The sequence below is a fragment of the Serinus canaria genome, chromosome 2 (genome assembly GCF_022539315.1).
Source record: "Serinus canaria isolate serCan28SL12 chromosome 2, serCan2020, whole genome shotgun sequence".
Lineage (NCBI taxonomy): Eukaryota > Metazoa > Chordata > Aves > Passeriformes > Fringillidae > Serinus > Serinus canaria.
In genome coordinates this window covers 136,827,702-136,899,790 of record NC_066315.1, presented here as the reverse complement: position 1 = coordinate 136,899,790, position 72,089 = coordinate 136,827,702, and the positions used below count along the sequence as shown (strand labels likewise).

Here is a 72,089-nt window from a genome sequence, read left to right as displayed (position 1 = left end):
CCCTACCATGCACCTGCTGCAGGGAAGGTAGAGAGGTACAATGGGCTACTAAAAACCCAACTGAAAGCCTTGGGTGGGGGATCCTTCAAAAATTGGGAGCAGCACTTAGCAAAGGCTACCTGGTTAGTTAACACTCGAGGTTCCACTAACCGAGCAGGTCCTGCCCAGTCTGAGTCCCTGAATATAATAGATGGAGATAAAGTCCCAGTGGTACATGTCAAAGGTTTGTTAGGGAGGACAGTGTGGATCAATTCTGCCTCAAGTACGGACAAACCCATCCGTGGGGTTGTTTTTGCTCAGGGACCAGGATGCACATGGTGGGTGATGCAGAGAGATGGAACAACACGATGTGTACCTCAGGGAGACCTGATTGTGGGGTGAGAATGAAATTGTTTGACGATATGGGGATAAGGGGTGGAATGTCCTAGGGTGACTGTTATCCCCATTCGTGTGTATGTAATTTATGCTGGATATTATGTTCTGTGCCTTTAAGACTGGCAGAGTGAGAGTTTTGTTTTGGGCCTCCTATCAGCTACTCGGCGGGACATACAGATAGCACCAGAGCATGTTGCGGCTTCTCTGCTTTTTGCCCTGCTTTTTGCTCTCGCTCTTGCTTCTGCTTCGCTTCTGCTTTGCTTGCTCTTGCTTCTTTCCCCCCTTCTCATTAGTTACCTTAGCTAAACAGTCCAAATTCCTTTCTGGACTGTTCTCCGCCCCCCCCCCCCCCCCCCCCCCCCCGTTGGACCTGCTGACTGCTCCGGACTGGGATTCAGAACACCAAGAGAGAGAGGTTACACCTTGTGGCTGCAGCAGCTGCCTCAGCACCGGAGGGACTGACAACAGCAAACCCCCAGGAGAGACTTTTCTGAATTTGTCATCTTTCTCAGAGCAGTGGAAGAGTGGTGTCATCCGGTATTGCTCATTGTGTGTGCTGGGGGGTGCTGTGCTTGTCAAATAAACAGGTTCTTTCCACCTCTCTCCGAGGAATTCTTCCTGAACCAATTGGGGAAGGGGCCTGTGGGTTTGCTTGTGGAGAAGCCCTTTTTGGGGATTCTCTCCAAATTTGCCCTAAACCAGGACAAAGGCAAAGTGAGAAAAGCACTAGATAAGATCACCTATTCCTTTTTTTGCTATTATCATTCTTTAAGGCTATGTTAGATAGCACTTCCTTCTAGCAAAGCAAAAAGAATGGGACCATCATTACAAATTTTATCGCATAAAACAAGGAAAGGAAGGAATCCAAGTACTGTTGAGAGTAGGCCATAAGATGATAAGCATCTTCACTATCTGTGCCATACATCGTTTGCCTACAAAATTGCTTTGATCTAATACACAGCCTTTGATCTAAAGAAATTAGCCATCTTCCCTTCTCTTGAGGAGACGAAAGGTGAGACTGTATAGCCAGCTTTAGTGCAGGATGCTCTCTTAGCTTGGTTCACTTCCCATTTTGCTCCCAGAAGGTCCATGTGTGTGTGTGCTGATTCTCTCTTAGGCTGTTTTGGAGCAGCCAAATGTCTCCTTTGCAGAGAAGCAGACAGCTCACTCCAGGGTATCCTCCAGGTGGAGTATTCAAGCAATGTTTAGTTTGGGTCCCCTGACTCCAACAGTATAGCACTCAAAAATCTTTCTCTACTTGATTCCTGCAACATCAGTCCCTGCCATCAAAACTGCCATGTGAATGGCTGCAGCAGAGCTTTGCCATTTTTTCAGGCACACAGGAATAAAAAAGCCCATACAATTAACAATTGTATTTCAAGACCAGTGGAGGATTAAAGTGTACCTTACAGTTCATTACTTAACAGTGTATGAGCTGGAGCACACTGACCAGAGAGACAGGACTCAGGATACAGAGACAGCTGCCAGGAGCAGCCGTAGCCAACAGCAATCACCTCAAAATAATCAAGCAAAAAAATAAATCCACCCAAATATATATGAGTCTACTTATATATATGTGTGTGTGAGAGAGAAAGAGAGAGTTCTGGAGTGGGTTGTCCCATTTAGAAGTTTTTCCTCCCTCACCAGCTACAAGATTTGGAGCAGAACTCCACCCCTATGACACTGCCCAGAGCTAATGCTTGTATTGATCCCATGACTAACAGTATGCTTTTTCCTTGCCTCTCCTATGCAGAGATTATGCAGTTTTGTAGCTGATAAATAGTTTGGTTTCGGTGAAAGGGTAAAAGCTTTCACTTTTTACATTTTCTAGTCTATTTCTGGTCTCTTTCTGCCTTCTGACTCATAATGGCTGTTCACTCTTCTATAGTCTCTTCTAGCTGATGTCAAGGTGCAAAACAACTAATGCATTTGACTGCAAGATAACACAATGGGTTGTTCCCAGGATGTGTAACTCTATCTATTTAATTAAGTAGCAATTAATTTGAATATGTTCATATATTCTGTCATCATGCAGGATTTGTAGGAGCCAGCGTACCCAGCTGCTTGTCATTCTCTAGTTCAAAATGAATGGGAGATCATAGGACACAGATGTAGCTGAGAGTTTTAAACCAGATCTCAGACAGAAATAAATGTCTTTTAAGGAGAATTATCTCATTATACTCTGAGAATAAGAAAAAGGTTATTAGAGGTCACATATTGCCAAATTTTGTCATTTGAGGCTGACTGTGTATACAGGCTTGAGTAGGGATTTCATCAGATGACAACTGGACATTTATAATCAGATGTCCTGGTGACATCCAGAGTTGCAAGTACAGAATCTAGAGTATGGACTGATTTAATTTCTACTGTCCTGTTGAACAGAAGGAGTATACTATTTTTTTATTACATTTTTATGTAAAACAGAAAGAAAAGCTTAACAGACATGAACAGGTTCTTACATAAGCAGCTAATGAGATGCATAAATAGTCATTTTTCTAAGCTCTATTGCTTAGTTTACATGGTGTAAGCAAGCATAGTTGTTTGCTTACTTAGTTAATTTCATTATACCTTATCAACCCATGAACATTTTCAGTTTTTCACTTAGGGATTAAAACCCATGCCCAAATGACATTCCCACTGATGTCCAAAGTATTTTTGCAAAATAAAATATGTGGAAATTGGCAAGAGAAAAGGGAATAAATATAATTTTTTTTTTTATGGTAAAAGGATGCAGGGTTTAATAAATTTTAGGTATATGTTTTATAGATGAAATCTTTATATAAATTTTTGAAATGGCTTTCATTAATGAGCAGACTACTTTTTGTACTAATTATCCAATGGTAGTGCTAAAAGGTCGTGACAAGATCTCATCTGAAATACTTTCACAGTTTTGAATACTTCTCTATTTAAAAGATAAACAAAAACTGAACATGGTGCAGGAGGAGTGCTTTCAGCCCTCTGGTCCTCCCTATTACTTACAATGATGATACTAAAAATGTTTGGGTTTGGTTTACCAAGTAAAGCAAAAATTGAAGAAAGAGCTATAAATAAATCAAAAGCGCAGACCTAGTAAAAGACTGTTTAGACTAAGGAACAAATAAAAAAAAAAAAAGGGAATAAACTGGCCATTAATAAACTAAGAATGAAAATTAAATTCAGATTGATCTTCAGAAAATAAGAGTAGGGAGATTTTCATTACCCTGTCCAGTAAGAGTGGTAGGACATGGCCAGTCCTCCCATTGTCCCCTGGCAAAATCCATGGGCAGCACCAGTGTCCCACTGCACTTCTTCCTCATTATCTAGCCTTTGCATTCCTAAAACAGTGTGATTCAGGTTAGACTTTGGCTCTGAAAATGTTGAAAACCTCCACATTTTCTTTGGTTATTCATGGATTACTTTTGCATAAACCATGACATCAATAAAAAACTAGTACTTGAAACTTTGCATTTGTTTGCATTTATGTAGATGTTGAAGTAGTCTACAGGTCTGGGGATTTTCTCTGTGTTGATCTCAATTTAAAAGAATGCAATTTTGAATTATGCCTGTATATCCAATGGTATATCACCAAAATCTCCTTCAAATCTTATCAAAATCTCTGGGTTTGGTGTGTTCACATCAAAATTTATGTATCACAGACTGTACAAACTGGAAGATATAATGCCAAATTTTAGGTTTTTTTCCAAACATGTTTAGTTTTCATATTTGTAAAGACTTTATTATAGCCTGCTAAGTTTGCTTTGATTACTTTCAGCTCCTAACTCAGCTCAGATACCTTTAACATCTTTCAGGTCCAAACAATTACTATAAAACAGTCTGTCTCTGGTATAATCACAATGTAAAGCATATTTTTATGTTTAATATAAGGAAATTATGCGTTGAAAAGTAAAGAGACATATAATTAATAGCAAACCTGGCTAATGATAGCTAAAACACATCAAAGCACACTCCAGCCCATTGGCTAGTATGTATGCTTTCGGCAAACTAACTTCCAAGCAAATTAACTTCTTTTCTAACTAGGGATCTCCTTGAATTTTATAGTGGGAGACGCTGATTGAAGCTTTGATTCATTAATAAAATGATAGATCCATGTTGTTAACTCATGCAGTTGATGCATAAGCTGATGCATAATCTTCCTATTGCAGTGTTTTACTCGATGACTGCTGAACATGTGGTATTCCTATGTGTGTTCAACTTCAGTGATGATTATGGTGTTTGTGTCATTTATTTGGGGCTTGGGTCAAGGACTATTCTAACAAACAGAGGCTCTTTTGGGGAGATACCTCGGCTGTTGGTTTCTTAGACATTGTTCCCATTGTTTTGTTTTACGCATCTGTCAGAAGCAAAATGAAATCTTAGATGGTTTGCATGTAATTTTTATGGACCCATGAATGTTAATGGCCAAAAGCCACTGCGAGGGCTATTCTAACCTTTTAAATTATGCATTACATGGACTTCATTCAGTGAAGAGAATTACTAAGGTCTGCTACCTTGATTCTATCAAGTGAAGTAATATGGAGCTGAATTACAGTTTATCCAGCCTAGAATTAGATTGGGATCTTCAAAAAAATCACAAGGAGTTCAGCACTACATAATGTCTGCTCACATTCCTACTTTTAAAACCTTCACTGTTAAGTTTACTTTGTAGAACTGAATCTGGGTGGGGAAATTATATCAAGAAAATAATTACTGGCAAAGCTTTGAGAAATACTTTGCACAGGTCTTCATTTGTTTAAAAAGTTCTCTCCTGATTCCTGTCTACACTGTGGTTAATTGCTTAGTGAGTCATCAGGATGAAGCTACCATTTTTTGTCCTATTATCAAGGGTTTTGAAGATGGCTGTGCTGTTCCATCCCCTCTAACTCACTGGGTCTTGTATATTGATTGTTTATCTCATGAGGATTCAGTGACATCATGCTTCCTTGCCCTGGAGGGTTGGGCCTAAACTGAGCAGAGCAGAATTACAGGGTTTCAAGAAGCCCTCTGTTCAAAGTGTCTTCACAGCCATGAGTCAATGTTCCTTCAATTGATGCCATATTTTCATAGCATTGTTCAGCTCTAATGATGAGAAGCTATTGCACAATTAAGATAGATGCAGTCTTACTTCCCTGCTTACTAATCTGAAGAAGCTATTTTGCTTTATGTTTCACCTAGCAAGAAGTGTAAGGTGGAGCTTTCAGAAGATGAGGACGTGTTCAGACTCATTTTTTGATGGAGTTTTTTCAGATGGCTCTGAAATCATATATGGCCATCATCCATTATGAATAGCAAGTATAACTATTATAGCAACTAATTTCTTCATCAGCTGAGCAGCATTTCAGTTAGATGCTTGTACTGAAATACAGAGAGGGAAAGTATCACTATGACTTACTGCATCCTCATTTTAACACCTACTCAATCAGAATCACTTAGTTCTGCATTTCTGTCTCCTACTGCCCTGTAAGAATTGAAGTAAAAGATTTTTCTAAGAAAAAATGAAATTAAATAGAAGTAAGACTTACTTGTGGTCTGACTTTAGTCTAAGCACAGTATATTCACCTGCATTTCAGCAACCAATTTGTTACAGATCTTCTGAAGACATTCCTATCACCTCTGTTTAAAGGCAGACCTCAGTGGTTTTGCAAAGTAAAGCAATATCTGTCATTTGCACGAGTATAAATGAGGGGTCACAGCTAGACACTGATTTTAGTTTTCTATTATGACCCAAGGTAGAAACAGTTGTGTTTCAGGAGCTGGTTTAGGAGCAAATAAAACAGTCTGACCCTACAGGCAGCAATATCCATCAGAGAGGTACAGCAGGAAACTTCACCTTGCTTGATACAAATCAACATGCCATTCCTAAAATTGTGCAATCTAAATGCTTGGTGAATTCAATGGAGAAACTAAGAATTGAACACGAATTCCTTCTTTTGTGATTGATGAAAGAGTCAATACAGCATGCCAGGTGACAGACAGAACTCTATATCCCCAAAAAGGGAACTGAAAAGAAAAATAAGAAGGGCACAGGACAGGACAGCTTCTTAAAGAAAATCCTTTGAACGCCAGCGTCTGGGACAAGTCACAGGCAGAGAAGAGAGAAGATGCAGAGCAGAGGATGAGACACATGCTTGAGGCCCGCAGGGATTTGGGATAGTGTGAAAGGCCATGGCAGAGTGTGGGATGGAACATGTAACTTACCTGGTTGGGAAAAGCAAAGAAGAAATAGACATGGCTTCCTGTTGAGGATGTGGGAAAGTGATCCCATGCCAAAGCATCTTCTAGTGACTTCCAAAAGCTGCAGCAACTGAATCCTTCTCCTGCATGCATACACTCTCTATCACAAGTGGTTCTTCTCATTTTGTTTGGGTTTTTGGGTGTTTTTATTGTTTGGAGGCTTTTTTTTTTTTCAAGTTAGCTGAAAAGCAAATGTCTCCATTCATGTAAACATCAAAACCTGCTTTCTTTCTGTATCAACACAAATGCAAAATTACATTGACACTTTTCACATACAGGAATTTCTGCAAAAGAGACTATTATTTTGGATAATTGAAGGAGATTGAAAATTGGATAATTCAAGGAAGAAAGCAGGCAGATAACCAGATGACAAGGCCAAGAAATTGTCGCCCACAGTCTGTACCAGGCCATAGCAAGATCCTGCTCACTGTCAGATTTCACAAAACTACTGTGGCTCATAAGCTTTTAATTCCAAGAAATGACTGTTTTCTGATGGTAACCTAAGTCACAGGAAAATGTCCTCAGTAAATTGAGACCACAGGCATGTAGGCAAGAGGGAGTTTGTATGTGTGTCTGCAAGAAATGTCAGTCCCTCCCACTCAACCCAGCTCTGCTGTCCTCCTGTTGACTACAGGAATTTGTAATTTAGGTTGGTACTAAATGAGCATCACTCTTTTTGGTAGTGCAAAATGAACAATAGATGCATCTAATAAATAAGTGAAATTTGATTAGCCTTGTAAAGTCACTATTTTCACAATCTCCATGTGCAGAGCAACTACCCTGCCCACTCTCCCCCTCCCAAAACCATGTTCTTGCCACAAATAGAGTTAAAAATTGTTCACCTAAGAAATGGATGAGGACAGCATAACCTTGCTGCAGCTGCTGCCAGGTGGGAGCTTTTAGTTTCAACTAAAGAGTTGCATCCTGTGAGCTTCACGAGTATTTTAAATTTAGAAAGAATTCAATAAAGCAATAGAAAACTGAATAAAGAGGCACAGCAGAACCTCCAGAGCAAACCAAGCACCAAGGTAAGAACTTCACTGACAGAACAAAGTTTTTTGGGTTTCATCATGATAGTTAATCTGGTCATTAGAGTAACTTACTCATTATTGCATGGGAGGCACTGCTAGCTACCAGCTTAAGAGATGATTGTATTTATCTTTTTGTGCCCAAAGTGTACTAATCTGCTTTGACTTCCCACCTGAACCAGACCTGACTTCTTACAAATCTCTGCTTCCAACTATTCAACTATTTTTGGGACGAGGGACTGAATTATCCCCACAGAAGCTGCCATGCCAGGATTACAGATGCATTATCCACTATGCCACAAGTTGGGGAGTGTGACTATTAAAGTATCAAAGTCAGAGATTTTTATGAGATGGATGAGTCATAGAAGCAATATGTTCTTTTCTTTCTCACTAAACAAAAGAAGAAAGACAATGACAAAATAAAACCATCCCTCCTTCTAAATGGTAACATCCAACAGTGAAAACCTAGTCAAAAATATCTTTCTGTATGTTCCCTGACTGTCAGTGTATGCCACTGAAGTGGCAGGAACCACCAGTGTGACACTTCATAATAAAAATCCTCTATTAAACTGTGCTAAAAATTTATAAAATAGGACAACTATTTTCTGCTGTTAATTAATATAAATTTGGGATGTCTCCCACCTATTACTATTCTCATATTTTCTCTTTCCTGTAAAAAAGTAATTGTTTGTATATGGATGTTTATTAGAAGTGAAATATTTCTTCTTTATCTCATAGACTTGAAAATTCATGTGGAACAATCCCTGATGGTCTGATCAAATTTGTGTATATACTTTTATCACATCAAAGCAAGTGGAAATTCAGAAAAAGGTTGGAAAACACTGATTCTGAAAGACATAAGGCTATAAAAGTAGGGTGAAAATAGCAATCTGAAATTATAAAGCTTGCAGACTCACATCATGCTGAGGTGTGATAGCAGAGCCACAGATGAATGCTGTAATACTAACCAACACTGACCACTAAACCTACAGCTTACACTCTGCTCATTTTACTTAGAAACCCAGATCCATCTTCATCTTCTGCAAATCAGCTTGCTATTGAAATGTGTTTGTTTTTGCATTCAATCATCTACCTGCCCACAAAGTTTCTAAATAATTATATGCAACAACTTGTGTTTTCAAACCTACAATGGACATTGGTTCAATCCTGCATCTGCAATTGCCTTCCCACTGCAGTATATTGACTACTGCTACACTATTTGTTAATCTATATCTCTTTGCAGTGGTTCTAAAGCAGCTGTGTAAAATGGAAGAGTTTACAGAGCCTCTCTCTGGATGTGTTCCTGTATGTTCTGGATGTGTTCACCACAACATTTCCAATGCCATTTGCAGAAAGTGTAGTACAGACAGATTCCAGAATGGCAATTTAAACCAAGACGTGTTTAAATAATACAGGGGGCCCAGCAAAGTCATTGACTGAATGCCCTGTATGCAAAGCATGTGACTGAGCAAGAGACCATCTTCCCAAATTCCTTTCTCATTAACAATGGGGCGTGGCAAGGAAAGCATGTGTGACTGCTTTAGCAAAACGTGTTGGCCAGATGAGTTTGGGATGGCAGTATTCTTTGGGTGGCAAAGCAATTGACTGAGTTATGCTGGTTGTCCTGAATGTGTATCAGCATGGCCTTTGTACCACATCACACTGGCACTTCTGTATTTTCCCAAATGCAGCAAGAAACACAGGCCATTATATTTTTTTGAACAAACAATTTTAAAATTATTTGTTAATGCAGAATTTCCTCATGAAAAAAAAGTTGTTTCACAAGAGACATAGAGGGGAAAATGTTATTTTGAACTTAATATAGTTTTTTAGGTAAAACAATGTATTCACAGCAAGATACAGGTATTTTAAAATTAGTACATTTTAGTACAACATCCCTTCTATAGTTCTTCTAGTTTTTCAAGCTAGCAGTAATGAAAATTTCATTTTTATTAGTGATGATGATATGAAAAAGAAGGAATCAGGAGTTATTTCTAAAGCCCAGTATTGGTGTATGTCAACTAGCAATTATAAGGAAAAAAAATTCTAAACCTCATAAAAAAACAGAGTGTAGAAGGTCCTGAGAAGAAATAAAATAGGTAGTGGATAATTCCATGGTCCATCCTTTCACAAATTAGACCCTGCTGTACAGCAAGAGCACTCAGACAGACAGCTCTGTTCTTGAGACACAATGGAGCTGTTCACAGCACAAGTGAGAGTTCAGCTCTCCGGGCAGGGTGTGCTCACCAGGCAGGCCCTGGCAGTGGAGAGCAGGCTCACGAGCCATGAGAACCACCTTCCTTGTTCAAAAACTTTAATGCACTTCTCCCACTTTTCTTTTGGAAACATGTAGCTTCAAAAATGGAAAATATATTTTAGGAAGGGAAGACATGTTTTTCGGGAATGGCTATGCTCCTGGAAGTGATTCAGGGGCTAAGGATGGTTAAAAAAAGGGATCCATTTTTTTGAAATGTGATGGGCTTTGAACTTTGAAAATGCCTGTCCTGATTTGTTAAATTTTGGTGATGTACTTGAAAGAAGTGGTCTTGTTATATTCATTATTGCAATCCTCCTCACTTCTTCTGCTTAGCTTTTCCCTCTTCTGTCCAATTTTTTACATGCAGGGTTCTCAATGGGAACTTAATATATGGAGCAGCTACAAAGTTAGAGCCAAGAAGAAAAAGAAAGAATTAAACATACTTAATATTCTTTTGCTTCTGAAAAATTTTCAGCTAAAATAAAGAATGTGTCTACATTTTTTAAAACCTATTTAATTCAATTGATCTTTCAATAATGTTTAAGGGCAAGATCAGAGCAGACTCCTTCCTGTCTTGATGGCCGGGATAAAGGTAAAAAGTATGCACAGCAGTTGTTCATATGTGGAGACAAATAATCTTGAGGAGCACTGGGTTATAAAAGGCTACATGAAGCCCAAGTGCAGCAGCAAAAGAAGCCAGTTTCTTGAAAAAGGGGATAGCTGGGACACACTGCCCACATTTAGAGCGTTTCTGAGATCCAGCAAATCCCAGGCTTAATCTGAGCATGTTTAATACATCCTATATTGGCTATAAAATCTTCTAGGCTTTTAAGCAAAGCCCCTCTTTTTTCTCATCAACTCATTGGAAGAGGCTCTTTCTAGAGTCTGACTATTCTATGGGGTGGGTCAACAGTATTGGGTTTTATATAAGCCTTTGAAACTGTAGTGTTATTCTAAAAAGGAACTTTCTCAAAATGGGACTTCTCATTTAAAAAATATTTTGGTATTGAATAATAACTTTTCTTTTGTCCAACTACTTTTTTTACAGTTTCTTGTTATAGCTTTGCAAAACTGATAATAGAGAGAGGAACTGGATTCTGTTCCATCCTGTACGTTTTCAGCAGAAGTCATGACAGCATACCATTGGCTATGAGGGAATAAATTTGCAGAAAATCCCAAATTTTCACAAATTCCATAGAGAACTTTAATTATTCTAATAATATGTCTACTTATGGGCAATACAACATACAGTTCCTGTAAAATATCCTTCAAGACTTTCATGACAGAGGCTTGGCAGGCATCTTGTAAACTTCTCTATACAGATGTGTGGCATCTCTCAGGAAGAGGATATTCTTGGGATTTTTTTCAAGGAAATTTCTGAAAACTTTTCATGCTTGAAAAAGATTTTATCAAGAATACATTTTATCAAGAACTTAGCAGGAAAAGGCATGTTTTCAGAGATTTCTGTTCAAAATGAAAATAAATTCACTCAGTGTTAGTCAGGACACTGGCAAGGCCTAGAAGATGCAAATTCAATTATTTTCTGCGCTGAAGTCACTGCATTAATAAAATGCATGAACTAAAGCCATTCACAGCATTTTTGCATGGCAGGTGAGTGGGTTTGCTGCCAGGTTTTTTTTACATAGGTGCTTTCCAGTTTCACGTGTTAAACAATGCTAAAGCATTCAAAAATTCATCAGTTCTGAGGAGAATATTCTGACTTGCTGACTGGGCTGCTGTTGTTGTTTTTCCCAGGAGCTGTGCTCCAGCTAAACTCCCATGTTTGCCCTGTGACAAAACTTAGTAGGAGATGTTACTTCTCAAGTAGTGGAACTATTTCTCCACCAGCCTATGCTTAGCTCTTTCTTTAGGCCTTTCACTGTGACCTAATTGATTAATGATGCACAGGACATGGCACCTGTAAGAACAGTGAGATCCTGTTTCACAGATGTTGATTATGTATTCACAGTATACTAGAGGAGCTTAATTAACCTTTTGGAGACTTCTGCAAATTAACTGTCTGACTATTTTACCTCTGCAGGTAGCTAAACTTCAAATTTGCTATTTTGTGACTGTATCTGCAAATGCCCTTATTGGGTAAAACCCACCTTCAACATGCACACACTTCAATAGAGCCTCTCCAAAGTCCCATTCTCATTATGTAGAGAAATCCTTCTCTATCATTCACCCCACAATCCATTTTCTGCTTCCCCATGTCATCTGAATATCTGCTTTGCTGACACTGCTGGAGTTGAAAAATTTCAGTATCAACTTAGTTAAAGGAAAGTTTATTAATACTTCCTGAGAATATTATGATCACTTGCCATCTAGATGTCAGAGACAATCCGTACTTTAATGTTTCCTAATGAAATCTTAAATTGTGAAAGGAAATAGAGCCTGATTCCCCCTTCTTCAGAGATGAGCCTATGTCCATGATTTCATTTGGCCTCTGTAACCCCAAGCAGTATTTCTCTTTGTGGGTGGTTGACCCTGGCTGGACACCAGTTGCCTACCAAGTCATTCTCTCATTCTCTGGCTTGGAGTTCTCCATGGGCTGCAGGTGGATCTCTGCTCACCATGGAATTCCATGGGCTGCAGGGGCACAGCTGCCTCTCCGTGTTCTGCACCACGGGCTGCAGGGGAATCTCTGCTCCAGCACCTGCAGCACCTCCTGCCCCTCCCTCTGCACTGGCCTTGGTGTCTGCAGAGTTGTTCCTCTCATCTCCTCACTCCTGTCTCTTCAGCTGCAGTTGCCCTGTTTTTTGCCCCTTCTCAAACATTATCCCAGAGGCACTACCACTGCTGCTGACGGGCTCAGCCTTGGCCAGCAGTGCTTCCATCCTGGAGCCAGCTGGCATTGACCCTGTCAGACATGCAGGAAGCTTCCAGCAGCTTCTCAGAGAAGCCAACCCTCTGGAGCCCCTGTTACCTCAGCCTTTCCAGACAAACCCAATGCTATCTTCATTTTAATCAAACTCTCCTCCCCCTTTCCAACACATATTCCTAAAAAAATGTCTCTTCAGGGGAGAGGGCTGCCCATCACCTGCTATGACATCTCACAGCACCCTCAGTCACTTGGTAGCTGCAGTAATTATTGTCATTAGAAACACTTCTGACTTTTTAAGTATTAAAATTCTTTAATGTCATTAGAAACGCTTCTGACTTTTTAAGTATAAAACATATCTAGCAATAAAGCAATTGCAAAGCAAAATGTTTAAAGGTTTATTTCAAGAAAAATTTACTCATCTGAAATATTTCCCCATACCATGTTTTAAACACAGAGTTCTGTTGGAACAGACCTGTTTCCCAAACAGCTCCCTTTTCACCAGTCTGTTTTTGTCACTCAGAATATCACTTACCTGAAGTTTCCCCTTCAGTGTTAACTCTCTCCAACATTTTATTGCATTGACTAAAGGGAAAACAGCCCATTATCCCTCTTATGGTCTGGTCTCTGTTTATTTTGCCTAAATGCTTCTTTAAAGGGTTTATAATTCCAGTGTCACTCTCTGGCAGTTTACAGCTCATGCTACAATTTTCCGGGCATCACTCAAAAATGTAATATATTAGCAGAGAGATCAGCTCCACCACATACCAGATTTGGCTCTAGATGGTGAGGTACCAATTTCTGTACCACTCTGCCAAATGGCATACTCCTGCTTTCCCTACACTTTCCTGGCAGTCCTAATTGGCTTTTCATGCCATTGGAAAAAAATCTCCTTTTTTTTTCAGTTTTTGCAAGAAGTAGAAGTACCTTACATAAGTTTTACCAACAGAGTTGGGGTTTTTTTTGTAAAGCAATAAAGAGGAGTACATTTGTTTGGCAACGAATTAAGACAGCTAGAAGAAAGCTATCAATTTTATCCCTTTCATCTGGCTCTTGACAGAAAAGATATATCCAGATGACACACATGCTTAAGCTATTCTTTCTTCCTCATATAGAAAACATAAGGTTTACAATATGTACACAGAAAAAAAAATCTAGTTCAAATCCCAGGCTTGTGTGTCAGGCAAATTAGGTCTATCCTTTCAGAAGCTTTAATTTGTATGTCTGTTTCCTGGAAAATTTCTTATGTCAGCTAAGAAAATGTTCAAGGTTCTCCTTGTGTAAATGCACATGTAAGTAAATGGCTCTTGGATCATAAAATTAGTCCTGTACACCAAACAGAGTCCTCTTAGAAGCCTCACTCCCACTGTTACACCAACCACTCATACCACTGTTACACCAACCCAACCAAGAGATCAGAAACAAGAACAAGAAATCAGAAATTCCCAGTCTTTTGACAATAAGTAGCATTAAAAAAAATTCCACGAGTCTCAATGGAAATTATCCTGATGGACAAGTTATTTATTGGCAAAACTGCATTATTTTATGGCTCTGATCCAGTGGACAACTTAAGCATGTGCTTACTTTTAGCATGAGAGTATTCTCATTGGTTTCAGTACGACTTCACATATTTAAAGCTAAGCTGTGTTTAAGTGCTTTGCTGGATTGTGGCCTGCTTCTTCTGTCAGTAACAGGAACTTAATTGAGATTATAGCTGCTATGGAGAGATGATATAAGTTTAAACAACTGAAAAAGATCAGACTGTGTAGGACTGTTGAGTTCTATCAACCTTTTATGTCTTTTAGATCACAGGACACTGACTCTTAGAAAATGCAAGTGCATTTTTTTATTGAATGAAATTTATTTACTTCATCACAAGTATCCTGGAAAGTCTCTTTTTTCATAGACACTTCCAAACTCAACATTTATGACCATTTTCATTGTGGAATAGCTGTTCCCCTGACTGATCTTTCTGGCTAATAAGGACAGAAAGATTTTAAATGAGGCTCTGTTTTGGTACCTCTTTATACATCATAGTGAAAATTTTCTGTCTCCTAATTTATCTCCACCACACAGGTATACACCAAGTCTCACATATGTCTTCCTAGTAAAAGAACATTTCTTTATGATAGTTAGATTTTTTTCTGTGTGGGTTTCCCGGGACAGAGATTTAATAAATGAGCTTTTCAGTTGTCTCCTGTAGTGATTGAGTCCCTTAACCCCTTAGGGTGAGGTTTGCAGTTTGAGATTTGCAGCTTGCAGCTGAGCTGTTGGGTGGCTTTGTTCCTATGGTCACACTGTTATCTCATTTGAAAAAGGGCTTGAAGGTGGACTGGTGAGCGCTGGGAGATTAACATCACAATATTCTTTATTATAATTTGTTTTACAATTATTAGAAAAGGAAACACCAATTCACTTCTACCTTCTACTTTATCTTCTCTGCATGACCTCCCAGGGTCATTGTAAATTGAAGTTGTGCAGCCATATAAATGTCTATAAAGTTGTACAAGTTACCAGGTACTGCTATCTGCCATAACTAAGTTGCTGAAAAGACACAATGCTTTAATGATCAGAATCATGAAACCTCAGAAAGATCAGTGCATTCAGACACTAAGAAGCACTTTTCAGATAAATAGGAAAATTCACGTATCACCTCTGGTTGTTCCAGTACACTTCTAAAGTAACATTACACCCTATATACCAGATGCACAAAATATGAAATCATGTAAAGTGCCTCTGCAGTACTTCTGTTCTATTTCTTCTACTCTGTTGCCAGACTATCTATACATAGTAATATATTTTATGGGAAAGCTTTCCCTGTGGTCACCTGAATCCTGTCATACTTCAAAATACAGCACACTTAGAAATTATGTGCAGCTGAGAGGCAGCTACAGATATCTTATTTCTAATGAAAAAGCCTTCTGTGTCATACTTTTGAGGCATATAAGACTGGGTATGCCTGAAAAATTAGGCCACTGTGTGGTCTGCACAAACTGCTGGCTACTGAACAGCCCAGGGCCAGATTTTTGCATCAACTCAGGTGATGAGTTTTCAGGTCTTGGCATGCATGGCTGGACTGCAAAGCTGTACCTCTGCTGCTGTGTCAGTCCAAGGGTGGCATTCATCTGTATGTTACTGTGTTTCATGTGACCGGGTCACACAGTCCTGGTTCTGGTGCCTTAAGACAAGAATAATCCAGCCCTGCTCACTCCTAAAGAAGATGCCTGAGTGTCTGGGTGTGTGAGGCTGGAGCTCTGAAAAGGCCAAAGAGCTTTACATCTCAGTGCTTTTTAGTTGTGTCCTCACTGATAGGTTTGGGCTTTTAATATGTCCTTATTTATAAGCTGAAGGCATTGCTAAATTCATGTTTGGTGAAGTGAAAAATTAGTAGCAAGTACCCAAGTCTAAGTTTACTCTGAAGTGAAATTAAGTGGAACCTTAGTTCTTGAATTCTCTGGGGAGATGTAGCCCCACCAGGCTTCCAGGCCACCTGGCAAAAATTGGCCTCTGAGTTATTTTTCAATTCTGAAAGCTATAATCACACGAGATGTCTTTGTTGTCAACAAGGACAAAACAGAGACTCTGCACTACTTTTTATAGACTTTTCAACTTGGTGTGCTTCTGATCCACAAATTAAACTGATGGCTTGTTAAAAAATGTACTTTTGGTGTCTATAAATCTTGTCTCACAGAGCTGTTGATACAGGTACAATTTAGGGATGGAACAGGAAACCTGGTGACTGAAATATCCTTCTGACCTAAAATATTTGAACTTTCTTTTTTTTCATCTCTATGAAACTTATTGAAAAAAATTAATGGGCTTTATTTAAAAATATATATATTATAGATTATTTGTAAGAGAGATAAAGCAATACAGCTGTATCTAAAGCAACAGCTGAAGCTATATGCTTTATAGCTTTCTACAGGTCTGGAGAATAATGGAGTGCTCAAAGTTGCAGTAGGATTAATATCAAATATAATTTGATGGCTTGGATAAAACAAACAGAAAATTCTTCACAATACCACAACTTGTTAATAAAGACAGTGATAAAATATTTTGGCTATCTTCTTCAGTACTGAAGAAAAAGAGTGCCAAACTGTAAAGCACAGACCAAGAGTTACTACACTCAAGCAAGAATACTTCTCTTATGCAGAGTATATTCCACCCATGACAGCATCAACTGAGAACAAATGGGTTGTGTGAAAAGCCACAACGAGAAAAGGAAAAGGCAATTCAAAATGTAATTTAGTTTTTCAGAAACTTTCATGGAATGTATAATAAGAAAAGGAAAAGCATTAATCTGCAAAAAGGGAATGAGACCTTTAACTACACATGCAGGAGTATTTCTGATTCAGAAATAAATTTACCCAGCTCTTAAGGAAAGAAACTTTTAGCAAAGCAATGCTGAATTCTGAATGGAAACCCACATGGTCTTAATGGCTTCCAATGCTAATCTTAATCTAGGAAACATGATTTTCAAATATATACAAATGTGATAGAATAGTTCTTTAGCCTCTGACCAAAATTGTTTTGAGCATCATTGAGTAAAGTCCAAGAGTGCAGAGGATTCATTCAAGACATTGCTGAATTCTCCAGCTGGCAGTATAACCTACATATATTTGATAAACTAATGTAATGAGCTAAGTAATTGATGATTAATTTCTAGAAGTATTGGTGATTAATAACTCTAAAGATTGAATAAATTTATTGTAAAATGCTGAAGACAAGAAAGAACCAATAGCTCTACATTCTACATGCATCTTACTGCCTTTTTCCTTGTTTTTGTTTGCATTTTGATTAGTTGCTGGCAAATAAGGCAGAGATCTGCCTCAGGAATATTTCTTTGCACTGATTGCATGCTAAAATGCTGTGCATTTTGCAAAAAATCTGCACAAAGTTTATGCTGGTATCTGAAATTTTTGTGAGAATATTGATTAGGTTTTTAGGGGTTTGGCAGAGTTGAGTCATGAGATTTTCTGAAGAAATCACAAAAAATTGATCTTGTTTCCTTGGATTTTTCCTACCATTTTGATGCTTTTATATAATGACTAAAAAGTATTGATAAAATTGGTAATATGCCTTTGAATTAATGCAGTTTCCATAGTTGTGGGTGTTGGTTAGCTGCATCCTTTTACTCCTCGATTGGAGAATTTTCTCCAAACTCCTTCCTATGGGCTGTTGAGAGCTGTTAAGCATAATGTAGGAAATATTGACTTTTTGTTCATTTTTGTCTTAGTGAAAAATGGAACAGGATATAGTCTAAATTACATACTTTCATGGTAATGGCTCTGTGAGATAAATTATAATTATATTGCTTGCCTCTCTTGAATGAAACAAGATAGTTACTTATATAGTAAGGTGATTCAGTTTTTCTTAAAACTATGTGGCCAAATGATTGGTTGAAATGTCTACATTTTTCTACCTTTCTATTTTTCTGTTCCATAAATGATCAGGCATAGCTTCACAAAAATCCTAATAGTCTTTTTCCATATTATCTTCATAATAGTAATTATCTATATTCATAATACAGTTCTCTCTACATTTTACAGGTAAAATAGATTGCAAATGTGTCTGAGTGTTCCTCAAGCCTTCTACAAAGGGAATAATTTCTGAGAGTAAGTATCCATCCAATGTCCTTGGGAGACCTCATGGACCTCCAAGATAGGATTCATCATACTGATCTTTAATGCCTGGAGTCTAGAGGCTGTTTTTGAGCTGGCTTTCTAGATTCCCTGTGTATTAAATGGCAAGAACTGGGCATGGGAGTTCAGCAGTTAACTCACATGAAAGTAATATTCAAATTAGGCAGAAGAACTGTGCCTAGAACACCTACTTTCTTCTGCTGACTGGAGCCAATAAGACTTTTTTAATTTAGACTTTGTATTTAGATCAAACATATGCCTCTATTTTTCATGAAATAAATTTCAACCCTGTCCTCTCTTGAGGAGCTCTCAAGTCATGATTAATGCAACTTCTAGATCGATAGATAAAAATTATATTAAAACACTTGATATTATTATTATTGTTGTTGTTGTTGTTGTTGTTTTTGTTGTTGTTGTTGTTATTGTTATTATTATTATTTTGCTGATTCTCCTAATTTGTTGCTGGAGTTATTTGACTATATTATTTATAGAATATGTCAAAGGCTTTTCATCCTATACATCACATATATTCCTTCTGGACAGATACTTTATTGTCAGGATCTGTTTAATCTGTTTCTGTTCTCTTCATATGTTGAAGCACATAATGATGAAAAAAGAGGAACTGAGTGCAGAGAGCATGCCCTCTCTGGATAGCCAGGAGTCAGATGTGTGCTTCATGCAGATTCTGCTCTTAATTTTATGATAACCTTATGACAGGAAAACAATTTCTCATGTACATACAATTCAATTAGAGTAATTCTATGTCTGAATGATTCCTTCCAACCCAGTGGATATGGGAGTAGTTTATTCTTCAATAGCCTTTGTGAGCAAGGAATTGCAATTGGCTGAGTACAATTGAAGCATGTTTAAAGGTCTAAAGAGAATTTCATCCTACTGTTCTCACACACTGAATAAATAGAAATTTAAAAACTCACTACACTCATTGAAACCTTTCCAGATAATTTTTCTTGTTTCTCATTTAAGAACCCATGGAGAAATGCATCTCTTCTAGCTGTACCTCAAAGGGATGAAAAGGAGAGAAAGGAAGTGATTCTGGCATAATCCTAGTGTCACAAAAAGAAAAGACAAAATAAAAAAGAGTTTCTCATTGCAAATCATTGCACTGGATATCACACAGCCTCTTTGTTTGAGATACCAAAGAAGTAGCCACCTGCAATATGCTGTGATAGCCTGAGTAGGAAGGGAAATATTAGTCTGTACTATGAGGTGAATAGTCAGCTAGACATTTGCCTTAACATACTCAAGGGTCCTGTAATATCTGTTCACTGACTTGGTTGAATGCCCCAGTATGTCCCAGTCTTAGATTAACCACACCAATCCTATAAGCTGCCAACCCAAGACAAGGTGTGTGGCAAGGTTTTGGCAGTGCAGGCACTGCAGAAGTGGCTTCTGTAAGAAGCTACTGGAGGATTCCCCGTGTCCAACAGCATGAATGCCAGCTAGTTCCAAGAGAGATCTACTGCTGGCCAAGGCCAAGCACATTGGTGACTGTGGTATCAACATATTTAAGAAGGGGGAGAAAAGCACAGCAATGAAAGCTAGAGAGACGGGGGTGAGAGCATGTGAGAGCAACAGCCTGCAGACACCAAAGTCAGTGAGGAAGGAAGGGGAGGAAATGCTCTAAGTGTTGAGGCAGAGATTTCATTTCCCTGCAGCCTGTGGTGCAGAAAACGGAGAGGCATGGGCTGTGCTTCTGCAGCCCTTGGTGGTGCACAACGGAGCAGAGATCCACCTGTAGCCCATGGAGGGCCCTGAAGTAGGAGTAGGCAGATGTGCTTGAAGGAGCTGTGGAATCCATGCAGGCACCATCTGTTCCTGAAGGACTGCCCCCCGCAGAAGGGACCACACTGGAGCCCTTCATGGAGAACTGCATCCCCTGGGAAGGACTCACATTGGAGTTCATGGAGGACTGTGTCACATGGGAGGGACCCCCACGGGGGCAGGGACGAGCAAGGAGTCCTCCCACTGAGGAGAACACAGCCGCAGTGGGTGTTTTAAGTTTGGAGATAATTTCCCATTATCCTACCCTGATTTGATTTGAACTAAATTAAACCAGTTTCTCTGAGTTAAGCCTGTTTTGCTCATGATGGTAACTGCTGAGTAATCCCTCTCTGCCTTTATCTTGACCCCTGAACTTTTTTTTGTATTTTCTCTCCCCTGTCCAGCTGAGAGGACTAACAGAGCATCTTGAGCTACAGTAGGCACATCTGTTGAGTGAGAATTTGGACATTATCCTAGAGTATACACTTTTCTTAAATTTTATCTTAATCTAGGCATGCTCTAGTTTTAATGAGAGGATTAGACCTGCAATGAAGGGACTATATGGGTACAACTTTATTTTCTCTGAAGCCCCAGTTTTCATGATGTAATGTTTGCAACAACTTGAAGGAGGAGTGCTAATGAGGGACAAGGACCTGTCTAACACCTGCAGCATTTCTGCAAACCTGTTACAAAATCTAAATGTCTAAATATCTTAGCAAAGCTGTCCCTCTGCAGTTGTACTTAAAAAAACCTAAAAAGGTTGTGATAATGTTATGTTCTCCCTTTTCAAGAGGTATAAAAGGAAGCTCTTTCTCAACTATGCACATAAGTAGTGATACTAAGAAAATTCAGAAGCATACCTGGGTTACAATCTCCTGCTGTCAAAAAGCACATGACCTTGCTGAAGTTCAGAAAGTCATTAAATGGAAGGGCTGTCTTTGGGCTTGTGGGTTTGGTTTAAGACAGCTGAAGCTGACACTGTACATCTACAAGGATATTGGACCCACAAGAGTACTACCATCTCTCTTCTCTGCAGTCAGTTGCTCCAACAAAACATTCATTTTTTTCTTTACGATATAGATCTAAATGCTGCTGCTCTGTATGCATAAAAACAACTCCAGGAGGAGTTTGGAAATCTATCCTGCCACTTTTGTTGGCCCTGTGCACAAATATATAAAGGCTGCTAAAAGGCCTTCCACTCCTCTCTGGAGAAAGTGAATTGCTGCTTCCATTATTAGCTCTGAGAAAAACATCAAAACTACATCCAGTCCTGAATGCAGCATCATGTTCACTCACAGGATTGAGCAGCCATGCTCATGTTACATTCGCCTGAGCCCCTCATGTTGGCTGTCTATAAACTAGAGGATTTATTTTAAGCAGTCCCTGCTGGTTTTTAAAGCTCTTAATGCCAAGGGACCTGGTTTTTGCAAGACTTCCTCGAGCCTCCTCCCAGAGCATTTCCACGAGCTGACACCACATACCTCTGAGCTGTGCCACTTAGACCCACTTGCAACACCAGTATGAGCTTTACCTCCTGCTGAGATAGCTCAAAGTGTGCATTTCACTTCTCTAGACTCTCTGTCTTATCCCAGGTGATCAATAATTTTCTCCATTTGCAGTTGTTCAGTTAATAATGCACCTCAGTATGAAATTAGATCCCTAGAAGGAATCTCAGGGCTGGGTATCTTGAGCCCTGAGACACATTAAAAGGGAAGTTAATTTTGGAAGTTTAGTCAATTACCATATTTTATAGTTTACAACAGCACAGTTCCTTTCCTACTGTATGACAATAAATGGTAAATATATGTGTGTGTATATCTATATCATCTTTATCTATCTCTTTATCATCTATATAATCTATATCTATATCTAATCTATATCTATATCACCTATATGTATATCATCTATATAATCTATATCTAATCCATATCTATATCATCTATATCGACATCTAATCCATATCTATCCATATCTATATCTATATCATCTATATCTATATCTATATCTATATCTATATCTATATCTATCTATATTTATATCTATCTATATCTATATCTATATCATCTATATCTATATCTACATCTATATCTATCTATATCATCTATATCTATATCTATATCTATATCTATATCTATCTATCAATCTACATGTACCAAAAATACTGAAGAGCATCTTTCAAGGGAGAAAAAAATAGTAGTACCCAACTTCTTATCACTGGTAATGAGAGAAAACAACCAACCCTGAATGCTCCTCAAAAACTACTGCATAGAGAAGAGTAATATTTGGATAATAATAATCTTTTAATGTTTGCTTTTATGCCTCATAATATGTAATATAATCAGAAAAGGCATATCTGAAGGATACTGTCCGGAAAACTCTGGAGCCCTTAGAGGCTGGTACCAGTGAGCTTCTAACATATTTACAACAAATGCTCATTTTAAAACTTGAGAAACAGTTGCAGCCAAGCCATAGACTTTCTGAGTAAATTGGCATAAATTTGGAATTATTCTGCAGCTAAAATCAATAAATACACAGCACTTTCCATGTCAGCGTATATTAGCACAACTGCAGAAGAGTTAAGTCCCTTCTGGTTTATCTTTCCATACTAGTGCTGATGTAGTCAGTTCACAGATCTGGGCTGTGAAAGCCCTAAGAAAGTGTCACTATGGCACCAGTTTATTTGCATACTGAGAGTTCCAAGCTTTGGGTTCTGATCTTCCTTTTACTTTAGATTCATTTCCACAGGTTGGGGGAATCAGCCTCAGGGACAGTTAGCCAAGAGGAGTGCAGAGCTCACTGGCAGATCCAGACACAAGCATATTAACAAGGCTTTCACACCACTGCTAACTTCTGCTGTCCCTGATTGTTGCATACAATTGCTGACTCCATGCCTATTTTAAAGTCCAAATTTGCCATTGAATTTAGTGGGAACAGAATGAGGCTCCTATGCCTTTTAGCCCATCGCCTGTCTGGGCTGCATTGAAGCTGCCTGCATTCAAACAGCCTGGCAGTGCTCCATTGTAGGATCCCTGAAGCTTAAGATCACTTCATTTTTCCTCTCTTTGTGAATCAGAAGTAGCTATTTTTGAATGTGTTTTTAGTAGGAAACTTTCCATAATATATTTTGAATTTTTATATGTCTATATGTTTTTCTGCTATATTTCCTTATGCCATGATACTCTTGAGGAGTCTTTCCAGTCCAAATTTCCCTTGGCCATTCTTTGTATATATATATATATATTTTTTTTTTTTTTTTTTTTTTTTTTTTTTTTTTTGGTATTTTTTCTTTTTTCACATTTACTTAGCTTTTTCCCTTCCCATCCCCTGCCTGCCTCTATCTTGGTACAAGATGTCTGAAAAAAATTGGTTTGTTGTTTAATTTTTAAGAAGGAAAAAACCCACCCCTGGCTACTTTTCCAGTATTTGACCAAACTCAACAACAAAAAGTCTGCTCAGCACACATAAAAAGAGCACTGAGATAACTTTTGGAGAACTCACTTTAGATGGCCTCAAAGCAAAAAATAAGTAAAGATGTGCCAGGATTGGATTACCCGCTCCTACATCTACCCACAGACTACAAAGACAAAAAGGCCTCCTTGTGCTTGCGGGTCACCATATTAACCCACAAGGTTCAGTCAGCAAACACGTGTCCTTTTCAAAAGCTGCCCTTTACTCAAAGCTGTGGTTTTTTCTATCTGTGGTTTTGAGCAAAGTAAGCAGAGCTCTCTGCCAGTATTTCAGGCTACCCATCACACTAAGACATCTTGTCAGAATTCAGCCATCTCTGTGGAGCTGGCGGGTACTTCACTGAATTTCACAGAAGGAAGTACATTTTTTTTTTTTTAAGCCAAACCATAGATCACATCCCTGCTAGTGAGTTGGGACAAAAAAATTCCTAGGTACTCTGTTTCTTTTTGCAAAGGGGAAAGGATTTTAAATGGAACCCCCTGCCAGGTCTCCTACTTACAGCTCTGTGCATAAGTCAGGAGTAGTACAATATCTGCTGCTAATCCAGAAGCAATATGCTGCAGTCATTAAGGTAGTTACTTACTACTGTGCTGATGAATGCACAAAAAAGAACAGAAAGGAAATTTGGCAGAGCAGATGGTGGATAATGATAGTGACTGTGAACAAAAATACTGTTAAGTATTGTGTCTGTTGGGGAGCCCATTCCCCAATGTAAATATAAAGTAAACATGACATAGGTATTAGGTAATTTTACAATCTACTGTTTTTGGCAGCTAGTTTGGCACTGGTCATTGTGTCTATTTTGGGGATCAGCTGTATGGTCCCAGATTGCCATTTTTCCTCTGCCTTTCTTTCTCTTAAATTTCCTACAGTATATTATCACTTCATTTTAGTTTCACTTATTTCCTCTGACAGTAGAGCAGGCCAGGCAGAGTCACTTCCTCCCTAAAACTCAATCTGTGTGAACACTGCAAAAACCTTCCAAATGAAATGCTTTATTAAAACACATACATATTCAGCCATTCACCTTCTCAAACATCTTTTTCCTCTGGGTGCTGTATACACTAAGGATGCTTGCTCTCCTCCAAGGTGGAAGATCTTTCTCTCTTAAGAGGTACCCCACCTGGCACACATGACACTTTAAAGTGCAATTTGGGATTCAAAAAGAGCTGAATTCAGGCCTTTTTTGTTCACTTCCTGGAACTTACCTTTTTTTTTTCCTCTCTGTGACTGCAGTCTGTTTTGCTACACATGCTTTTCTGACAGATGCCAGTGGAGGTCTTGAATTAGATTAGGTCACATGGATAAAGGAAAATATTTTGGTATAAAAGGTTATCTGCTCTCCTTGGTTTTCACACTTTTTACTCTCCCGGTCTCCTTTTTAGAGCAAACTTTCTAAAGCCTTTAAAAGATAAAAGGAAAAATCCCAGGAACAAGGCTTACTTATACACTCACCATTCAAGTAATGTCTGCTTGCAACAAATTTTTTTCAACTGATTTTACACATTCCTAATTACAGGCTTTTAGGGATCAAATTAACTAGGTCAATTAATGAATCCCAGATCTAACTTATAATGCATTCATATACGGGGGTAGTGTCTGGGATTAATGAAGTGATTCTGTAATAAAAAAAAATCAGCAATTAATATTTTATTTGTAGGCTGAGGGCTGAGGCAAGATTTTGGAAAAGCCAAGTAGTTCTGCTGCTAGCTTCATGATTTAAATTAGAGATGTCTGCACATAAAATTTAATGATTCTCTCACAAAAGGTAAAAGGATGTGTCAGCTTTTCTCTGAATTTGCATAGATAAGTATATTTATATATGTCTCTGTGTGCTCTTCAACAGAAAATCCAAACCCTTTAAGTTATATTAGCTGATTGTTGTGCTTTTTTATTAAAGAACTGGGGTAATTTAAAAGAAGTTTAAAGAGAACAGAGTAGTGTCCTTGTTGCTTCCCAGCCCATGAGCAAGCTGCATACATCAATGCCTGAATTATTTTCAGGTGATTTAGTTTACTCCTAGACTCAGATTGCAAAGCTGAAAGAGGTGCAGCAGTGGAGGGCTTTATGCAGCAGAAATGATCCATGGCCTCGTGGGGCACATTAGGCCATCTCAGTTCACAGGTCTGGTTTGGACACCTCGCTGAGCTGTTTGACAGCAGCCCACGCCAGGCAGAGCAGCCATTTCCTCTGCCTTCCTCTGATGGATGGGCTGGCTATGAAGGCTGATGGGAGGGCAACAACTGATCTGCAAATAATTTCTTGTGAATCTTCTACAATCATCACAACCACCCAGGTCTGGACAGAAAATGCCAGCATCTTTGGCTTCCTGTAATATTTTTGGTGGCAAGGATGTAGACCTAGATAGTTTGGTAAACCAAACTCCCTCTTCTTGGAAATGGAGTGGAAATGAGCATTTTCTCACTACATAGCAAGCTTCTTAATGCTTGCAAATTTTTCCCAGCATGACATTTGGTTTAGAAAGCTTTCTTTTGAGAGAGACATCATATAAACAACATTCTCCATCATATCTATCTATTAGAAATTAATTTTTTAAAGAAAGGATAACTTTGAGAAATTTTAAACAGTAGTTATTTCTTACAGATATTGTTCCTTGAAACTAGATTTGTGCTGTTGTATGGTGAAATGAAAAATGTTGTTTCAGGTTTGGACTTGATCCATATGCCAACAATACATATTAGTTTTATTTAGGTTGCTTAAACCTTTATTTCAGTGTTTAGTGACTGAAAGTTTAACTATGCATTTTTCATCGTTTTCTCATTTTTTCCCCCTGAAATTCCCTAAGCTGCTTAGACAGGGGATGTAGGAAATGAATAAATATCACAAAACTGATTGCCTATAAAACACCACTGGATTACTGATTCACACGTACAATAATTGTTCTTTCAAAATAGCCCATAAAAGCAGTAATCCTTTCGAATGCTCCATCCCCATTCTGCAGCTGATGAAAGATGCATGCTCACCAGTTGTGACCCTACAGAATTCCTAAGAGTGCATCTGAATTTAGACCATGAATAGACATCTGGACTTTGGTTGTCATTTCCACATTCATACAGCTTTTGTGCAGCCCAGATCACTTTGCAAAGGTGGGTATATATTGCTGGTTAAGTCATGGATAAATCATTAGTTTTACTCGGTGACTGGAGTTAGTTTTGCTAAGCACAAAAATTCAAGGGCAACTGTGAGCAATGTTTTCTTCCAAGTCAAAAAATCATATCTGACAACACCAGATTTTAAAGCTGTATTTCCAGCAATATCAGAAAGAACTTCTGTAATAATCTCCAGACTATCAAATCATTCAGTTTATTCAGTCTCCTTGTTTCAGTGGTTCCTTTTCGCTTGTCCTTGTAGTTGGAAGAGGGGCAACTTAAAAGAGAAGGAACAGAAACAGAACCGGAAAAATTTAAAGCCCATAGAGCAAAAAGGAAATGGACAGCATTGGTGATAAGGAGGAAAACAATTCTTTCTCAGTTCCTTCCTTCTGAGGAAGGCAGCCTTCACTTCTGAAGGGCCAGCCAGTTATCTCTGCCACTGCACTCAGTGAGAATTTCAGCTGTTAATGAACAGGTGACATTGCAAACCCTGTGCTGACTCTCTCTACTTCGTTTCTCATACTGGGATTTCTTCACCTACCCACACTGCTCTCTCTTTGGCCAGAACATAATGGTTTCCTCAGGCTGCCAAGCAAGGTGACCAGGGCAGCTGTTCATGCCTGCCTCCTGCAATTTCTGTCACTGATGGACCTCACTGCCACACCTCTCCTCAGTTATTACTTCTCCAGCCAGTTTTATTTTGTGACTGGAGTTTTCTCTTTCTCAATGGCCAGTGTGAATTTTCTCAATCTCATACTCTGTGTTCAGCCTTCTCCAGACAAAAACTGGAAAATAACAACCAAAATTATCTAAAAAAAGGTGCAGCTCCAAAACAGGTGACAATTGGTCATTCACACATAATACCGCTGAATTAATTTTTATTTCTAGTTAGAAAGCTATAATTTCTTGTATCATAACAGAAAAATTTTTTAAAAATAGAATTATTCAACATAGAGCAAATTAACATTTTTAATTTGTGAAAACTGTCTCCTTTTTGATATTTTGATTCAATCTTTTGTTGTTTTTTTTAGTTTTAATTTTAGTCTTGGAGTAGGGGCTTGGTGTGTTTATAAAGTTTTCACTATTAAGAGTGCTTTTTAAGGAAATACCACAAAATTTTTAATGACAATTAAATTTGCTAAATTCTACAATTTCTTTGTATTTGCAAGACTGTAGAAAATGACAGAAGTAAAATTTCAGGTACAGTATAGAAATGAGACTGAACAGCTGAGTGAGAACAGAAAATACTGAAATTTTGGAATTTATGCCATTTATGCCATGACATATAGGACATATAATTCTAAACAAGACAAAGTCTATTGACATGAATTTCAAGGAAGATAAAGTTAAGATTTTCCATTTTATAATCATTTCCAGTCTATTTCCTTTTAAAATTGGAGGCTGAAACTCTGAAAAATAGTCCTATGCAGAAGCTTGGCTATAATGCAGCATTATGTCAGCAAATTATACTAATGCGATATAAGGTTTGACCTTAATATCAGTCATAATCTTGCTTTCTGACAGATTCAATAAATCAAGAAAGTCCTTGACCCACCTACAGAATTCGAGTGTGCAGAGGAGGTACATGGACACTGCTGTATAGTGATGAGGTGTTATTAATTAACTCTTGGAAAAATAAAACAAGATGTGTGGTGTAAGTTGAGTGAAAGTGTCAGATGGTTTGGGGAACAGGCAGGCTGGACTAAGAAGCTGGTGAGGAAAGCAAGACCTTGACATGGGGTGACTTATGACGGGCGTGTTGGGTCTTTTCTTTCCGTTCTTTCTTTTCGTGCTGGGGGACGCGGAGGGAGGGAGGGTGGGCGGGCGGGCGGGCGGGAGAGGAGGGCGGGAGGGAGTGAGGGAGTGGATGGAGGGACGGCGGCGGGTGGCGGCGGGGTGGCGTGCGGGAGGGCGGGAGGCGGGCGGGGTTCTGCTGAGGGCGCGGGGCGGGCGGCGGCTGGAGGGCGGGAGGGAGGGAGGGAGGGCGGGCGGGAGGGAGGGAGGGCGGGCGGGAGGGAGGGCGGGGGGAGGACGGGAGGGCGGGGGTGAGTGCTGGCGGCGGTCTCGTGCGGGCGTGTCTTCGTCGGTCTGTCCTGTGCGGGCTGATTGCGGCTGTCTTGAGGGAGTTCTTGAGATGTGACCACCAGGGATGCTGGGCGAGGAGAGGGAGAGGGAGAGGTGCGAGGGAGCGGGAGCGGGGCGCAGGGCGAGGGAGCAGGGAGAGTGCGAGGGGCGCGTGCAGCGGTTTCTCTGTTGTCGTAGGGCAGCGGGGGCGAGGGCGACAGGAAGGCGGAGGGCCGGAAGGATAGGAAGGAGGAGTGAGGGAGGAAGGAAGGAAGGAAGGAAGGAAGGACGGAAGTAAGGAAGGAAGCGAAGGAGGAAGGAAGACGGGGCGGCACGGAAGGCAGGAAGGCCGGCGTACGGGCCGAGGCGGCCTGACGCGAAGGAAGGAGGAAGGAGGATAGGAAGGACGGAAGGAAGGAAGGCAGGAAGGCAGGCCGGCAGGAAGGAAGGAAGTAAAGGCAGGCAGGAAGGACGGCGGCCGGAAGGCAGGAATGGCAGGAAGGCAGTAAGGCCGGCAGGAAGGCCGGCAGGACGGAGGGAAGGAAGAAGGACGGAACGGGAAGGAAGTGAAGGCAGGAGGCCGGCTTCAGACTTCATCCCTCCCTTCCTTCCGCCTTCCTCCCCGGCCGCCCTGCCTCCCTCCTCCCTTCCCCTTCCCCATTCCTCCCTTCCTCCCTTTACTCCATTCTCCCTTCCTCCCTCCCTCCCGCACTTGTAAGACGCCCGGCATTATCACCCAGCCCTCCCTCCCGCCCTCCCCCCTTTCTTTCTTCTTCTTCTTCTTCTTATTCTTCTTTTCATAAGAAATAATTCCACTGTTTAGTTTTCTGGGAATCCTGGCAAATCCCATGTCCTTCTTCCTGCAAGTTTGCATTTTTAGTGTTTTAACCTGTACATTTCCACACACATTCAAGGATCTTCAGACAATTATGCGAACATTAGGTTTGAGGATTCAGAGCACATGCATTAATAAAAGCTATATAGGAAGTTCCTCAGTATTATGCTCAGGAAAAAGAAAAACGAAATAAAGGCACAGTGTTTTCACTGCACTACCCATAGTTCTCATGATAAAGATTTTTGCTGTAAAAGCCTCCAGATTGGTAAGTGTGTAAACAAGAAATGTGTCATTCTTGAGCTTGGATTAGGTGATACTAGGTTTTAAGACCTGTGAGTTATAATACTTAAAATGTTTATTCTCATTTAGAAATACAGAAGTAGCAAGAGTTATGGACTCCAGTCATTAAAATTGTTGGTCAAAGAATTTACTGCATTCCTGCTGGGGTTCTAGCTTAAAACACAAAGTACCTTTGTTTTCTCTGTCACTAGAAATGTTCTGGGAAGTTCTAGGTGAAATGCATTCTTTGTCAGTTTACTGCCATTGTGACAACTTTCATCAAAACTGGGATCCTTGAGAATCGAGTACTTACTGATGTTTACACAACCTGCAAATCTAAAGCATTTTTCAAGTCTATATTTCAGTCTTATTTCTCTTAACTTGGCCATCTTCTTTCAGTCAGCACGTGTCACCCCAGCAGGATCTTTTAGTATCTCTACTTTTCTGTTGTTTAAGTTTTAATTCATAATTCTTGAACATGTATAATGAGAAGTTTGAAAGTATTGCAAGACCTCATACAGCGCCCAGGCTTTTCTAGAAGTAAGTCTAATACAACCATGGACTGTGGGAGTGTTCATTGTACTGGTAACCTATTTAATTCTGCAATTAGCTAGTCCACTCAGGTTCCTTTCACTTCTTTTTCAGCTGATAAACTCTCACCCTGGAGCAGAACTTTCTGTTATGAGCTGCTATCCTGTCACTTCTCAAGAATATTAAGATCTCTTATATGATATCCTGGTTATCTTCTACTGATAAAAATACCAAGTTGAGAGGTATAGGCAGATTTGTATTTTGCTTTCTTGCTTCCTGAGTGAAAAGCAGACATTAGACTATTAATCACCATCTGTATCAATACTGAGTCTTCAAGAACTCTATCAGTAATTCATCTTCAGATCCTCTACCAATATTTCCCTGATAATTTCATGTTTCACATCATAGATTCTTCACTCCTTTCTTTGATTTTAAATTGCTAGTTCATAGTTGGCACCATTTCCAGAAGTCTACAGATATGAAATTCAGTGTACTTCCTTTGTCTAGAAACTCCATCTAGGATGATCCACGTTTGATTAAAACCTTGTTGTTTCACATCCTAGTAAATTGTCTTTAAATATTTTTTCCTTCAAAATATGTCCTTAAGCAATCTACAGAGATACAGGCTTACAGATGCCTGATTGCTTTCTCCTCTTTTAACTGTAGGCACAGTCTTTGGTGTTTGTTTGAAAGGGGTGTTCTCAAAAATCCTGCAAGGGAGACCCCCTAATCCCTCTGATTTGAATGCATTAAGACTCACGACTTCTTTTTCCACCACAGTTGAGATAACAAGGGTGTGTAAATGAAAGCTGCCATGAAACATTCTGTTTTTCCTCTCAAATCAACATAATTGTCCTTTTTGAAACCTGAGGCAAAATTTGTTTCATTTTTGGCTACACCTAGATTATCTTTAATCTCTGCTTTATCTTGACTGCAAAGCTGCCCAACTTCTTTCCTTGTGCATTTTAGTCTCAATTTATATGGCTCAAAAAGGAAATAGCATATATCCAATATCTTCTTCCAGGCCAAACACAGAAACTATTTTGACAGCCTAAAGTTCATCTTTCATTTGTAAATTACTGGAGAGTTCTTTGAAATTTTTCTCTAGTTTAAAGTAAAATGTTCTGTAAGTTCAATACTTTTGACTTTGAAATTCCAGGTTTCTTCCCTGGCCAGATCCCTTGGGATTCTAGTTTTAATGGGCTTTATTAAACATTTCCATTAGTTCATCAAAGATTGTCCTTTCGAATTGTAAATGTTTAGTTGAATTTCTGATTTTTAAATCACTTTCTCTTAAATGGAATCAGCTTCTCTTTGTTTGATTTAGGTTCCTTTTCTGTTTTCAAAACCATAACTGATATGAGTCTAATAAAAAGTATTTTATCTAGATTCTGGTCCTACATTATTTTCTCATTTTAGAAGATTTATTTTGCTATCCTTCCACAAAATGGTCCTGATTCAAACAAGATATTGCATTACTACACTCTTTTATTTCTTTAGCTTCCACACTCTAAGTTAGAGCTCCAACTTTCTTTCTTCTTTCTGCTTGTCTTAAAGACTGAGTCTCCTTCAATATCTATGTTCCATTTGGAACTGCTGTTATTTGATATTTTTTTCTCTATGACACTTGGTTTCATTTCTATTGGGTGTAGCTCAAAATCATGCCTCTCTGAGGAGCACAAAATAATGTAGGAGCATTTTTTAGTCTCATAACATGCCAATGAAATAACTACTAGCAACCGTGGAAGGCAAAATTGCATTTGAGAGCATGTTAAGAAGGTTGAATGTAGAAACACCTGGATTCCATGGACAAGTCCACCCTTGCTCTAGAGGGATTCTTTTACTACACTTATCACCATAATATCTCAACATCTTCAATGGTGTGGTAAGCAATATGACTAACATCTAACATTTGCACTTTATTTTCTCTTGCTATCTTTCCTCTCAGTGCTAAAGCATTTTAGTTTTAATTTTTTTCTTTTTCATGCCTCTCTTCTTTCTATTTGTTGTACTGAATGGGGCATAAAGAATGTCATCTGTGCAAAGGAGAAAAGATTTCAGTAACTGTGTGAGCCCAGTTTCAGGGTTCATTTGGCTTTAGACCACTGTCCTTCAAAAAATGTTTCCTACTTTGATTCTGACCCTGATAAAACTAATGTAGCACAGAAACTTGTCTGCTATTGAGGATGCTATCCTAACTTTGACATGTAAAAAACAGAGATTAATACCTTGATGTGTCTCTTTAGAAGCACTCCTAGGACCTTGTCAGCCTGCAGAATAAAATAAAGTCATATTATAAAGTCTTATATAGCTGTGGTTTTCTCAATAAGAATTAGCATTACCCCAAAGTTTGTCATATTCACTTTTTGTGAAAATCGCCCCTAACTTTACACCATACTACAAAAGCAGATTAAGCTCTCAGACTTTTCAATGCAGTGATGACAGGAAGGAAGGATGTCAATAATGACATCAGTGTCCTTCACATCAAATTCCTGTGGCACCTTTAGGAAAACAACTTTGTGAGTTAGCCAGTGGCCCATGTGGCTCTGTCACATTCTATCATTTGGGGGCTGATTAGGTGTAGATCAGATCCATTTGGGTTTGTTGTCATAAGGTAGGCAGAAAGGATGAGAGGATGCAGGACAGAAATTACAATGGATAGACTGAGACCTTTAGGAGTTATCATTCAATACTGGTTTCTTTCATCTGGCATCTGAGGTTTTAAAGTTGTACGCAGAACTCACCTTACCAGATGGCCACAGGCAGCCACTGCCAGCTTTGCCAAGACACTCCTGAGATTTCTGATGATGCTTCTGGTAATGGGAACACCAGAGTAAAAGGTGGCTGTTTTCAGAGGCATGATGAAGGCTTTTGGGTACCTCAGCTCTTAGGTAGAGACTATTATACTGACTCTCTAAGGGCCAGAGAACTCTTTGGAATACAATGGACTACCATTGTATGAATAAGCAGATTAATTTATAACTGCAGAATGTGCCTTTCCCATTCTATGAGGCCATAAAATCACACTGTCTTGGTGTTTAGTGTGGTCCAGTACCATTGTAAAAGCATTGCAGCAGCTGTAAGCACTGTAACCACTATCACTCTGTTTACTTCTCTACCATGGACCTTCTCATTGATTCAAATTTACAGGACAGAATTTGGAGGATTTTTACCTTCCTGCTTTTCTCCTGATTTCTGGGTTTCTGAGTATAGTGAAATAAATTAGCTACTTCTCTATATTTTCTCACCAATTTATAAGAAATATGATGTGCCCAAACAGCTTTTGTTTGCTTGTTCTCGCTTTGCATGTAAGCAGAGCACCATGAAGAACACTTGGTGATTAGAGAGAGGAGTTGAAGAGCTCCAAGGGGGAGCAAAGTAATAGAGAAAAACCTTTAAGTGCAGGAAGAAACGTCTCATAATAACCTTCCTGTAGATAAAAAAGTCAAAGGCTGAGACGTGTTAATTTGAAAAGGCAGATGGAATTCTTGTGCACATTTGAAAAGTGACAACTCCAAGTGTGCTTTCAAGGTGAAATTTCAAAAAACACTTGCCTGAGTTAGGGGTACAAACCCAGTTGGAATCTGAGTATTTTAAAAAATCTCATGCCAGAATCACTAGAGAATAAAAATATTCTGTAGATTTAAAGAGTAATATCTAAAATATGGTCATTTTCGTGCCCATAGTCCACATCTGCAAGTAATTATGGGTGCAAATGTAGATGTGTTAACATCTACATACAATAATGTACCTGTTAATCTGATAGTTAAATGTATATTTGTTATCAAATAACATACTCTGCAAACTGTTCCCAGTTATTTGTGCATGTAAAAAGGGAAGCCATGCTAATATTAAACCTCAGAATTCTAATGTTGATCTTTTTATGATTCACAAATGGAAATCACACTAATATCAAAGATAAATATACATATTTGAGGGAGTAATTAATACCTTGTCTCATTTTTATTTTACTGAGAACTGTATTTTCCACCCATGTTATTCATCAATTCTCTTTTGTGTAGCAATAAACAAGTGAGTTACATGAACTTGCTTGAGCAGAATTTTCAGTAATTAGTTTTTAAATACTTTCCAGTTCAGGAGGCTAGACACTGATCTTCCTGAATATTTAAAATTGCCCTTTAAATACTCCTTTACACATTGAACTGAAATTTAGATTTAAAAACATAATTGCAAACCCCTCTTCACAAAACTTTACCCAAATAAAATGTCAGATTTGTATATCTATGGCTCACTTGAAGAAGAGGGAATTATTTTTTTCTCTTTCTTTCAAAGACAAATACTGATTAGTTAACTATCCTGAGATCTGACATTTTCCTGAGTAGATTGTCATCATAATTGTTGATTTATACTAAGAAAAAATACAGTTCCACTGAACTGACTTTCCAATAGGATTATTTTGCTGTGTTGGACCAAAATTATTCTAATGATGAGGTACTTGCTTTCACCTAGCTTTGTAGCTTTTAAGGTACAGTTATTAGTTTCAGATGTCTGGTATGCACATGAAGTTTTTTTCCTGGAAAACTTCAACCAACTTTGGGACTATGATTAACAGGTTATATTGTTATGCTGATTATTAAAGTGTAAACTACCAGCTACTTTAAGTTAGGTTTTGGCACATTCAAAGTCTGTCTGAAGAACCTGCAGGTTGAGAAAAGCTTGCCCTCATTGCTGAAGAGGTGCTTAATGATATCCTTCTGAAAATCTTATCAAACTAGTCGTAAACATCTGAAAAGTCACCTTTAGCTTGTGCCAAGAAGTTTGTCACAGCCTGGAAGTAATCTCCTTGTAATAACCCTTGTATACTCCAAGAGATCTCCTTAAAGATCTTGTAATCTGCAGCCAAGAGGAATTCTCTGGTAGGTTTCCCCTGCTGAAATGTGCTGTTGCTCCTGGGAATCACACATCATGAAAACAAACTATACTGCCTACCTTTTGCCATCTTAAGGAGTTCAGTATTGTCCGTTTATACTTTGGCATTTCTGGCTTTTGCTGTATTTATATAGGCACACATAACCCTCCAAGGCACTACATTTGAAGGCAGCACATTAAAAGAACATTAGCCTGCATTCCTGCCTCCACCAGCCCTTTGTGTAAGCAATGATGCAGGCTCTAATTATCTGCATACATTCAATAATTTTCCCCTCACCAGTGCTCTTACCTCACTCATAAGGAGGCCTGAGCCTAGGACTCAGTCAGGATGGTATATTGAATGGAGCTGTGTTGTAAACAATGTTTTATAGACCTCTTCCCCTATCTTGCAGAAGTTCAAGGTGTGTGATCAAAACAAAAACACTGTGGGATTAAAAACAAAACAATGGTTGCCCAAGTAAAACCAAGACAGGTTCTACTGCAGTCTTTGACACTGTGGGTATGTTTACTGTGGGTAAGCGTATAATGCAGAGATAACTGCACAGTTCAGGCACCAGGAACAATTCTGCAGCAACTCAAGGGAATTCATTCTTCAAAGATAAGCTCAGCACTACCTGAAGTTTCTACAGCTGGACTGGTTCTTGCAACTGGGTTAGCTTGGGTTGACAGGAGTTTGCAATGTAGAAAATACACAGAGCTTTTTTGTGTTGTTTGGTTGCATACATCGTATTTTGCAAGGATGGTCAGTCAACAGTTTTGCATTTCTTACTACCTAACTCACAGGATACTCCTGGGATACTCCTTTTGTGTGTGGGTTCAACATACATAGCCCCAAGCAGAACTGATGGGAGCCATACATTGAACTGAGCTGTTACAAACGATAAATGATCAGCCAGCAAACTAAATGTATTACTTAATTAAACTAAGAATCTTTACTGATAATTTCTTATGCAAAAAACAAGGTGTCGATGTGTCTTTCAGTAAACGTCTCTCAATGCTGTCATCAGACTTCAAAGAAGAAGAGCAAAAATAATATGCTACTTCACATATGTGGAATAATATTTAAGGAGTACCATTAAAAATAAATGAAATTACTGAATATAGTAGGAGATTCAAATATGCAAGAAAGAAAAATTAGGACCCTGTACCCAAGATTATGTAAAAAATCTATTGTTACCTATATATAATTGAATCACAGAATGGTTTGTGTTGGAAGGGACTTTTAGGGATCATTTAGTTCCAATCCTTTGACTATGGGCAGGGACACATTTCACTAGGCCAGGTTGCTCAGAGCCCCATCCTGGGGCTTAAACACTTCCAGGAATGGACATTCATAGCTTCTCTGGGTAACCTGTTCCAATGTCTCCCCACCTTTACAGAGATTTCTTCCTTATGTCCAATCTAAACCTGTACTCTTTAAGTTTAAAGCCATCCATTCCCCCTTGTCACTACATGTCCTTGTCAAAAGTCCCTCTCCAGCTCTCCTGTAGCCCCTTTAGGTCCTGGAAATCCGCTGCAAGATCTCCCTGGAGCCCTCTCTTCTCCAGGCCAAGAAATCCCAAATCTCACAACCTGCCATCATAGGACATGCTCCAGCCCTGAGATTGCCCCTGGACTTGCTCCAACAGGTCCATGTCCTTCCTCTGTGGGGGCCCCAGATCTGGAGGTACTCCAGATGGGGTCTCATGAGACCAGAGGAGAGGAAAAAGAATGTTGAGACAAAGTTTCTCTGCTGAGTTCTCTGAGTCTGCAGCAAGGCTACACAGCCAGCTGCCATTTAAATGCTTCCTAAATAATTGGAACTTTATAATATTGGAGTGGTTTGGGGTTAGTTTTGTTGAGTTGGGCTTTTTTAATGTGGATACCTTTAAAATGCAATAAACACTGTCTGTGTGATGGAATGAAAAGTAGCTGCACTGTGCTTCCTATTTGACTTTCAGAAATGATTTTTATTCAGATCCTTTCTTTTTTATTTTTTCCAGCCTGCAGTCCACTGAGGATTTTTGCTGAACTGCTCAGAAATCTTGCTGCCTTGCATACTGAAATCATGAAGTACTGCATATCTCTCTCTAGAAAGGAAAAGTAAACACCAGAGTGTTCTGACTGAGGTCATACTTTCTCCATGTCTAGACATCTTTGGTAATCTTTCCCTTTTATAATGCTGCTGTGCCTTCCATGTACTCAGCTGTGAGGAAAGTTCTTTGCTCTTAGTTGCATAAAATATGCCGAATTTCCAGACAACTTTCAGTACAGCATCTTAGACTGTTAGGGCTGGTGTGTGTGATCTTTTATGAAATCAGACTTTTTCCTCTGAGGAACTTTGCTCAGTAAACCAGTGGCAAATTTGGAATGAAAATATGACTGATGTGGTTCCTTAATGCCCAGCTTGTTAAGCAAATGCTGTTGAATCCAGTCCCCAGTAAACAAGCTAAACTTCTTGTTCCACTAGAAATATATTTTACTAAGAATCTTTGTAGATCACTCTTTATGCAAAAAATAATGTCACAAGTCATGGTTTTGAGCAGAATAAAGCAAACATTTATTAAACTAAATCATATGCTGAATCGGTGTTTGCCCATATAGTTCCACTTTTTAAATATTAATATTCTTTTCTAACTCTTTGTACATAAATAATCTTTTAAGAGAGTAACAATGAAATATAGACAATCCACATCAAATGAATGAGAGCTTTTGATGTGATTATCAAAGGTCTGTTGGATTTTCTCTAATTTTAATTAGTATTGGGTTCTAACCAACAAATTCAAGTCTCACATGGATTTTTTTAAAACCAAACATTATGCCCCCTTGCACAAAGGATTTTGGCTTAATTTGGCCCATTATAAAGCTACTGGTTGTTAATAAAATTATGTAGAAGTTCAGATTTTGAAAACTAAAGTGCTGAGAATTTGTTTTAGCATGGAGCAATTAACAAATTGGTCTATGTACTAAATGAAACTTCAGTAAAGGCTTTTGGGGTGGGTTTTTTCAATATTAGCTGTTGGAGGAATACTTTAATGTTTAAAAAGAAGATACTAACTGGAATTCTTCCTGATATATAGAGTCATAAAGTAAGTAGATCATAAAATCATAGAATCATTAAGGTTGGAAAACACCTCCAAGATCATCAGGTCCCACCTTTGGCCAGTCACCACCTTGTCAATTACTCCACAGCACTAAGTATCAGATCAAGCTTTTGCTTGAACACTTCCAGGGATGGTGACAGCACCACCTCCCTGGGCAAGCCCTGCCTGTGAAGATGTTCTTCATGATGTCCAGCCTGAATCTTCCCTGGTGCAGCTTGAGGCCATGTCCTCTTGTCCTGTCAGTGGCTGCCTGGGAGAAAAGACCATCCCCCATCCTCTTCCTTTCAGGGAATTGTAGAGAGAGATAAGGTGTCCTCTGAGCCTCCTTTTCTCCAGGCTAAACACCCCCAGCTCCCTCAGCTGCTCCTCATAGGACTTGTGCTCCAGGTGTTTCACCTGCTCTGTTGCCCTTCCTAGTTGTGTTCCAACATCTGAATGTTCTTCTTGTAGTGAGTGGCCCAGAATTGGACACAGGACTCAAGGTGTGGCCTCACCACTACCCAGTACAGAGGAACAATCACTTTCCTAGTCCTGCGGGGCATATTGTTGGCTCAAAAAAATTTTGTCATTCTTCGTGAATCTGCATGCCATCCTTGCCAAGGAGTCATGCTAATCTTCTCTGTATTATTCCAGTTTTTATGTATGTACTACCAAAGTGAAATATGCAATACTATCAACACTTTCAATGCTGTGGAGAGCTTAAGCACAGAAATACTGGCCATTGTAAATAGCAATAAAAAAAGACATGTTGCATGCACATTTGCAACATGTTCCTATATAATTTTACTAATTCCAGTCCTTTTTCTCTGGGAAACACCAAATACCATTTGAACAGGCAAAGGAAGACAAAGTTAACCAGACTGAGATTATCAGACCTACAAGGCCATTTGAGTTGTGCTGAGAGATTAGAAATCAGCTCTATTTTTTTTCCCAGTAGACCTTTAACCAAGGAGAAAGCCCACCCAGGCAGTAAGGGGTGATTCATGGATTCTGAAGCCAGAGATGACCACTAGTACCATTTAACCTCTAGCCACAGGACCTATAATTTTTGTTTTCCTTAGGGGGTCCTTAGGGAGGGGAAAGCTGATGGTCCAGTGGTGGCTGCCTGCCCTCTAGTCTGTTCTAGCTGCTGCAGGGTGAGGAGCTGAGTGTGGCTATGGGAAGGGTGCTGGATGTGGATAGCCATGGTCAGACACAGGATGGGAAATGGACTTGAGGTTATGCAAAGGAGTGGGCCAACACCAGGAGCCACATTTCAGGAGTGCCCACCTCCCCATCTCACTGCCCCATCTCTAACATCTTCTCCCCACAGCTGCTCTAGCCCCTCAAACCCCTATAGGATAAAAATCCCTATAGGATATCCAATAGGATACAAATAATCTCCTCAACTCAGCTCTTCTTCACTCAGTTCTCCAGGGCTTACTCTGGCACAGCTTTGGCTCCCCATTAAAACTTTGCCAAATGTCAAAGTTTGGGTTTCTCCTCTGCATCCGTTTTGGATGAGTTTTTCTGTCTTCCAAAGATGCACAGATTCTTTTCTCTGGGGGCATGGGCTGGCAGTTCCACTCTGCAACAGGCTTTTGCTCCCTGTTCACAGCACTTCAGTGTGTTCAAACTTCTGCTGAATTCAGGCCACCTATCCAGAGATTCAAAGCATTCTGACAGCTGACTCCTGACTGCTTTTCACAGCATCAATGTTTTGTCCCCTTCATACTGCACCCAGAATTCAGATAATTTTCAAATAAAGGTTAAAATGGCTTAGGACCAAGAGCCTTGCAGTCTCTTATTAGTAATGGCCCAGATAATTAATGCCTTTCCATTAATGCATACATTTTGGGTGTGATCAGTCAAGTGGCTTTTAAATCATTTAATCTGTGTTTTATTAATTACATATAATGCGGGATTTTAGAACACAATGTCATGTGTATTATGTCAAATGCCTCAGTGAAATTTGATTAGACTATAACAACACAGCTACCTTTGTCAACCAGACCTATAATCTTATAAAAGAAAAATCTAAATAAGATAATTTGACAAGAACTACTTTCTCTGAAACTACGTTGAACGGTAAAGCTTTATTTTTAGCTCATAATTCCCTGTTGATAGAGTGCTCCTTTGTCCAGCTTTCTAATTTTTTTTCCCTAAGGTTAGAATCAGAATAACTGATATATAATTTCCTGGGCCATTTTCTTTAAATGCTACGATCGCTTTGGCAAGTCAGCAATTCCTTGGATTATCTTTTCTTTCCCAAGACTTGGTAAAGAAAATTTACTCCAGTGGTCCAGAGACCTTCTTGACTAAGTTTTTTAAACTTTTCAGATGAGAACAAAGTTTGTAATATTTGATTTTAGCAGAAGATGTGAACTATTCAGATGCACTAATTGTTAGGTTTAATTCCCTTAAATCTTTTATTCCAGTTACTATTAAGTTTTATTTTTCTAAGGCACCTGGTAGCCAATATTGCCTTTCATTTATTTCTGAAAGGAAGAAATGTAGGTATCAAGACCACAGTGAGACCTCAAGGCAGATGAGTGGCTAAAACTCAGCTCTTGTTCTGACCTAAGTGTGGGAGTGCTGGTTCATCTAACACTGAGCCCATGAGGTAGCTGTATGCCTTATCTTTGGTAAGCATACCAGGAGAGTCTGCAGGGAGTGGTTTATTGATAAGAATGATGAATTTACATGTATGCTGATTTTTTATCAGCCCCCTAGAAATGTTTTGCTCTCTACCTTTTCCTCATCGTTACAAACCAGTCACGGCACTCAGCAAAACACCCCATACCAAGAAACTTCTCTTTTCCTTTCTAACAGTGCTGTAACTTCATGCAGTTTGAGAAGTCTTGAGGCCTAGCAAGAACTGTGGATCTTCCCACAGCAGGGTTTGTCTGTAGGGTGATGCACCTGGCAAAAGCACTGCCTGTGGTAAGCATCAAAGTACCCTGAATAACTGTCTGCCCTAGACAATCCCACAGCTTTTCTTGCATCTTGTGGTTTACCAGGCATGACAACAGATGTGGGTGACTTGTTGCTTTGTAGTTTGTTTGTTTGTTTGTGTGTGTGTTTTCATCTCAGATTTTCACATTCTTAAAAGATGTTTTTGTTCTCCTGGTCTTTGAAAATCTGCAACCTAGAGGTTGAAAACCTAGAGGCGAACACAGAAGTTGAGATTTCATTGGCTGCAAAATCTGTTGCACAAAACTGGTGACCTTCTGGGTCTTACCCTCCCCAGATTTCAGGTCTGGCACAGCAGAAAAGTTCAAAACAGTGAGTTCAGGATTATTTCAGACTAGATATTTCCAGGATACTACAAGTAGATGTCTGGGGAAAGCTGACACTCTGCTGACTTTTTTTTTTCTATCAACAACCCCAGTCAGAGATAAACTTTGTTCTGCACAGTCCTATGGGGTGAACCAAGGTAATAAGGGTCAGAATAACTGTACACAGATAATTAGTCACTACTTATAAGGAAAGATCTAACAAGACCATAAATGTAATTACTTTATTTTCAGAATTATGAAAATCAGCACTGAAACTATTATTCATAAGTAAACTGAAATGCCAGAATCAGAAATACTTGCTCTGTTATTATTATTGAAATGGTGAGCTGTTCAGTGTGTTTCATTCAATCTTTGATGGAGATGGCTTAAAACTGGCATTCATTATTTCAATTTTTTTTTTTTTTTTGTTGTTGTTGTTGTTGTTTTAGCACACCTTGTTAAAAAGGACACTCAAGCAGTCCTTAATTACAGGAACATCTTCAATAAAACCCATCCGTGGGTACCTAGAAATCTACATATTGTTCTTCAGCAGATATCACCTCTATAAAAGCACAGTATAAAAAACTCCAAATAAAATCATGGAACAGCCATATTAAAAAGTGAGTTAGTTGACATACATAATTAGGACCATTTAGAAAAAATGTAGCTTCACTTCCCTTTATCTGTATTCTCTAAATTGCAGGGGGCAGTTATTTCTTTGTTTAATCATGTCTTTGACACAGTTCAAAAGTCAATATTCTCTGTCAGATGCTGGCTTGCAATTGAGGGATAGGTAAGGAACTTAACTAGGAAGCTTTGTGAATAGGGAATTGAATTTGCATCTAATTCATAAAGCACACATGTTTACATGACCTTTAAAAAAGGGAATTAGAGCAGTTTGATCATGAGCTCTAGGCAATCTGACATAGTGAGGTGATTGAATCAAGAGGCACAGGTACTTCTTACATGAGCTGAACTGAAAGAGAATGATTTTAATTTAAATGCAATTTCATATCAAATTCATAGCTGTGTTAGCATTATGAAATAATTGTAGTGGCACTGTAAATGACTGTCCAGAAGCTTCTATGGTAGCAACACTCTAAGGCTGCCAGTACATCTGGGTCCTTTCTTGCTACCAAACAGTGCAAGGAGGCTGTTGTGGAGATTTGGTCAGAATGTGGCGAGTGATATTCAGGCAGATATTATTATTTACTGAGGTCAAATGTATTCTAACATTAAATTCTCAGAAGAATAAGCTTGGTTAAATTACATAGGGGATTTAATTTCTAGACTCCTTTAATGCCAAACTTTCATTAGACTACAAGTATGCAGAGGATGATTTTGATTATATGACCTGTCCTGTGTTTAAGCATCTCTCATTCTGTGCAAGCACTACATGCCTCTATGGATATAGAGCACTGGGTTTTGAAATACATAGAGAAAATAAGTACTTTTCATAACCCACAAGGATACTGGAGTTCTTATTTGCTCTCCAAATGCTCAACAGCACTCTTTTCAGGAGCACGTGTAAAACCTTGCCTCTTCACCCACATGGGTATTGAGGATATTTGTCTCAGCCTTACATTTCCAATGAGGATAATGCATTGCTTACCAAGGGGAAAGGAAGGTTGGGAAAACCAAAATATCTACATAGTCTCTGCCAGAAAGTCATGAGTTTATTCTGTCTGTGTTTCCAACTGACGAGGAACTTTGTGTGTGATATGTGACTCTGGACAGAGTGGTGCTAAACCTACTTTAATAGACATTGCCTTTCTGGACAATGGACCATTGCCTTTTGCTTTGGACCCACTGACCAACTGTTCATCCTTGTCATGGGCCTACAGGCTGAACTGCTTCCAAAAGGCAGCTGACAAGTAATGCAGTGTGGGGGCTCTGTGGGGCAGATTGCCATTGGTATTAGGATTACCTATGATGTGCCTGTGATAAATGTAAAGTTAACAAACACATATTCCCAACCCAAATCCATTGAGATTTTACAGGATAATAGGTGTGAAGGAGTAGAACAGCAATGCGGGGTTTCCTATCCTTTTAATGGCTTATTAATACTAGTTATGAATGTGTAATGGCTGATTTAATATTAGTCCTGCACAAGGCCCCCAAACATGTGTCGTGCCCCTCTTGTTCCAAAAGTTACCTGGCTTACTGGGTGTTCTGTAATGCAAAGGCAGCCCCAGCAAGGTGACCTCCCTCAGCCCTGCTCCCAAGACTTTCCTAGCTGCCCTTCTTCAGGAAGACAGATGTCTTCCAGTACAGCATGCCAGGTCAGTCCAGTTCAGAGATTAGGTTTTCTGGTTCTCTGCTGGGAGAAATAAGGGACATATGAAGTAGTGATTAGTAATATCAGAAAGATATCTATTGATAATATCATGTAGACTGTGGGATCTACTTTTAAGGATTTTTTTCTAATTCATTCCCCCACTAGATGAAAAGTTCCTTTTTCTTTTCAGTTTTCTGAACAACATTATTCATAATTTTTTTTTAAGTCTTAGTAATTTACTTAATATTCATAATCCTGTTTAATTATAGCTGCATGTGATTGTCTATTTTTAGATATCAGCTTTCCAGATTATAACAATACAAAAGAAATGTAGTTTGCAAAAAATTGCACAGACACATAGTGCTCAATTTTGATGAAGCTGGGCACAGACCAGGGACTGATTATGTCTCTATTATGCCTAGTACATTGAGGAAATCAAATGGTCTTAGCATCTGGGTTTTAAGACAGTCTAAGTAACAACACAGATGTTACTGCCAGACTGCACACAGCCTTGTAGTGGATGAGCACAGTGGAAAGATACTGCAGACATCCCATTTCTCCTTTATGTTCCCATTCTGCATCTCACCTGAAAGGTCCAATAATCATCTAATGCCTTTTTAGTTCTCAATAATGGGAATTTATTGCTTTTGGGTTGTGATTACAGTACCCTTCATAGTTTTTGCAATTTTTTAAAATGGAAAATATTGATGCTTTTGTTGGAGAAACAAATTCTTTGTTGTATCAGAGGAGGTGTGCTCTAGCTTAAGAGTTAAGCCAGAAGGGAGGAATGGAAATTTGAAGACCTCAGCCAATGCTTCAGCTGCTTTTCAGAATGCAAACATTTGTATTCTGGTTGAAAATTCAATATTTTCCACTTATGATTTCAATTTCTCTTCTTTTTCTTCACATTTACTGCATTTTTTAAATGAAAATTGCATTTTCAAACAAGTCTATAACACTATAGAGAGCACTTGCTTGTCAGTCCTTCACTGAATCTCTGATCAGTTGCACCTGCCCATTTCTGCAATAAGAGCCCCTGACATGGTTCATGGTGGGTGCATTTCAATGCAGCAGTTCTCACTGAGATTTAAAGGAAGCTTTTAAAAAACAGCTTAAAGGAACTTGTATAAAAAACTTCTCTTATTAGCTAAGGTGAGGGATGGGTTTCAGGTCTGCCCCCACCACCCAATAGGACATAAATGAATATTTTTACATAGACACAAAATTTATAGTGCATGCAGGAGAACATACAGACATTATACAACATGCATGACTGGGACAAGAAGTGTTATGAATAACTGAAAAGCAGGTTTGCTAGCTTTTATTCTTTATCTTATCTGTTTCTTTCCTACTAAATACTTCACAGTCCTGAGCTTCCCAGCAAAGTTTCATCATGTGAAATAAACTGAAATGCATGTCTTCACTTGGTCACAAGCACATGCTGCTTCTGCACCCTCTCAGTGATTACATGCACTGGATGAATCAGTAATCACAGCAAACACAGTAAACACAAAATCAGGATCACAGCCCTTCTTAAAAGGAAATGTATAAGAAATTATTACAATGATGAAGGTGTTCAAACATCTGTTGCTGTTGTTGCTGGGTCTAAATAGTTTCATTTATAACTCTTCACTGTTCAGGAACCTTACAAAGCTGTTCTCCTCCCAGATGGTTTCCTAAACATTCTGCTCCTGCAGGAAATGGTCAAGTCTACATGCTCTGCTCTGGATCTCTGCCTTCCTAGCAGGGGAACAGAAATACCAGGAGATGAGCAGTCCCTGAGAGTTTTCCACACAGCAAATATGCAATCAAGGGTCTTTAAAAGATTTTAATCTCCTAGTTTGTGGATTTTCATTTATGGTGTAACAAACCTTGGCAGAAATCCTGAGCAAGCTTCCAGTCACTTGAGTTGAGCCTTTGCTTGGTCTGATTTACTGTAAGGTCTGATGCAGGATGTTTATTCTTTTCCCTCAAGCTATTTCATCTTGGAGAACCATGCAGTGTTTCTCTGATTCGATGATGATAAAACCCAATCCATCTATCAAGATGAGTCAGCAGACTAGGTCTGCTCACACCCCTCTCCCCACACACATACACAGCACCAAAATGCCAACAAGCTGCATGTTGAACATATGTGCAGAACAGCTATGATAAGTTGGAACAATCATTAACTTATTCACTGTGCAATTCAAGTACATCTTGTACATGAGTTTCCAAAATTATTTTAATGACAATCCTCTTTGACTAAACAGTGGAAGATAGTTGGATCTCTTCCTGAAGGCACGTTCCCACAGTAATATCCATGGCACATCCATTACAGAGAGTGCTGTTAGTTCTCATTAGCTAGGACAAACAAGGCAGTGAGTCACAATCTCCCTGCATAAAGGATCCCATTGTTTTAAACTGATAAACCAGAGATTCTGCTCTGTTCTGGTGTAAACCTGACATTGATTAAAGCTTCCTGGGATGCTAGAGAAGCAGCATTTGAATGGATGGGGACTTGAGGTGTCAAGAAAATCTGCCACAAAGATACAGTTTGCATTTTTTCCCATTGAAGTTACTTAGCTTCTCTCATTGTTGGGAGAACCTATTATTTTTGCTGCAAGTATTTTCCAAAAGCTAAGAGAAGTCTAAGCCTAGTCTAAGAAAACTAGGCTTAAACTAAATAGATTGTACCAAATATTTCTAAAGTTTGCCCAGTAAAATGAATTGTGTTTATACATTTTTCACTTAATAGTCTGTTTCTACTAGGTGGCATTTTTTTCCCAAAAGTATGCTGAAGTGCATCTAATTTACTATGAGAAAGTATTCTTCCTCTTATGCTTTGGCTCTTGTTTTGTTGTTAGGTTTTGTAAAATCTTAGCTCTAATGGTGAAAGCCAAACACAGAAATATTTTTACCTGCCCTTTGCCAGTAACATCAAAAGACGTGCTATTATCTCAACAGCAATTTGGACTGGTTATCAAATGATAATCTTGGAATGAGTGAGTATGATTTGTGACGGTACTTATCTTTTGTAGGTGTGGTTGGCATGTATTAAAATGTTTTTTTTTCTTGCTGGATAGCATGCCAAAGACTTCAGGCAATAGGTAATTATTCCATGTAAAATATTTATTCTCTGCCAGTCATATGTCTCTCTCAAAGATCTGACTTTGCAGCAAGCATTTAAAACCATGTAAAAGCTTAAATATGAGGCCAGAATGAAACCTGCTGTAAGCAACTACAATAGGAATATGTGTTGTGTGTGCTCAGTAGCTCTTTTGTGAGTAGAGACCAGTTGAAATTCCTTTCTGCATTTATTTGGAACCTTAAAATCAGATTATTCAATATTGGGCACTCAATTTCTGTTCCAGCTGTGACCCAGCTAAGAACTCACTAAGGTGAAGATTTTTTTTTGTTTTAGAGCTGCAAAATAAAACTTCTCTTTCTTTTATTCCATTATATGCGGTAAGTTATTCTCAGCCTGAAAATGTTTTCTGTGCCTGAAGTGAAAGCTCCAGAATACAAGTGCAGTGTAAATTCAGATTGACCATGGCAGTTCCCAGCAGATGCTCTGCTTCTGAGCCACGGCTGTGGCCCTGAGCTCCTGTGCAGCCTCAACAACTCATCCCTCCCAGCAGGGCACTCGGTGCACTGTCTCATACTGGGAAGGCTGAACTGAACACACTAAAATAAACTCTGCTAGTTTGGACTTGCACTAATTTATTTAAAGATTTATTTTCTCAAATCTACTGCTAAGAAGTGAAGTCATAACCTAAGACTTACTTCAACCTTCCAAAATGCCACGACACACAATCAACAGAGAAAATAGGGTAATAAATGTGCATGTAACAGTATGTATTATCTGCCTTTTCAAATAAAATATTCACTTCAATATTTTAAGTCTACACCATTAACATCCCCTTTCCCTGACTATAACTTAGCATCTAGATACAAAGCTGACTTTATTTTCTCTAATTCCTTGACAGAGAATGAGACAGCTGCTGCAGCATTGGTGCTTGCTTGCAGGACTGGCAGGTGGTTGTACTTCTGAAAGGTTCAGGGCACATCTCCCTCTTAGAAAATGTTGGAAGGCACAAACCTCTTCTCAAGTACAATGAGGAATCAAAAGAAAAAGCTTCAGGAGGTGAAATAAACTTCTGAAAGACCAAACTGTAAAGTAAATGATGGTTATCACTTCAGTAAGCTATTTGCAATGAAGAAGAGCATCTAAGAAAAGCAATCCTTTCTATTTATTAAATTTTGCGGTGGGGAAATTTGTCAAATGTTAGCGTAAGTCCATCTGCTTACAAGCATTATCTCTGGCATATGCCAGTGTGGCAGGTAATTTAGACTCTTGTATGTCACTTCAATAGATTTTTGTTCCCTCTGCAGTAGTTATGAAGTCTGACCAATAATGAAATCTCTAGGTAATTAGAAGCCAATCCTTGTGCTTACTGCCCAGCTAATCTCTTGTTTCACTTTTAATATGCTATTGCATTTCAGCAAAGTTTTTCTTCCAGTTCTGAAAAACCTTGCTTAAGTAATGCCCATTCTTAACAATACATTTATGCCATTTATTTACTAAATCCTTCTACTTGGTAAGCACAAACATTGTTTATTCTTTAAAGCTCACAGAAATTCAGTATTTCTCCAATGTAACTCTAGTGGAGACTAAACTAGGAAATCAAGTTAGCAGAAATGCTGGTGTAGGATTAATACAGTGAAAAAAACCCACAACCATGGCTTATTTTCAAAATTTGACAGACAGGTATTATACTGATCATCTTTTTAAACTGATTCTATCTTGGAGATTACACTGATATGTTAGTAGCAGCTTCTGATGTTAAGTTGATAATGTCATTTATGTATTGGCACAACACTGGTAGATTGACAAGACCTAAATTCTGTGGCAAGACACAGCAAGATTTAAAGAGGAACAGAAGGAGCTGAAAACATGATGAAAGAGGGAGGTGATCAGATCAGGCTGTATCCTTTGACTTATTGGAAAGAATTTCTGTTAACTTCTTGTTAATCATGCAACACTTACACGAAATTTAGTTCTCAAACTTACTGCTTTGAAACTAGATAGCTGAACAATTTCTATCTGCTGCTAAACTGCAGACTTTCAGTTTCCAGCAACTCTAAGCCATCCAATACATTGCTGCATGTAAATGTAGCAGGCCTGTACCTGCTCAGGAATATGAAGGACCTCCTGGATTTGTTTTTACAAGGAGGACATCCTGATTTTTTGTCAGGGTATGTGACATAATCATCATGAGATTGTCGCTGTTGTACAATTCTACAAGGAAATGACAGGTTCACAGATCATTCTATATCTGATTTGGCCTGAAAGCCTGCTGTTATCTCTCACTTCTGATCACTTGAATGTGGAAACATTTCTGGGCTCCGAACAATTTGAAAGGGATTACATATGAACACAAAAAGCAATATTCAAAGGGGAAAGTTTCAGCCTGACTTTTAGAAGTGTTTGGCAAAGGACATCCAGTGAGTTAAAAGGGCTGGGAGTTCCGGACAGAAGGAACAGGGTATGCAAATATTCAATTAGCACCAGTATGATGAGGGTGAGACTTTGGAAGAAACAGAACAATTTAGAGATGAATCTCTGGGAGAATTGGCAGGAATGCAGGTGACAAGGAAGTCATATAAATCATGTCATGAAAAAAGCATGGAATGTTTGATAGCAAGGAACGAAAAACATATGAAAACAGGGCAGCACATTACCCAATTAGAAGCAAATGCAATGAGAACATTTCAGGGTAATGCAGGGATCGGCTTACTTCTAGGCAAGGGTCCAGCTCACACATTATAGAATGGCTACTGTGGAAGCAAAGTGTGTATAAGAAAGTAGGCGTGAAGATGATTAAAATAACCAGGCCTGCTCATGATTGCATGGGATGAAGACAATGTAATTAACTTGGCTAAAGGAGTGTCTTATCCTTGTGATATATGTAAGCTGATAAGAGGCTAAACAAGTGGAGGCAGCTGAAAATTGAATGAGATGGAATGGAGACTTCAAAACAGCTCCAAAAAAATTGACTCATATTGTTGCTGTAAAACATGTCCATTTGATCTGCAACATGGAAAGAGCACTCAGCTTGGGCTCCATCCTGAAACAATTCACATCGTAGTGGCACTTGGCTACAAGTAGGACTTTCACAAAGTAATTTTTTCTGTGTTCCAGCTAAAGATTAGTTTACCACAGATTACCATGCATTATTTGGCAAAAAATTTCTTGCAAAAAATAATTTTACAGCAGAGAAATAGGCATAATGCAGACAGTGAAACCATGGTTAGAAGGGAGAAGGATGCAAAGTATACATGCAGATCCTACTATCTGAAAAGAAATGGAAACTCTACATTGATCCACTAATATAATTTTTAGAAAAGTTATTAGAAGCAGATGTAAGGAAATCAAATTTTAGTTTTCCCTTCATCATCAATAATTCCTGAGTATATTGTTGCAGTTTCCCTTGGCTTTTCCAAATGAAATTTTACAACATGAGAAAAAGAATTCTAACTCTCAAGCTGACCCCTATAATTCTGAAGTAGTGAAGACTAGAAAGAATCTACAAAATAAAGAATGAAGACAGTTGCAAATAGTTGAAGGAACAGATGAGGAAAGGACTGTTAAGGATACCCTGAATAACGTTTTTGTTTGTCTGACTGTTCAACTCTATAAAAGAGTTGGTCTAAACAGAAATCTATATTTTTCTTCATCATTTCTATCTAAAGTGAAAAAGAATGGAAGCACAAATGAAAAACCAAACAAAATCAGAAGCATTTATTTTACACATAGGAAAAGTTTTCTTGTCATTTAGCGTATAAGTTTCACCCTGGTCACTTGCACTAAACTTTAAAGAAGCTGGGTTTTCAAATAAAGTCAAGTAGGCTATCAGCTGAGCCTCCACACAATGTTCTTACCAGGTGAAGTGCTCAGAAGTGCTATGAATTCTGAAGACCTGGCAGTGGTAGCATGACCTCTCTCATTCATACCATAGTTCACAGCAATGTCTGAATATATCCGAAGAATTCTTTTAAATAGAAACAGCCCAACCAAACACCACATTATGTTAATAAAAATACCTATAGAAACAGTGTATTTTGTTAAGTGGAATTTCAGTTAAATCTCCCAAGTAACAGTTATCTAATTTTAAAATACATTGTTTTGAGAGAAAACTTTAAGTTCTTTCAACAATTACTTAACAGGTGATGGAAGAGTAACAAGTGGGTTCGATTCTGTGTGGACAATTGGACTGTACTTCCCATTTTTGTATAATCATTGGCTACATTTTTCCTAAGTGCATTTTTGGTGATTTTTCTTCAGAATGCTTGTATCCAATACAATATTGACATGCCAGGCTGAAAAATTGAAGAATGTTTCTTCTCAAAACAAGTCTGCAGTCTAGATCTCAAGGAACACTTTGATTTCATGAAGCAGTATAGCTGATGCTTAGAGTTTTTACATGTTGTATATATGAAAATGAAACTAGAGGACCTATTTCTCTAAATGAAATAACTTCACTTTCTGTTTTTAAAACTGAAGTACAGTATTGTCCCTTAGAACCTGCGCTGGTTTTGGCTGAGGCAGAGTTAACTGTCTTCACAGTGGCTGCTATGGGGCTGTGCTTTGGATTTGTGCTGGACATAGGTTTGACACTGCAGAGATGTTTTTGTTATTGCTGAGCAGGGTTTACACAGGGCCATGGTCTCTTCTGTTTGTCATTCTGCCACACTGGGGAGGAGATTGTGGTCAGTACTTGGGTCATTCCTAGGTTTCAGCACCAAAAGGACTGCAGTGGCTTGGCTCTGGCTGGATGGGGGACACCTGTCACAGACTCTCTATCACTCCCCTCTGCAACTGGTCAGGGAGAGAAAATACAATGAAGGGTGGGTCCATGAGTTGAGATAAGGACAGACACAGACCACTCACTGTCACGGGCAAAATGGACTCAGGTTAGAGATAATAATTTTATTTATTACTAATGAAATTGGAGCAGGATAATGAGAAGTAAAATAAGACCTCAAAACCAGCTTTCCTCCACTCCTACCTCCTTCTCAGCTCTACCTCCTCCCCATAAGAGGCACAGGGAGACAGGGAATGAGGTTACAGGCAGTTCATCAAATGATGTTTCTGTCACTGCTCCACAGGGAGTGGAGTCCTTCCCCTATTCCAGCATGGGGTCTCATGATCCTCCCCAGTGTGAGTCCATCCCACAGGCAACAGTCCTCTAGAAATCACTGCAATGTGGGTCACTCTTTGGCAGAGTGCAGCTCTTCAGGAAAAGGCTGCTCCAGCGTGGGTCCTCCACAGCTTCATAGGTCCTCCCAGGAGCCTTCTACAGCATGGATTTCCCATGGGTTCACAGGCTCCTCTCAGGCATCCACTTGCTCCAGGTGGTGCTCATCCCCAGCTGCAGGTGGATCTCTGCATCCCCATGGACCTCCATGGGCTGCAGGAGCACCATGGGCTGCACCATGGGCTGCAGGGGAATCTCAGCTCTACTGCCCAGGAGCATTTCCTCCTCCTTCTCCACTGACCCTGGTGTCTGCAGAATTTTTTCTCTCACATATTCTCACTCTGCTCTTCTCTGGACACAGTTAGATTTGCACAATAACTTTTTTTTTTCTTCCTCCTAAATATGTTATCACAGAGGCATTACCACCACCTCCAGTTGACCCAGGCTTGGCCAGGAGTAGGTCCACCTTTGAGCCGGCTGGGATTAGCTCTGTCAGACATGGAGGAAGCTTCCAGCAACTTCTCACAGAAGCCACCCCCTGTGGCTCCTGCTACCAAAACCTGAGCATACCAACCCAAAGACAGTGTGCCTGACAGGCTGGGAGGAGACACAGCCAGGACAGGTGACCCAAAGTGACCAAAGGGCTATTCCAGACCATAGGACTTTGTGCTCAGGATATAAAGTTGAGGAGAAAAAGGAGGAAGGGGAGGGGACATTCCATGTGATGGTGTTTGTCTTCCAAGCCACCAGTACATGTGATGGGGCCCTGCTCCCCTGGAGATGGCTGAACACCTGCTTTCCAGTGGAAAGCAGTGAATCAATTCCTTGTTTTCCTTTACTTGTGTTTTCAGCTTTTGCTTTCCCTAATAAACTGTCTCTATGTCAACCCAAGAGTGTTCTGGTTTCTACCCTTCCAGTTCTGTCCCTGATCCTGCTGGTGGGAGAGTGAGAGAGCAGCAGCCTGGGACTTGGTTAAACCATGACAGAACCACGATGCAGAAGAGTCACAATCAAACTGATGGCATTGTTCTGCTAACAATAATACAGGTATTTCTCAGTCATAATGAGGTGTGCCAGTGAATAGATTAAAAAAGGGGGAGTCACAGACAACCATTCCAGAGTCCATTTCTCCAAGATATCAGCACTTTCCATTTCAGTAGTACTGCTCATGAGAAGTCCAGCAATATCAACTACAAGGATTTTCAATGCTTGTCAAGAGTCCCAACCATTAAAATCTACTATGAGTTCTAAAACTTAGTTTTCTCTTTCAGAAACTTATTAATTATAATCAAGATTGTGCATCATCTCCCTTTTCATATTCTTTTTGGAAGAGAACCAAGAGGAGGTCAGGAACCCTCCTTGGGCTTTGTTTCAGAATTTTTATGGCAGCTACTGAATTACTTGGAGCTCTAAAAGAGTCAACTTTCCAAAGCTGAGAACAAATAAAGCCAAATCTATTGAGAGAAAGAATTTAAACAGAAGAATATGAATAATTAGAAACTGTTTAACAATATTTTACTAGATGTCCAGAAGCCACAATCAATAAAGAAGGACAACTGCTCTGGTAATAAGCCAACTTGGCTTAGAAGGAAAATAAAGCCATTCTTAAAAATACTCATGCATACAATATTTGTGTGTCTCTGTGTATGTGCACATAAACTTATCAATAGATATAGAGTGGAATGGGGAAAGGGATTTAATAGCAGCTGATAATGAGGACAGAAGAACAAATATGAAGTGATTATCCAGAAAAGTTGAAATACAGTCAGAGGTGCTTTCTAATACACAAGTAATACTTCACTGTGTGGAACAGAAATGACATAAAACTGGAATGTAGAGATTGAGAACGAGACCATACTGTTTCATTCACTCACTGACTTGGGTACAAATTAAAGATGTGGGTTTTCATACAGTCAAACATCTAAAGACATTAATCTCAGAAGCACATAGTCTGCAGCAGCACCCTCCTTTTGGGGACTGTGTAGAGACTAGAGCAGAAGAACCTATTTCTCATTTTGACAGTGACCTCTGCTGCAATTAATTAAATTATTAATTATAATAAGGCAAAGTACTTCCTTTCCCTTATTACTATATTGCTAATGTATCAGGCATTATTGAAGCTTGAAATATGTCCAATCCTGGTACTCATAACTTAAAAGATGTATTTATAAATTGGAAAGTGTTTGAAAAAAGATCTATAGGACAGATTAAAGGATTGGAGAAAGGGGTAACACTGAATGAGCCAGAGTTCTCTGTCTTTAGTGGAAAAGTGAAATGGCTAATGGACAGAAAGGCTATGGTTTACATATTTATAGTCACAGTTGTGAACACATGGTGGGTTAACATGTTTACACCTGGTTTGTGTTCTATCTGCTCTTCTCCTTCCTTCAAAGAGAGAATAATATGTACCATACTGTAGCATGAGTACTGCACACTTGTTCAACTACGGATGTCAGAATAAGGACAAGTTTCTTCCAGCTTTAATCTGTGACTGCAACATGAGCTTTGCTGGGGCTTGGGACTCGTATTGAGAGAGAGGACAACATCTAATCTGAGACTGCACTGGAAATCCTCACCCAAGAACTGAAGTTATTTATTGTCACCTGCTCATTCATCTAAAAATGGACTAACTGAGGAATTTTTACATTCACACTGTGAACAAAATCCTGGAAACAGTTAGGCTAAAATAAACCTAAGGAAGAGGGAAATACAATTTTTAACAATTTCCCCTAAAAAAGTGTTCAGTCCAGAGGAGGAGGGCAGCACAGGCTGGGAGTGAGGACTCTATCAAGGGAGACCAAAATTCTGGTTACTAACACAGTCTCCAAGCTGAAAACCTAATCTAAAATATCATTGCATCAATAATATTAAATCAATTATTTTTATTACACCTAAAACGTAGCTTTTAAAATCCCCATCACATTCTTAAAACCTTGAGTTCTTTGGAGAAGCAATTGTTTTTTTCTATATTTAGAAACCATCCATAGTTACAGGCAAGCAATGGACTACTCTCTCTGAAAAGTCACTCTATATAACTTGCATTATTGTTGTAAATTTTTGTAGCTTTTTTCCCCTTTAAGATTTAAAGAGTAAAAAGGCTACTAAAACCTTGAACTCAGGAATCATGATTATTCCTGTGAAGAACTGAGTATCTTCACTTCTCAGTGAAGTCAGTGAGAACTCAGGGTTGGAAACATCTAACTGGCAAACAAAATTTCTATGCTATAGAAAGAGTGAAAGTCTGGAGGAAAAGATGCACATTTAGCAGGGGGGAAAATGGTATTTCTGAAAAAAAGAGATAGGATTTGAATTTCACAGACCTGAAAAATTATAAGCAATATCTAATTCATAGGGTTTTAAATTGAGTAAAAAGAGAAAGGCAGGAAAACCCACTCCCTGAAAAAACAAAAAAAAACCCCTTCAAACAAAAAACTAAGACCCAAAAATCAATTACTTTTTCCATTCTTATTCACAGAGAATTAAATTTCTGTCTGTTTTTTCCAATATTGATATAAACCTGTAAAACTTCAGTTTTATACAAAGAACATTTGAATGGAAAATTGTTTAATGAAAAAGTAATTTATCAGCTTTGCCTCCTCTATGAAATGTTTATGCCACTTAAGCCAACTTAAAATACACTTTGAGAATTGTCACATTCCATGAATATTGCAATATTGCAAACAGTATACAAATTGGAAAAAAAAATCTAGTAAATTATTAGCATTAAAACCTTTAGTAATTAGTGTATTGGTCTGCATAGAAATATTTAATTGCATTTGACTACTGTCATTATACTTTTTCTGTCTGTCCAGATGCTATTTAGCATTTGCACAGTAGAATATAATCCAGAAGAATGAAACTTTGAAGATACTTCACCAGGAGTTTTGTTGGCCTAATCAACTCATATGAAGGTGATCTATAGATACTAAATGTTAGAAAAGTCTGTTGGGATATTGAGGCTGGATAGGAGGATACTTCAGGTGAATCTGATTCTGTAGCTTTTCCTTCAGTCATTATGGAGTACAGGACTCCAGGATATTCATGATACACACACTGTAACACATCACCTCCTGCCTACACACCTAATTTTTTTCTAATTTTTTTTTTCTTCTTAATCTTGAGTCTGAAAAGCCTGTGAATTTCATCTGTTCTCAAAGTGGAGACAGAGCAAGAGGAATGAGTATCTTGCAGTTGAATTTCATCAGTACTTTGTAATTCAGAAGTTAAAAATATTTACAATTACAATTAATATTGCTTGTAATATAACAGTCAACATTATTTGAGAAGAATCTAGCATGTGACAGCAAGCACTCAAAACCTAGCTGATGTTTACAGCCATTGAACCAAACACAAATTCCTATCAGCCACATTAGTCTGAGTCTTCATAACAATTTTCCTTTTAAGAAAAATGCTAACTGACTTGGTACAATACAAAAAATGGATCAGTCTTCTGAAATATCTTCAGTATCAGAACCCAAAAGTAAGACCTCTGGAGTGAGGCAACAAGAACACCAGACAGAGCCACAGCCATTGCTCCAGATCTCCCAGAGTCATTCACAACACCCCAGAGACAGGAGCTGAGAACTGCCTGATAATAGTAGTTCAGTAGTTCAGTTCTCATGAAGAGAAATTCAAGGAACCAATTAACCTGTAACACAGCAAAATTCAGAAACAATACTTCTGTCAAGCAGTCTTCCAGGTAAACTGGTAAAGATCTGGGGAGTGAGCTGTCAAGAAACTTTTGAGTGAGCTGTTCAAGAAGATTCTTATCAAAACCTATGTAGGATTAGAAATTTTCTGAAGGCAACACATTTTGACAAAATCACATTTTCTGATAGAAAATATTTTCATCAGGAGTTTTTCCATCTCTCTTTACTATTGTACTAATTCAACTTTCTAATGCATGTTTTTTATACATTTTCTGCAATGCTCTTTGAACAAGAAGACCTTTCCCCATGACATTTTCATCCAAATCCAATATTCTTTACTACATGCAGCTCAGTGTGCAACAACTGAGCTGATTCTTCTGGTCCACCTCTTTCATTCATGCTCTTCCTCCCCTGATCATTTAGATGTCTGACCAGAACTTAATTTATTCTATAGCAGCTTAATTCCAACTACATTGTTTTCTGGAAGTCCAGAAACTTTCTCCATCATATGATAGATTAATATCTTCAAGGTTATATGGTATGACATTTCTAATATCATCATTTTAATGAAACTGAGCTATGATATGGGATTTTTTTGGCTACCTTTCAATTAATTTGGTGCTCTTGAAAAAAAAAATTCAAGAGACTTACCTCTAAAGAGCTATTCTTTATATTAAAATCATATTGAAGCAAGGAAGATTTCACTTGAATTGCCACATATTTTGTAGTTCTCACACGGTTTGACATCTTTCCTTCTTTTTTCATCCCTGAGTGTAAATCCAAAAGATAAGTGGCTGAGATCATACTTTCTAATAATCTTCCATTATTTATTACTTAGGACTGCTTTTTTGATGAATTAATCTAAAAAGTGCATCCCTTGAATACACTTGCAATTCAGGCTGTAGTGGTTAAAATTTTTCTTGGAAGATAATACTTGTCCAGGAGAATCAGAAGAAGAGAAGATTTAATCCTTGTGGATATTCATTTTTGAGTACACTGCTAGATAATGCTAACTGTGAATCTGTGCTGAGTCTGAAGGAAAATTATACAACTAAGGGAAAGCCATCAGAAAGTTGGAGAAGTTTTGGCAGAAAATATTTGTGTCTTTCTTTGCTGGCTAATGAAAAGTTCAGTATTTGAAAAATGGAAGTAAAACTATAAATTCTATTTCTACTAATTGAAAATACTGCAAAATTTTTAGCATATGGATTGAATCATAATAGTTTAAAAGTATTTAAACCCAAGCAGAAAAATATTTGATATTGCCAGCAGCTTACTGAATTATACAACATTAGAAAAAGTGAAGTTCAGACAAAGGACATTTATCTGATTTCTTGAAGGCAATATCCATTATCCCATGACCCAGTCTTTGAAGTCAAGTGTGGCACCATCTTTCCCTGGACTGTTGCAATCTAGAGAATGAGGCAACACTGAAAGGAAATAACTGGAACAAACTCCCTGATATTTTAAGCATTTCCCTCATTCTACTATGATACACTCCAACAAGGCAAGTACCTCCCTACAAGCAGCAATTCTTACCAAACTTAGTGTTAGGTAGATAGCTGTCCCAGAGCTCACTCTTTCATGGACTGTCTAAGGAGGGTAGAGTTATTTCTCCAAGGGGACAAGTTATTATCTGTATTCCAGTGAAGCTATCCAATCTTCAGCAGAGGGCTGTATCTTTCCCAAATCTGGCTGAAGCCAAACCTATTCAGAAAGACATGGCTTGTAATTAGAACATTAAGTATATTTTTATCTCATGCTAACATTTTGAAGGCCAATGAATGCTCAGGAGTAGGTGATGAAGTCACACGTAACTAAGGTTACATGGTGTAGCTCACAAAATCAGAGCATTAGGCTGAAGGCTGAGCAATCACATAGGCTTGTTCTGGCTCCTGCCTTCAGTCTTTGCATTTCACTTATGCCAGATGAATGACATATTACATAATCAGATATGAAAAATACCACCCATGGACCCTGAGGGGATGAAAATATCTTTATGGACTGTATGAGCTTCTGTGGAGAAGAAGCAGCAAGAGACCTAACAGCCCTGGACAAAGAAGATGTCACATGAAAATACATGATGGATAAAGCATGGGAATATGTAATAGTAAATGATCATGGGCATTACCTGGAAACAGTACTATGAGGAAGGTTTTAATGCTCTTTCCATTTCTTCTAATTCCAGTGAAATCAGGGTGCATGCATCTTCCTGTAACTGAAAACTATCTCATCAAAGAAGTATCTAACCCCATCATTAAGCTTCTTTTCACATGATATAATTATTGCTATTAACAGTAATATTTTTGCTGTAATAGTCTGCTTTCTGTATACTCCCCACTATTCTCAGAGCATCTTTCCTCAGATTTGCACATTCCACGAGGTCAACAAAATTAAAGGTATTCAGCACATCTGCTTTTGCCATGACAGCTCATGTGAGACATAACTTTTTCCCCACTATGGAACAGTCCACTTCATTGATTATGTCTTTGAGATTGGAAAAAGAAATTCAGGAAAATAAGCTTTCCTTAAGTAACCAGACTCCAGATGTTTAGCACCTACACCCATGCAGAAGCATAACCTATGCAAGTGCCTGATCTTGCAAAAGGAATAATGTGTTGTTGCAGGAAGAAGTTCTGGGCAGCATGCAGGGCTTCCCTGCCTGTGGTCATGGTTGAGCACCAGTAAGCCCTTTTAGAATACTACCCTTTTAAAATGGTAGATTTTTTGCTATTTGCACATTTATATATATATATATATTTATTTATTTATTATCTTAAAGTTTCTGAGTTCCTTAGGAAATGCATTGAGTGAAGAAGGGCTAATGACAAACATTTCAGTCCTCTGAATTGTAGTTCTTCCACTGAAGTGAAGATAAAACCACCTAAAGTAAAACAAAGAGGGTTTGCCAAAACAGGTGGGCAGTTCTTCCTTAGTTTCAACATATAGAGGACAGACTAAAATGAGAGCAGTACAGAAGCAAAGCTTGACTACTTATTCAAAAATAGACAAAGTAACTCCTAAGTAGATGGATTGTCCTGTATATGAGACAAGATTTGTTTTGTCAAAAAGTTCTGGTTTGCAGATGTTTCTGTGTTAACACTGCTACATACCTCTATAAACATTTTGAAAGAGCTTGGGTAATTTTTCATGGACAAAACTAAAGCAGTACCTCTAGCTTCTCATTTACAGATCCCTTATTTTTGATCCTTGATATATTAATGTCTTGATACTTAATGAATCAATATGGATCTCAGCTGTTAGAAACAAAAGGAATTTTATATCACCTCATTATGAAGTACGAAAATCAGTTTCTCCGGTGCTCCCAGAAGTGAACTAGAAAAGCACATCTGAAGATTAGATGCAATTCAAACATGGGTAGATGAAGACATTGTCTAAATGAAAAGAGAAGGGAGGAAAAAACTCTGCAGGTGCCAGTGTCCCTCACAAAGTTGATTATTACTATATGCTGCACTGAGAAGGTGAGCAAAGATCCCTTGGTCTCTTTTCTCTCATCAGTAATGACAGATAAAACAGTCAGAAAACTTCTCATTTAATTTTGTTGATTGTTTGTTGGATAACTGTTGGTATGACCATCCAATCAGGCTGAGACATGGAAGATTCCCTGTAGCTGTTGCAGTAGAAAATGAAAATACGTCAGTAATTCTTCTGTAGCATGTCCTTAACATCGTGCTCCAAGTAGACCTCACTGAAAACTCCAACCCACTCTCACTGCAGACATTTAACAATCAGACAGTCTGACAGAAGAAATGACCTTGCATGTTTGTGATTGGCTGAAAGATTGTTGCCAGCTGTGAAAGAAAGATATGGTAGTTACAATTCATGAAGATAACCATTTTCAGACTTTATTACCATTGAATACATTCTGATGAAAACCAGTCATGACAGACCTCAAAAGCCAAGGCTAACACAAAACTCCTTTGATGCATATGTGGGAAAGTTTATGAGTGGATTTTTTTTTTTTTTTTTATGGGTACACATCACATCCATTTATATGATTCAGGGTGGCAAATCTGATGCAGAATTAGCAATGCTAAACTCAGAAGATCTGACTTTCAGAAAAGGCAAGTATATGGCAAGTAATAATGGTGGAGGAAGAAAGGAAAATGGAAGTGATGAGAGCAACACCAGGTGAGACCAGTGCTTAAGTGAGTTTGTGGAACTGGCCATGGCAGTCAAAACCAACTCCAGCTATTGTAAAATAAATACAAATCTTTGAAATAAGAAAAGTTTTTGATCTCTCAAGGGAGCATGTGAAATAAGATGATACTGCCAGTAACAGCAACATTCTAAAATAACCATCATCAATGGAACAAAAAGTACAGAGGGAAAGGCTTTGAATAAATATAAAGGCAGTAAGATAGAATTGTCTAACATTATATGTCTGTAAAGAAGAGAAGGAGCTAGTTTGCATAATAGTCTGCTCAGCTGATCATCCATTCCAGAAGACTGATGAAATAGACTCCAGGAAGCAATTCTCAGGGATGGGATTGTCAAGCTGCTACATGGGAAAGAGAAAGGCAAAGTCATCCAGAACTTTCCCGTTCTGGGTTAAAGCCCTGTCTGGATTTGGGGGCTGAAATTCCCATGTGCCCACAGAGTCAAAATTGCAAGCTGAGGCACTGATGTCTAACATCTCTTAGGAAAAAGAAATATATTAACCATATGGAAAATATAAAATTATGAAATCATGACTGAAATGAGAAGAAGGTTTCTTCTACTCATCAGATCTTCAGATCAAAAGTAGATATGAGAGTCTGAATTTTTGGGGTTTTCCTTCTTACATTAACTGTCATTGCATGTTCCTCTTTCTTGCTCTGTGACGTATTAACACTGAACAATAACAGTGAGTTTGGTGGTCAAGAAGCAATCTCTTTTTATGTATGTTCTGAAATCAAAACACTTTTAAAACTCCGGATTTCTGTGTAGTTTTTCTTGTTAAATGCTTTTTCCAAACTTTCACTTTGCATGAAATTTACCCCACAAATTTTCTGTTGGATTTACTAAATATAGAAGGAAATGGTATGTGAAAAGGGGCTTACTAGTATTACTTGATACAGATTAATTACTTCAGTGTTAGGAGAAGTGATTGAGATAACAGGCATTTAGGTCTCTGTGGCATTAACAAGGCAGCTTTTACAAGGGACTAGCTTGAAATAGATTCAAATAAACATGATAAAAAATTTATTCCACTAAAAATAATGTTCTAAATAGGAGACACACCTTGAGATTTAGGGTATAATTTATCTAAGTATCCCTTAGAGATTCTTTCTTCTCTGCAAGCCCCATGAAAAATCACAGTATCACTTAATGCTCTTTTTTACCTATAAAATATTTTATTGTTAGTTAGGTAGCATGTAATATGTAGTGTAATTTGGTTCACATGGTAGTGACTATTCTGTTCTTTTCAAATTGCAAAGACTCATTACTACGAAGGTAATGAAACACAAGCACCTAGAGCAGACTACAAAACTGACGGATCCGTATTCTTTCCCTTTCCAGAATCAATAGGAATTTTCTCAGCAACATCAGCAAGTAGATAGAGGGTGATCAGATTTTCCATGAGATTAAATGGCTGTCTTAGTAGGAATGAACCCATTCTGAAAGCAGAGGCTAGAGAACATGTCAGCAAAAACAGAACTTTCATGGGGGGAATTTCCCTTGTCTCCAGCATAGAAAGTATTATTAGCATAATTCCTCAAGCACACACTAGCTAAGATACCTGTGAGTTATTTATTAATAGTTAAAAGAGTTATTTGGCATCCAGCATCAAATATAATTCTTGAAAAGGGCTGACAGCAGAATATATTTGTTAACTAGAGACATGCCTAAACTTTGCCAAGAGAAATACTGAACTACATGTGCACTTATTGAAGGAGAACGTGCCTTTTTTAAGTTGAAGTCCTTGTTTGTATAATTTCCTTTTTCATCTTGTTATATTTCTCTAAATTTAGATTGAGAATAGTAGCAACAGGAATAAGATAGATTGCCCTAAAGAAGAGTTCTCCCTGTTATACCATTCAGCTGACACCTTTCTACAGAATTTTCTTTATATAGTGATAGATGACCACTCTTGTGATACCCTAAAACCTCGATTTGTTTATATTTTGTTCATCTTCTTTAGTTTAATGAGGTGATAAAAAACCAAGTTTCTCAAGGAGTGAGAGACTGTCACCGCTGGAAACTGAGGTTCTCTGTTTATTCATAGAGCAGATATAGGTAGCAACAGGCAGCATGCAAAAATGTCTGACAGTAACCATCCAGTTGGTCTGAGAGAGCAAGACCAAGTTAAGTGGTGGTTATTAATGTAACTCCTTGCTGCTCCACATTTGGGACCCTTTCCTGACTTGAGATGGTCAATGTTATCGACCCATGGTCAAGTGTATGGAATCCAGACAGGGGAATCAAAGATAAGAATTGACTTGTAGGCTGTTCTCTCACAAACCTCCCCTCTTCTAAATGATTTTCCATATGAATTTTTTTTTTTTTAAAATAGAGTGAAAACTGATATCTGTGACATAGTAATTCATAAAAAAGCTATGGTATGGTAAAATTGCTCGGGCAGAGTAGTCTCCTGAGCACCCTGAGCAGTAGTGTGCTGCACTGCTATTTAGATCCTCTCCCTTTGGCTGCCTCTCAAGACAGACGGATTCTCAATCACGCTGGAGGCGATTTCTCTGGGCAGACGTGGTGGGGAATTCATCTCCCTGACGTGCTTGGACACGCAGGGTCCCGTGTGCTCTTAAGGGTACCCTCCAGCCTGTCTGAGCCCACACTTCCCAGATCACTGTCTAGTTCTGATGATGATTTTGACTCCTGGAACAGCCATGAAACAGCAACACAGAGAGTCTCTTGGAGTCCATAACTACCGATGATCAAGAACCTTGGGACTTTCATGTGAGCTAATGCAAGTATCAAGATCTATTATGTATAATATGGCAAAGAAAAACAACATGGTCAGGAAGTTTCACAAGATTTATCCTGGCTTTTAGATACTGGGAAACTGCTTTAAAAACTTCTGAAGCAGCATCACTGATGTCAAAGGTCAATATTTTCAAATGATGTTCTCATAAAATCAAATTAAATAGGGTATTTATTTTACTGTAAAATCCAACTTTTTCTAAAGTTATTTATGCAAGTCTACTGACATTGCATACTAGCATTTGGCTTGTAACTTCTTTTCCTTGTGTAGAAAAGAGATCCTGACTTGAAGGAATTCTAACACAATACACAGACAAACAAGTATTCTATTTACTTTCATGTAAACATTTGTTTATTCCCTAAAAATTAGCAGTCATTTTAGCTGTATGGGAAAGAGCTATCCACACACTGATGGCAATTTGTCTTGTTTTATTTAAAATCTTAAAATTAAAAATAATAGAATATTTTGGACAACAGCAGTCACGTGGACATGTTTGCAAGGCTGGGAATAAACATACTATTTAAGATATTGCTAAGACATTATAGGGGAGAAAAGGAGGCAAAATTACAATTATGTCTTTTAATATAAAGTTATAACTCTTTCAGCCCTGTTTTATTCCGCAAACACTGTAATTTACAGTAGTGATTGTCTACTAATCAGGTGTTGTTATTGCAGAGTTCTCTTTTACCAGGACATTTTAGTGTTAAAAATTATAAAAGATGTCAGTCAGTTTTGAGTGTACTGCAATTATTTTTATGGCTGATAAACTGAATGAATAACTCCCTGTGTGCAACATAGGCAGAGCAGGTTTGAACAGTCCTTGGTTTGCTTTTGATTTACATGTCTATACAACAATGTGCAACTCTTAAAAAATATGGTCTTACTGCATAAAACAATTGCATTAGAAGTGATTCTTGTGAATATTTTTGCTTTCTTTCACTTAATATTGAAGTTGCAAAAATATATACACACATCAGGTTAAACCCTGTGTGCACTAAAATACAGCTATTAAGGTTTTTTTTTTAAGATAAACTAATGAGATTGCAAAGATTCTTGGATAGAAAAAAAGGGCATGTGATTGGTCTCGAGGCCATTAAATACATGGGCAGATAATATTTAGTTGGCACCTAAATCACAAAAAGTAAAGATAAAGAATCCTTGAATGACAAGAGGCAACTTCTCCTTTCCTGAATCGGAATTATCCTACCGAGCTTCAAGAAAACCCTACAATAAAGGTAAGGAAGAAACAGTTTTAGTACAACATCCCTTAATTATACACAGATGTTTACTAAGAAATGTAGCTATATCATCTGCATGGCAGAGAAAAACAGGGATTTTATTCCTCTGTCTGTTATCAATTAAATCATCAAAACAATTATCATTCGAATTACAATGTATCATTTCACTTTTAGAATGTATGGGGTGGAGGCAATCTATGAAGCAGAAATCTGCTAACCATCAAAGCAACAAAGAAACATTAAAGTTCAATGGACAGTTTGTTCATGTTTTAATCTAGGGGATTTTTTTAAAAATGGAAACCATGTTCACATAGTCTAAGTAACACTTGCGTCAAAAAAGCCTTTGAGGTTCAATCCACTGAGACAGTCAATTTTTTTTCTCTTTTTTTTTTCCTCATTTTTCCTCCCCCGCCCCTCTTTTTATTCCCCCACATGCACAAATGTTTTCAAGAGAGGCATATGATCCTAGGAGATCCCAAGGTGTCACTGTTAGAATTTTTATCTGGGAAAATATCTGCTAAGAGACAAATTTACTGAAATGAAATAAGAAAAGGGATGCATTCCAATCCTTTTTACTGTACATGTACCTTGCATAAATTAATGAAATGTCAGGTAAGTAGTTTCCTTGTTGTTTTTAAGCTGAAAAAACTGTAAACCCAGCAATGACACACTGAGGTTTTTTCAAAGAAAACAGAGATCTGTTTGTTATGGGAACAAGTATGTTGGTATGAAAAAATTAAAATCCTCAACAAATAATCCACATGGGATGTTAAATACTATCCCCAGGTGTTCCTGTTTTTTCTACTAGCAGTTATTTTCAGAAATGATTCCCTAAAAAAATTAATATTTTCTCTTGCTGTGAAATTTAAAACCTTTATTCTTTCTAAAATTAAGCAACAAGCATGCCACTGTATTTTCTGATGCAATACCTACCTGGGACAATGGGTCATGTTCACAGAAGCCTTTCTGTGACCAGGGCTCTTTAATACTTTCCTTTTAAAGCTGAAAATAAAGACACATGACTTTATTAGAGATACACAAAATGTCATAATTACCTAGTCACAGAGATTAGTGTCTCCTTAAAGAAACCCTTAAACTGGGATGGATTTTTCCACCAGGTTCAAATGCAGGGATTGGAAAGAGCCCTCTGCCTGTGCCCCCAGCATGAGCGTGCTCACATGCAGTCTGGTTGCACAATTAGCATCTGAATTTAAACTCAGCTTTGTTTAGACTGCCATTTATACCTATAATTTTTGGCACTCTGTCCAGAAGAACAAACTGCCTGGAAAAGAGAATAATTCTCTAGTAAGCAAATGCAATCTGCCTGCTGTCAACTGTCCATTTCCATCAGATTAGGCTGCCTTTTCCACGTTTAGAGGTCTAGTTCAAATGTTTTACATGGGCATAACAATTATAAGGAGAGTCATGAGATTAGAAAAATAACTGCCATGGGATTTATTACTGCATTTTTTCTCAGAATTTAAGTGTATGCTACATTAAGAGAAGTCCAGGCTCTTTGTATATATTTGCAGTCTGTTCACTGCATGTAAACACGCATTTGTGAATTCAAACAGCTATAATTTCATGGCAGGATCTAAGTGCCTGGTATTAACAACAGTGATACAACGTCTGTGTTAACAAAGGAGATAAACTTTTGTTTTGAAATTGCCTGTCCCTTACAGACACAGAGGTGTTGCAGAGTTTGGGAATTTTTTTGCTTTGAGTGCTCACAGCTTTCCACTTGTGCTTCAGAGCTGAGCAGAGTATTACCTTTGGTGCCAGAATGACACAGCAGCCTTCCACTGCCCACCTCCCCCAAAAGTAAACATCCACAGGATCATTTCAATAGGGACCTACTTTCTGACATTTCAGGTACCTTGTACCTACACTTACCTTGCCACCCCAAAAAGTGACAGTGGTTCATCATTAATCAAGAGTTACATGCTCCATCTACTTTGCTCTGTAAAATGTCTCAGGAAGTGTTGCCACAGGAGACTGAAAGGAATTTATTGTTTTACTGATTGGAAGTGGTGCATATGTGGGCTGTGGAGGTAATGTGCTGCTGAGACAAGTGCATATTCCAGCTGGCTCAAAGGCTAGACATGCCTCCTAACTTTTATGCTCCTTAACATTCAAATGTGCCAAAAGAAGCTCCTGGGCATCCTCAGGAGCAGGCCCAGTCCTTTGCCTGCTGACAGCGTGTCTAAACCTGAACCTGGTCCTATTTTGAGCATACTGGGAGCTTGAGAGCACACCTTGAAACTTAGCTTTTAAATCAAGCTTTCCACAGACTGCCAGCTGCAAAGCTCTGGATGATAAGTTTACTGGCAAGTTTTGTGTTTCTTTGCTGAACTCAAAGCCTCGGGGTGATAAGACAGCAGTGTGGATTTTTGGCCCTTTCATACTAACTATTAATTGATGTTCCAGTAGCTTGTGCAAAATCTGCCATTGCAGCTCCATGAAGGATCATTAAAAACACTGGCTGTGTTACAATATATATATATATATATATGGATTTTTCTGAGATACAATATCAGCCTGTTTACTTCAGCTATTTTATCTTCTGTTTTATTTGCAGATTACACCTGAAAAGAGGTAGTTGCTTTCTCTTAAATGTATTTAGTATTCAAACTCTGAATAGCTGCTTCATTTATTTACACCCTAAAAGTGCTTTTATAAGAAGAACAAAGTTACTGGAACTATTTTCACTGAAAATACAGAGTAATCAAATTATTTCCACACTTAAAATCAGACTCATGGGGTAAATACTCAGAGTTATGAGTGTGATCCTTTGCTTTTGCACATTCTCTGCACAATGACTTGAAAAACACTGATGAATATACCTGCTATAAAGTCATTCCCTGGAATATTTAACATACTCACTGAGAGGAAACAGAACTTTATTAATTAAAAAAATGCCTTCTATCTCACTTCACAGCACAGACATAGCAAAATTCAGACACTGGAAAACTGGAAAGCAAAGAGTTAAATTACATGGCCCTGAAGCCTAATTGTGCCCTCTGGAAGTTGCACTTTGCTGGGGAATCCCCAGGGCCTTTTCTGCTTCTCAATATGAGGTGTGTGTGCAGAGATAGAAGGGCAGGATGGAGCAGTGCAGAAGGACAGGGGCTGTAAGAGCTGCCTGGGGAGCAGCTGCCTCTCTCTGGGGGGTGTGTGGGTCCCTGTCACTGACTCTTGCATTCACCATCAAAGGGAAGAGATACTGATGCACCTGGGAAGAGCCTGTGTGCCTCATTTCTGCACTGTCATGTGTACATTACTGGTGGTAGGGTACTGAGATCATCATCATCAGCCAGATGGGAGATACGTGTGGTCTGTGGGTTTGCAGACGGGCAAGTCAAAGAAAAGTGTCAGACTGAGTCATCTGCAGAAGGATGAGGGCACTGCAAATAACTTTTTTTCAAAAATTGTTGATGTGATGATCTTTTTATGCAGCTGAGTGCTTGAGAGTGGGACAGATGGAGGCAAATAAAAACTTGAATTCCCCGGGTTTCAAAAATTTAAACTGAGAGATCTGCACATGCATTCCCTGCTTTTCAGAAACTTAGGATTTGCCATACCTGTTCCTCAGAAAAAAACAAAATACCTCCAAGCAACCCTAAATCAGCTTAAAAGACACTTCTTCTGGTTTGCTTTGTTTTTCTCACTGGATCTACTTGTGTTGAGTTACTTTTGTTTAATTTGAATGAAAGACAAATTTTTCTATTAGAAAATGCATAATCATTTTGTGCATTTTTTTCTTTTTGAGCTTTGTTAAGGAGAAAGCTTTAGCCACCTGAATGATCTGGTGCATTTGTCTTGTCCTCTGGCCACTCTTACCTATTCCCTGCAATTTTACCTCCCCTCAGCATTTTATTTTCCACTGCATCCCTTTTGCTTTTCTTCTCATTGAAGCATTTTGGAATATATAAGCACCTAAAAAGATATTCCTGAACAGGAATGTGATGTATATGTATAGGTTGAAACACTTCCACAAACACACATGCACACAATGTTCTCCATTCTTCTGGAACTTCAACTCCTTTAGAAGGATGATCCATGTAGTGGGCTCTCCCGTCTGGCTAGTGCTATGCCATGTCCTGCTTCTCTAAGAAATTCTCTCCCAGCATACAGGGTAGTTCAATTTTCACTGAAATTGCTGAAGGACATAGTTGCTGGCTTCTTCTATTGTCTTTTTGACCACCACACCTGATTGTAAATCAGTCATACTTGTGCAAGATAGTCCTTCCCAAACAGACGTGCTGCTTTGCCAAACACTCAATCCTACTGAAACTCAACTCTTTCTCCCTCAAAGATAAAATAAAAAACAACCAAAAAAAATTGGGGAAGCATGTAATGATTGAGAAAAACACTAAGTGACCGAGGTCACTTAGTACATAATTGCAGCTCCAGTGTGATCTTCAAATCTACATGCCAAAAAAGCCCTGCTGAGAGTTACTCTTTATTTTAATGAATGTCAATTTATTTTTTTTTTTTACCCCTTGATTCTAAAGACAGATAAATCTTTATGAATTCTGCATCAAGTAGCACAATGCTTGAAGCACTAAATGTATCCAGTGGTCCTTTTACAGTCCAGTTGAAAAATGTGCATAAGATTTAGGGCACATAGGTAAGTTGGAGGAAAATGCATTTAGAGTTCTAGCTGTAACATAACTGCCATGTTTCCATACAGAGTAAAACAACTACAAAAGTGAAAAAACCTACATCTAACAGATGAAGTTCCTGCATTTCTAATTTGTAATACATCATGTCATAATCATATGTGATGCTCAGCATGACAAATAAAGACAGATTACCTGGCCAGAATAGCTTATAAAGTCCTGATGTTTTAAACACTTTCATAGGGTGTGGTGTTTACACTATGAAGAGTGCCATTAACTGCACTGTAACTACTTCTGGAATAAAGCAGTGTCATTGACTTCAATGAGACTACTCATGGTAATAAGCACCGTGCTCAGGGCTGTCTGGAGACTGCTATTATTGCTAGTTACATGCACTTCATGTTGCAGTAGCCTCTAGGAGACAAGTCATGGACCTGGGCTCCACTGGGTTAATCATTATGGTGCCCAAAGTTAAGAATGAGAATAATACGGAGAGAGAAGAGAGAAAAACTAGGATGAGAGTGAGAAGAATAGGAAACAAGTGTCTCAGCATTGGTACTTGGCAAGTTGCTGCATATATTTCAGACTTCGAGTTTTAAAAAGCTAATAATAATGGTTTTGTTTAATCAGAGCCACATTCATCAGAAAAGTTATTTACATATTTTAAAAGACTCTGAAGGCTCCTCCTATCCTGGCTCACTTAGCCCTTTTCTGCCCTTCTTCCCCACTGTGACTTTTGAAAGCAGGATCCACACCAATATGTGCTTCTATAGGAACAAAAATTTAAAGATTTACATTTTGTTGTGGTTGTGGTAAAAAACTGTACACAGACCTTTTTCTTTGACTCCATTGTTTGAAACTTCGTTAGTTCCTTTTTTTTTTTCTCACTTCCTCTTACTTGTATTTGTGGAGTGTGAGAGAGGTTAAATGCTTTCAGTGTTTGATCAGTCACCAACTGAGAGTACCATGGAAATCAATGTTTTCTACAAGTTCAATTTTGTGACTATGTGCACATGAATGTGTGAATGTGAGCATATGAGTAATTGCTAGGAATGTGCACGTGTGTTGTGGTAATTATTTTCCTCCATTCGTGGGCTTTTCAAAGAAGAAAACATTAAATTGATCTACAGGGAAAAAAATATAAAGAAAATCCACTTAAAAACTAATTTCCTAGGCCAAATCCCAGAATCTTTTTGGGGAGGGGGAGTAAGGGGGTTAACACTTCTGTAGCAGTTGCAAATATATATTTTTTTTAAAAAAAGTATAATTCTTTACAAATACATGCAGTGTGGGAGGAAGGAAGGACTTGTGGTTTTGGCACTTGACTGGTAAGCTCACAAGAGCTAGATTCTGTTTCCAGCTCCGCCACAGACTGTTCATAGATGCTATCACAGTGAAAATAATAAATAATAATAGTTATGAGCACTTCTGCAAATTATTATCATCTTTCTCTGCTTGTAAAAAGGGAATAAGAGCAGTACTTCCCTCCTAGAGTGTGATTTTAAATGTGCTGGTGTGATAAGAAGACTGAAGGTGCCCAACCTGGTGCTGTGCAGGGATCATCCAGCAGCTGGTCCCTGGAGCAGCCCAGGGCGTGTGAGCCCTGGCACCTTGGCCAGCCCAGGTGCCTGGGACTGGGGAAGGGCTCACTTGGCTCTAGTGAGGAGACACAATGTTAGGGCAGGCTGACATCAGTGAAGGGATTAAACAGCATTATCCCAATGGAAATTAATTTCTGAAGGGGTTCCTTCAAGTAATAATGTTTCTTTCTGGAATTTAAAAGGAGCCAAGAGTGATAGGAGATGCCAAAATGTGTGTTCAAGTGCTCAATTCAGCGTTTTTAGCTAAAAATATTTTCTCTGCAACAAAATCAGTGGGGGGGGTCTGATGTCTCATGCTACTTCCAGCTACCTGGGTAGGCTTATGCTCCCTGATTCCAAATGAACATACAAGGTACAGATGAAGAAAATTCCTGCCTGTTGAAGGGAAGGGTAGGGGTTTATAATAACGTTGTGGTTTAACCCAGCAGGCAGCTGAAACCAGGACAAATAATCATCACGAAGAAAAGCTTTGGGAATGATGATAGTCATCTACTACTGCACCATTAAACTTAAAAAGTTTTGGGGTAATCAACACAAAAGGTTCAATTACCATAAACACTTCTCCCTGGACTAGCTTTCCTTCCATTAAAGTACATTATTTCAGAAAAAGAACCCTGTTTTCCCACTGATTTTAGAGAAGACAACATTGGGCCAACAATGAGTCCTTTTGAAATTTCTGCCCCGGAGTCCCATCTATGGGACTCTCCATGGACTGTTACCTCCTACTTTACCTTCAGTAAAAAACTTTGTTCTAAATTTTCTCCTGCCTTTGACTCTTAATAGATCACTTTTATTAAGAAAACACTGTTTTATAAATGGCAGAGATGAAAAAAGTGCCAAGTGGATTTTCTAGTGAACCAAATCTCTGAAGAAAAATGAA

At 38.6% G+C, this 72,089-nt stretch overlaps 1 long non-coding RNA gene and 1 other non-coding gene across 2 annotated transcripts in view; one reads left to right on the top strand and one right to left on the bottom strand.

Moving 5' to 3' along the window:
• Positions 1-972, top strand: part of LOC127059211 (uncharacterized) — a 6,164-nt gene extending 5,192 nt beyond the window's left edge. The window contains exon 2 of the long non-coding RNA XR_007776820.1: positions 789-972. This is a non-coding gene — a long non-coding RNA (uncharacterized LOC127059211). The remainder of the gene's footprint in view (positions 1-788) is intronic.
• A 37,965-nt stretch (positions 973-38,937) lies between these two features.
• LOC115485426 (U6 spliceosomal RNA) lies at positions 38,938-39,045 on the bottom strand. Its single transcript, XR_003946180.1, has one exon. It is a non-coding gene; the product is annotated as a U6 spliceosomal RNA (small nuclear RNA).
• Between the last annotated feature and the right edge of the window lie 33,044 nt (positions 39,046-72,089).